The sequence below is a fragment of the Dasypus novemcinctus genome, chromosome 6 (genome assembly GCF_030445035.2).
Source record: "Dasypus novemcinctus isolate mDasNov1 chromosome 6, mDasNov1.1.hap2, whole genome shotgun sequence".
NCBI classification, from domain to species: Eukaryota; Metazoa; Chordata; class Mammalia; order Cingulata; family Dasypodidae; genus Dasypus; species Dasypus novemcinctus.
Window position 1 is genome coordinate 91,257,707 of NC_080678.1, and position 72,089 is coordinate 91,329,795.

General features: G+C 40.1%; 1 pseudogene; it reads right to left on the reverse strand.

The window, feature by feature from the left end:
• Positions 1-6,973: 6,973 nt before the first annotated feature.
• On the reverse strand, positions 6,974-53,780 carry LOC101431039 (eukaryotic translation initiation factor 2A pseudogene; annotated as a pseudogene).
• Between the last annotated feature and the right edge of the window lie 18,309 nt (positions 53,781-72,089).

The following is a 72,089-nucleotide window of genomic DNA, read 5'->3' on the forward strand; positions in this document are numbered from 1 at the left end:
TCATTGTGTTGAGTAAATTTTGGCAAATGAACAAGAAAAACCTGTTTTTGCACTATGGACTGTCCAGGTTCTTTTTGCGAAATATTGGGTGATAAAGTCATTTCTGTTGTGTGAAATTTTGATTATATTATATTTCCTTTTTGTCTTTTAAATACAGTGTTTACTCACTGTTCCTGGAGTTTGAGAAAATTTAGGCAAGATAACATCATCTCCATACTCACAGACTGAGATTTTACTTATACAGCCAATTTCATCATACAAAGATAGGGTGTTCCTTACATACCCTCTGAAAAGATGATGCAATACTCTAGATTACAAAATATGAATTCTGAAGGAGGAGACATTTCACAATTTTTTCATCCTTGTAGGCTACCTTTTTTCTATTATTTGAATCTTTTTAGTATAGTTGGGAAGAATTACTGAGTAGAGATAAAATAATTCCTAAAATCATTAAATAGAAAAATGTGTCATGGTATAGGAAAATAAGATTACTGGAGTGCCTAATGTAGATTTACAAAAGTGTCCAATGAGCCTGGATGATAATTTCAAGATAGAATGTGTTTTATTATATTGTATTAAAAATAGTGATTTTAATTTTAATTTTCTGAAAGACTTCTAAGAAAGAATAAATGTCATGAAATATCAATTCGTAAAATTAGTTAGAACTGCTTATAAAGAAACTCAGAAAATTAAAACTGTGTCCAAAGGATGCTGATGGTATACTGAGGGCTAGCATCTGTAGGATATTTCTTTCCTGATTTTAGTAGTTTGTGTTTACATTCCTTTATCTTTATCAGTTCCGATTTTATTAAACTTTGTAAAGAACCAAATTTTCACCTTACTGATTTTCTCTCTAAAGTTTCCATTTTATTTATATCTTTTCTAATTCTTACTATTTCCTTCCTTCTACTTTGGGTTTACTTTGTTCTTCTTTTTCTAGCTTCTTATGATATAATCTTAGTTTATTGACTTTAGATCTATATTTTTTCTACCATAAACTTTTGTGACTATAAATATTCTATCAATTTAGTGCACTAGTGCAGTCCACAAATTTTGATATCTTGTGGTTTAATTTTTATTTATTTCATAATTTCTTGATTTGACTTGTGATTTCTTCTTTGATGCTTGGGTTATGTGCAATTGTTATTTTCCAAAAATATTTGGATTTTCTGGATGTCATTTTGTTATTAACTTCTAAGTTATTTCTGTATTCAGAGAATACATATTTCATGATTTTATTTCTTTGAAATTTATTGACACTTGCTTTATAGGGCCATCATACGGTCTACTGTGGTATTTCATACATGCACATATGTATCTTTCTCTTATTTTGTGGAGTGTTCTGTAAGTATCAATGATCTCAAATTGGTCAACCACAGCACTTTGATTTACATAGTTACTTTTTTCTTTTATTTTCCATCTATCATTGTCTTTCTGTTTCCTGTAAATACTATATGGTTGTTTTCTTTACCCAGTCAGTCTCTGCCTTTTAATCTGCATATTGTGTTGATTTGACTTTCATATAACTATTAACCTGATTTTGTTTAAGTCAACCACATGGTATTTGTTTTCTGTTTGTCCCATCTGCTCTCATCTCTTCGTTCTTTGGTTTCTCCTTTCCTGCCTTTTTTCGGGTGAATCAAGTATTTCTTTATATAATCCAGTTGATCTCCTCTATCGATATTTTAGCTATAGCTCTATCTCTCTTTGTGTGTGGTTACTTTAAAGTTTAAAATACACATATTTACTTACCACAGTACAATATGCTACAATACTCCAGCATACATACCTTACAACATCTTAATTTCACCTACTCTGACCCTTTTACCCTTGTTATTTTATATTATACTTCTTCAAATTCCACCATACATAGTTATTACTTTTTCTTGAGTTGTAAATATGTCTTTTTCTTTTTCCTTCCTTCCTTCCTTCCTTCCTTCCTTCCTTCCTTCCTTCCTTCCTTCCTTCCTTCCTTCCTTCCTTCCTTCCTTCCTTCCTTCCTTCCTTCCTTCCTTCTTTTTTTCCTTCTTTCTTTCTAATCATCATTTATTTATCTCAAATTTATCTTGTGAGTTGCTTTGTCCACGGAATTTGGAATGGTAGTACTCATCATCAGTCAGGGTTGAGGCACATGGAGAAGAACTGAACTTCCCCAGACAAGGCTTGCCTTAGTCTGCTGACCCCTGGCCAAGTGATGGATGTGAACGTGAACACAGCTACAATGGGCAGAGCTGCCCTGTTGAGCTCAGGCTCAGTCCGCTGAATTCCAACGGTTTGCAGGAGCTAAGTGATTATACTTGTATGTCACTGATGTTTGTCGAACAGTAACAAATGATGCAATCTCTCTTCCCTATCTGAGAAGATGTCATTGAATCTACCATTGGCTAAGGCCAGAAATTGTGAGTAACCACGGCTCCTTCCATTCCTTCTCCTCTCTCCTTCATCAGTAACTCTGCAGTTCTACCTACCTTATCCATCTATAAATGCATTCACCTCCTGGCTGTGACATTTGTCCAAGCTACAATCATTTTTCCCCTGGGCTCTTGCAATAGCCATTTTACAGTGCCCCTTTACCTACTCCTACCCACTGCCATCTATTCTCCGAGAGTAACTGCGTTAATATTTATTTTACAGATAATTCACTTCCCTATAACGCATTTTAGTAGCTGTCTTAGTTTGCCAGGCTGTTATGACAAATACCACACAATGGGTTGGATTAAACAGCAGAAATTTATTGGCTCAAGGTTTGCAAAGTTAGAAGTCCAAAATCAAGGAATTGACAGGGCTGGCTTTCTCCTTGAAATTTGTAGCATTCTGGTGCTCACACACCACAATTCTTGGGGTCCCTTGGCTTGCATCTCTGCCTCCATTACAAGGAGATGCACTCACCTTTGTGACTTCTGTAACTTCTGGGTTCTCTTTAGAGGGCCTCCTGTAATCCAGATTAAGGCCTATCCTAGTTGGGTTCACACCAACACAGATGTGAATTATGATTAAGAACATGTGTTTGTTGTGGTACACAATTCAACTGACCACAGTGGCTTTCAGAATCCTCTTTCTTACCTGACTAAAAGGCCCCGAGTTTTCCAGCCGTGGCTTCCCCTCCTACTTCAGCACAGTGAAACTTTACCCAAGGTGGCCGAGCCACATGGTGTTCTTTTGGTTCCTTCAGCTTACCAAGCTCTTTCTCTAGCTCTTTTCTGCACCAGGACTTCGGTATATGGTGCTACCCTGCCTGAAATAGTCTTATTGGAAGACTGGCTCTTATTATGTCCTTTTTGTTTTCTTTTTTTTAAAATTTTTATTTTATTTTATTTTAGAAAGTACAGGGGATTGAACCAAGGACCTTGTATATGGGAAGCAGGTACTCAAACACCGAGCTACATCTCCTTCCCTTGTTTTCTTTATAGCACTTATCACCGTGTATAATCATTTTGTCATCAGAAATTCAGTGATTTTTTTCTTGTCTTTCTCCCCACTAAACTGTCAGGTCCCTTGGGGCAGGACCACAACTGTTTTGTATATCATCAGATCACACTGTCTAACATGGTGCTTGCACATGGGTTTCTCTCAGTGTTTTAGTTTGCTAAATGCTACTGGGGGAAATATACCAGAAATGGGTTGGCTTTTACAATGAGAATTTATTTGGTTAAAAGCCTACAGTTCTGAGGCAATGAAAATCTTCAAATCAAAGCATCACCAGGAGATCCTTTCTTCCCGAGCTGCAGCTATGTGTGGTTAGTCACATGGTGGCATCTGCTTGTCTCTCCCCTTTCCTCTAGGCCTTGTCTGTGACTTTTCTGTCCCCTGGGTTTGTCAATTTCTGGAGGCTTCTCTCTGTCTCTGCAGCTCTTTTTTGAGTCTGCAGCCTTTTATTCCTCCATTTATAAAGGACTCCAGTAAGAGGATTAAGACCTACCCTGGGTCATGCCCTACTGAAGTGATCTAATCAAAAGGAAGGACCTTAACTGAACCTAATCAAAACATCCCATCTACAATAGTTTTCCATGCACAGGAATTGATTAGCTTTAAGAAGAGGGTTTTCTGGGGCCTCAGTAAACCAATTTGAATGAATAAATGTGAAAGGACGTAGAACACTGTATAACAATGTAAACCAAATAAGAGATTCTTATTACAGAATAGATTCATAACAGATTCCAATGAGTCCTGTAATTCTATGAGGTCAATTCCAGGAAAGTGAGAATGACAAGTATGTTACCTAGTTCACAAAACCCCACAGAGCAGTCTTGGATTGCTGCGAGGAATCAGGCAGTTTGAATGACTATAGTGGATTGACTGGAGTGGAACATAAGCAAAGACAGAAAGATTTTTTCTGTACAAGGAGAATCCAGCTTGATTTTGAGCCTTCTAATTCTCTGCTGCATCATTTAAGCCTGATTTCAGCCCTGAGTATAAATCTCTTGGTCTCACTCTTCAATCAGGTTCTCCCAGAGAAAGGACTGGCTGCTGGATTGAGAGGAAGCAGACTTCAGATGGCCTTCCAGGAGCTGAGGGAAGTAAAGGCTTTGCCTACAGTTTCTCTGAGCCAAGGAATTAAGGAAATGCAGCAGTATAAAGAGGAATTCCAAGACTGTCTCCAGGATTAGCCTGAAGGTCTGCTTCCATTCAAACGGAAGCCACCCTTTCACTTTCTTTGTGGAGCAATGCTTGCTGTCTCATCAGAAGTGTGTTTACATTGGTTTCTGTGAAGCTGTACCAGGGGCTTTATTGGTTGGCTGGATTATTCTAAGGAAAGAGATTTGCTAGGAGGAAAATTAAACCCTTTCTATTCTTTTTCTTTGTTGCCTTCATAGCCTATATTTGATGCCCTTATTGCTTTTTATTCGAGAATGACTTTTTCCATTCATGAGCAATTCCTACCTCAGGAAGCAGCTCTCGTCCTAAGTGACCATTTAGTTCCTAAAGACCACTGGGTTGGATGGTGTCCTGTGATATCAGCACACTGATTTGCCTTATTCCTGGTTACCATCACTGTAGCATTTAGAGGCATAGAAACAGGAATATGCTCGCTGAGTCAGTCTGCCTTCCATGCTGGAAAGTCTGAGGATGAAAATTTGAGGGAAGTAGCATAGTTCTCCAGAATGAGGTAAAGCGTGGCTCATGAAAGCACCTAAAGTCAGCTTCATAAAGTGTGAAATGGAGTAAGCAACTCCACTCTGTATTCAAGATAAAAACGTGAACAAAGAAAACCTTCATTCCCCTTGTCACAAACTTTAGACATAATATGCGACAGGTGTTTGCATTACAAAAAGCACTGCTCAGGCAGGACTTGAGAGGTACACTCTCCAAAGTGGCATCAGGATCAACAGCTGATGAAAACTTCTTACTGTGGTCTCTCAAAGCCACTTCTTGGGATGTCTCTCTTTCTTTTCTTTTTATTTTAATTGTATTATGGCAACTTCTAACATAAAACTTGCTGTTTTAAACATTTTTGACTGTTGAGTTCAGTGGTATTAATTACATTCACAATGTTGTTTTACCATTGCCACCATCCATTACCAAAACTTTTTCAAAAGTCCAAATATAAACTCTATACTGATCAAGCATTAATACCCCGTTCCCCTTTTCTACAGCTCCTGCAGCCTCTAATCTACTTTCTGTCTCTTCAAATTTGCTTATTCTAGGTATTTCACAAAGTGGAATGTTTTTCCTTTTTGGTCTGGCTTTTTCACTTAACATGAGGTCTTCAAGGTTCATCCATGTTGTCACATGTAGCAGAACTTCACTCATTTTTTATGGCTAAGATTCCACTGTATGTCTATTCCACAGTTCTATTTATCCATTCATCTTTTGATGGACTCTTGGGCTGTTTACCTTTTTTGGCTATTGTGAATAATGCTGTTATGAACACTGAATACATTTCTGCTTGAGCCCCTGTTTTCAGTTCTTTTAGGTATATATCTAGGAGTAGAATTGCCAGGTTGTAGGGTAGTTCTAGGATTAATTTTTTGAGGAACTGTCAAACTGTTTCCATCGTAGCTGCACCATTCTAAATTTCCACCAGCAGTGTATGAGGGTTCTAATTTCTCTAACCTGGGTCTCTTTCTTGCCACTTAAAACTGTCTTCTTCAAAGTCTAGTACATTAATTTTCTTAATTCTTTAAAATTCAGTTATCTGCTGGAAACATCACGTATATTGTTAATTCCTCCCAGACAGAATCCATTTGGGAGTTTTCATTAGATCCTGATGATATGTAGACAAAATTTAGCTTTTAGAATACACCAAATAAATTCTCACATGCATAAATAAATGAGCATCTCAGGACACCAGAATTCTGTGGTTCAACTCTATCTGTAACCAGTTGAAACCACAAAGAGATTGCCTAAATTCCTTGTGCGAGGAGAAATAAGGACACCTCAGTACATATTCAGTCTCTCTAGGCGGTCCTCAAGTACACTCACTCACTGACTAGAGTAAGGCCTGCGTCTTTGTTAAAGACACAACAAAGAAAACTTTAAAGACTTATCTTAAGGAAGTATATTTTAAAGCAATTCTGTTTTGCATAAAATTACCTTCTTGAGATTATACTAAATTTTAGTTTGTGAGTTAACTCAAACTGAAGAAAAATAAACAAATGTTTATTCAAAAGTTACGCAAACATTTGTCCACGTTGTTTGCTTTGTACTGACTTCTTTTAAGTCAACCTGATGTGTTACCTGCCTGTTTTAAAATTTAAAATGACTTTATGCATTTATGTGATAAATACTGTCCCCTACTGAATAACAATGATGTTTGTTTTTCAATTGACCAAGCTTAGTTAAGAAATTAAGGTGTTCTTTTCTATACCATGTATTGAAAGGTAGTAAAAATTGAATGGACATAATTTTATACATATGCAAAATCTTGGATAAATAGCTGGAATGATCGATGAGCATAAAGTGTGGGTACATGATATTCAGTGTACTCCCCTGGATTTAACTCAGATGTGTGTGCATTGCTTTCTGTGAATATTTAGATACCCAATTCCAAATCTTCCAGAGAAAGGCAGTATCTTTTTAATTTTTCTCCAACTGATTGTTTTTCTAGCTGTGTTCCAGTTAATGCTCATTCTTTCAAGATTCAATTGCCTTCAGTTTCTTCCTTAGTTTTTTTTTTTTCGCCCCCCTATCTCAAGGTCTCCAGATGTTAAGAGAGAGACAGTATTTCATGATGTGCTTTGTTGGACTGGGTAGGTGCCAACTCTTGGTTCTTGTCACTTCTTGCTTCTGCTTTGCAGCTTTCTTAGCCTCATATTTCCTTTGATTTTTAAGGGCTGCTTTTGATAATGGCTTGTCATTTCCTGGTTGTTATTTCATATTCTGGGATGATTTCTCCTCATGCAGCTTGGAATTGGTGACTGGTTTATTTCTTAAAGCTGGGAATCTATAAACTGCTGCAAATTTAGGTTCCTCACTGGTACTTCATTTGGAACTGCTTGGGAAGTTATTGCTTTGGCTAGAAATATCCAGTCCTAAATTGGCTTCCAAGAAACTTGTCATAGTTTTGTATTTGATGACATATCATACATGTGTGGGAGAGAGCTGATATAATGCTAAAACATGTACCCATTACTAACATGTAACCGGGGGACACACATGACTGTTAAAATGTGCTCTGGACACCAAAAAATTATGTAGACACAGAGGCCGCCGGTTTGCAAATAAGTTTATGGTTTTTAATATCTCACACTTGCATGTGTCCTTTCAGATTTCCAAATCCAGCTCATGCTGATATATGTCCACAAGGGCAGAGTGGGCTCCAAGAGAGCACCAGTCAAGCACGGGGTTATGTGTCAAGCTGAAAACAATCACTTTGTCAGTAATGGAATTCTAAATTCCATCATAATTGGGGCTATGGTTTGGTAATTGAATGGACTGCAGCACTTTATTCCATTTGTTGCAATGTAGCAGTTTTTGCTCCCCATAGAGGGAGTTCCTGTTTTGTCAATATCTGTACTAGCTATTCCAGTCCTACAGTAGCTTTTTCATTCCCTAGTTACAGGACTCACCTGCCCTTGAGAACTAGTCTTTGACTAAAACTGCATGAAGTCCAACGAAGCTGGGGTGCCAATTTAACCTAGCAAGTAAAATATTGTGGTCCATTCACCAAACAGAACCATTCTATTCTTGGATGGGCTCATATAATGACCATGGAATCTTGGACACATCCCCACCTCTTACTCTGTATCCTATTCTGCTAGGAGTGGCAGGAATAGCCCCATCTTGCCCTGGAGAACTGTCAGTCACTTTTAGTGTCCTTTAAAATTGTAAATCATTCTACTGCTGCTGGGCCTGTTATTTGACTAACTTGGAAGAGGTCAGTACATGGGTCCTTCACTTACAACTGAAAACTAAGGGGAAATACATAATTTCTCAAGAAGTACATACTTTGCTCTTCTAAATTCTCTTTGTCCATTATAATAATCAAATGATAAGTGTCTAGATGGCAGGAGATTTTGGTGCTCCATCTGCTGTTCTCTGTTACTGCTCTGTTGATGGATGGCTGCAGAAAGTATCACCTGGTCTTTAATGAAGTCCAAATGAACCAGATGGGGGGAAGAAAATGCACTGAGCAACCCTCCCTCCAGAGCACTCACATTGCATTCCCACTAACCCATCGAGGGCATCTTTCACCTTTGGTTTACCTTTCATACCTTTAATTACCTCCAAACAGCTAGCTTCTTCAGAGAAGGGACTGCCAACTTCCTTCCCCACTGTCTTAGTTTCCTGGGACTGCCTTAACAAAGCACGACAAATACGATGACGTACAACAACAGAAATTGATTGTCTTATAGTTATGGAGACTACACATCTGCTCCCTCTGAAATCTGACACTTCTCTCTGTCGGTCTGCATTCAGTTCTCCTGTTTTTGTAAGGACACTCATCATATTGGATCATGGGCCCACTTATTCCAAAATGACTCATTTTAACTTAACTAATTCCATAAAAAATGATCCTATTTCCAAATAAGATCACATTCTGAGTACTGGGGTTAGAACTTCCACATTTTTTTGGGGGGCACACAGTTCATCTTGTAATACCCACCTTCTCACTTGATTCTTCCCCTGCTTTCATCATCTCAAGAAGTATAACCACCATCCATTATTTGCTTAATCCAAAAATCTAAGGGTCTGGCTCTAGTCCTTTCTTTCATGGCCTTACCACAAAGAATCCACCATTAGACCTAGGTATACCCCACAGTCCTCTATAGGTTTCTACTTTGACTGCCACCTGCCTCATAAAAGCACTACCTTCTGCCCCCTTCTCCTCAATGGCCTTCAAACTGCTCTCTGCTTGCAATATTCCAATCTGCTCATAATATGACAGCAGAGTGTTTAAAGTCCTAGACTTCTTCCTATCCCTCCTATAATACATGCACGTATCTGCCACCCCTTTTCTTTCTACTATCATGCTGAGCCTCTTCTCCCCTTGCTCATTTCCCTAACCAGCCTCCCTTCATTGTCTTGAACACACCACAGCCCCACTCTGTGCTTTGCACTGTTTCTCAGGCTCGAAATGTTCACCCTGGTTCTTTATGTGAGCACTTCCTTCTTGGCCTTCAGATTTTAGTGAAAACATCATCCTTTCCAATGTAGACTCTCGCAATTAACATCTACCTCATTGCCCTGTTATTTCCCCCTCAGTCATTCTCTTGCTTGGTTATGTATTAACCTGTCCATTGTCTAGCCTTCTCCAGCAGAATGTTGACTCCATGAGGGAAGGGAGTTTTCTGATCTTACTGCCACTTATCCCTGGCACAGCCCTGTCACATAGTGGGTTCTCAATATATACGTGAAATGAAATAATTGTGGTCCCTTCCCTAACTCTTTGTTCCCAATGTGCTAAGTAAATTGTTGAATGGAGAATAAGTAGATGAATGAATCAATAAGTGTAAAATCCTGTTGTTCCTAATCCTATTGCAGATGCCTTCCAAGCATGGCATAACAGCACTTAGACATAAGGACACTTAGTTTTTATCTTTCCTTCTGGTTCATGTCCATCTTGGTTCATAAGAACTGCTTTCTTATTTTATGTATCTCCTCACTCTTACGTTCCACAAACTCATTGGCTTAAACAAGAGGAATTTATTGTCTCATAGTTTCGGTGGCTAAACATCCAATATTAAGGACTTGGTGAGACTTGCTTTCCCCCAGAATCTGTAGCATTCTGGCAATCCTCTATCACATGGTGCTTTCTCTGTCCTTATTCCTACTCCTTTGGCTTCTGAGACTTATGGCTTCTTCTATTTTGTCCAATTCCCTTTGCTTATAAGGACTTCAGCCATATTGGATTAAGGCCCACCCTCGTTCAGTCTGGGCACCCCTTAACTAATACCATCTTCAAAGGTCATATTGGTAAATGGTTCACACCCACAGGAATGTGGATTAAGACTTGAAAATATCTTTTGTGGGGGACATGATTCAGTCCCCAACAATGTCTATGTGACAGTTTTGTTTATAACCTGGGTTTTCTTTGCTCTTTTTTAGAACAAGAGTGAATCTCATGTAGGCAGAAGAGAAAATAACGGTGGCATCTTGAAATATCTCCTAGTTTGACTTTTTCACTGAGAAAGAGAATTCTGTGTATGGGGGACCCTGAATGAAAAGTTTTGCTGCTGATTTTCATTTTTTATGGCTTGGGCTGAACTGAAAGTGAACCTCTGATCCTCTGGTCTCCCTCACTCTCTTATCTTCTTTACCTGCCCATTTTCTTCCCCTGGAGAAGAAAATGTATAGCTGTGTCCCTGTTACATGAGCTTGTTCTGCAGGAAAGCTTGAAGGAGGGTCTGGAAGTCAGGGTTGGGGAGCCATGGAGAGCCTGGGTGACATGGACAGGAGGTTGAGAAGGTACCGGCACATAGGAAGCACACAGCAGGCTCAGGCCAAGGTTCAGGGGTGAGAAGCAGTTTAAAACTTGTCAAATGGTCAACCAGGATGGCACAAGAAGCAATGGAAATGGTCCAAAGATGAGGCAGGGATGACCATGGATGGCCAACAGGACTTGCCTTTTGTCTTTTCTTCCAGGGAGCTGAAAGAAACTTGGCCTTCCTCAGCTTCTGGTGGAGGTCACTTCACTCAAGACTGTCTTAAGACTGACTATAAAATAGATGGGTCCCTCTGGCTCTCAATTCCCATGCCTCAGGGCTCAAGGACCAGCCTGAGTGGGAAACACAGAAGCTCCCCCAGTTTTCCAAAGTCCCCTTTTTCCACTGCTGAGCAACCAGACCCTGCACACAGAGAAGCATTTGCATAGACAAGAAGGGCCAATACAAATAATCCTGCTGTGAAGTGCTCTGTCTGATTAGTGGATCAAGGCCCCTCCGTGGGGACCTTCTTCCCTCATCTGCCTGCACTCCTTGGCACCTGGCTCTTAGGGGAATCCGCTCTCTTCCAGCTGAGATTCAGGGTCCTGGTTTGTGTTCTGAGCTATTTCACATGCTTATGGCTTAAGTTTCTTTGGTGTAACTCACTGCTGGTAAAAACTTGGCATATTCATTATCTCCATCTCAGTAACTCATTTATTTTAGATTTTTGGAGCCTTCTGAAAAATACAAGACTCAGTTAAAGTGTGTGTGTATGTGTGTGTCTGTTTGAAAGAACAGATGGGAAAATGCTTTTTGCTTGGTTATTTATAACCCTTCCCAGGGACTAAAAGCACAATTGCCATAACTCTCACCCATCTGAAAAGCACCGAGTGCAGCTCTTTCTTATTTTATGCATCTCCTCACTCTTAAGTGGCTCACTGTTTGGATTTCTGATCTGATAACTTTATTTAAAAATCAGGTTTTACTGACGTGGGGAGCTTGTCTGAATCCTTCCTTCTGGCTAAGCGCTTTATCTGTATGGCTGCTTCTCCCTCCCTGTGAAGTGGGACCAGGATGCTTGCCTGCCTCTCAGAGATGCTGCAGGTTTTGGCTCAGGTACACAGGTTATCTTGGGACCAGGGACATGTAGTCTCCAGAAGACCCCTAACACTCCAGGAAAACATCACACTGGTCCTACAGAGCCCTGCCCCTTCTGGCACCTGTCTGTCCCTCTCTCCTGGTCTCCTGCCATTCTGCAGAGTCCTGGTGCCTCATGGTACTCTAGAAATATTTATTGAATGGACATTCCCACTTACATCTTCTGCTCTTTCTGCTACCAACACCCTTAAGATTCTTCAATTGCATTATGCTGTTTCAAAGTTCTGCATCTTTGGCAAGCTCTTCTGTCTACCCATCTTGCTTTAAGAATGCCTTCAGGCTCTTAAACAGACCTTATCTTATTCCTGATCCCATGTGGTGGCATGATTCCTGATTCCTGAGGGAACTGGCTGATTCTGACTGCCCTGGTGGTTCTGGTGATCCAGCCATGCAGAGATGTGGCCCAGATTTGCCACCTCTGAAATCATGCTCCAGGCAACTTATCCCCACTCCCCTGCCAGTGCAGGTCATACTCTCTATTTACCTGTAGGCTGGTTCTATTTCTGTTTCTGCAGCAGTCTGCTTGCTTGGTAGACTGTGGTCTCCCAAAAGAAGCAACCGATTCTTTGTGGGGCATTTGCACCACATTGAACATGGTTTGAGGATACACAATTGATTGGCCCCCAATTTTTAAGCAATATATTCACTATGTCTATGAGGCCTCTTGAGGGTTTCCCACTTCTGAGGGACCTGGAGAAATATGCTGGATTTCCTCTTAAGTTAAAAGGCACCTGATTATCACCACCATGTTCCTAACATCTTTCACCCTGACCCTGGTAGCAGTGCAGGATGGTGGGAAGGCAGGTGTTCCTGCCTGGTTCTGAGCCATGGACTTGCCAGGCTCTGAGGACTCAGAGGTTTGAAGAATGCCCCTGGGGAGACTGGAACCCGGCCAGCTGTTTGTCTGCCTTGGCTGCGACCCCAGCCTGTCTTCGAGGTATTTAAAAAAGTGCAGCCTGAATGCCTTTGACACAGCCCTGCTGTGGGAAAATAAAATGCGTCATTTCTCAGGGACAAGTTCTCAGTGTAAAGCTGAGGTCCCAGCAAGAGAGTATGCTCCTGTTCTAGAGCTTTACCCTTCCCTAAATATCTGTAGGGACACCATAGTCAGCACTCCCCAGAGCCCGAGGGAAACTGAGCACCACTGTCCAGAGGCCACAGAGAACCAGAAGACAGCTCTTCTGGCTCTCTCCTCTGATAAGAAGGGAGTAATCCTCACTTGGCATTTGTGTTTTAGAGACAAATTTTCATGCAAATGTGTGAGTGTATATATGCATATACACACAAGGATATATACACATATACAGGTCTCTCTATCACATATATCCATATAGGAAAATATACATATACGTATACATGTGTGTATAAATATATATGATTTTTTATCAATGGTCACAGTGCATCTTCATAGCTGCTCTTTGAAGTGTTTTCATTCTTATGCTAATTTTAAAGAAAAGCAAATTGCAGCTAAGAGAGTCTGAGTGACTCATCAAAGGCAGCAAAATGGTTAAGTGATGGATCTGGGACTCAAAACTGAGTGTAATTATTGACATTCAACAGCTCTATAGCACCGCAGTTATCTTCTCAAGCCAGTGGTTGGCCCCTGGGGTTTGCGGGTTTCGGGCACCAAGGACAGCCTGCGAACGTGGACAGGTAGCAAAGAAAACATCCCAGGTCCCATTGTCAGCACGTTCAACTTGCCTGTGGTTGATTTGGCATGTATGTGATATCCTTTTATGATTATTTTAATCTTACCCACGGCTTTGTTTGTGTATTTTTTCCACTTTTTGTGTCTGGTTTTGGTTATTATTTTATTTTGTATTTTCCTTAGTAAGTTATCTAGGTATATATTGATTAATTCCTATTAATGTAGCTCAAGTTGTTGAGCACCTGCTTTCCATGCACAAGGTCTGGGTTCATTCCCAGTACCTCCTAAAAAATAAAAAGTAAAGAAAGACTATGCATTTATTTTGTGAATAATGGATGTATGCAGTATACATAGTGGGTTCTCAGTATGTATTTGTTAAATGAATGAGTACACCCTCATGGAAAAACTTCAAACATGACAGATTAACCAAATTCCTCCTCAACTCTTAGTCCCAATCCCAGCTTCCTCCTCAGAGATAATTGAGGTTTCTTTGTGTCCTGTTAGATCTTTCCATATATATATATATATATATATATATATATATATACACAATTTTGTGCTAGTTCAGTTGTTTTTAGCATTCCTTTTAAAACATTCAAAGTCAAACATTGTCATTGAATAAATTTTAGTTGTGGACCAAAGATTTTAAGGTGAAATGGACTCCTTTTCATTGAATGATAGGTGAATTTTTATTCTAAATGTAATTTTGTTTTTGATCCAGGGAATAGTTTAGAGACTATTTTTGAATTTTTAAGTAGGTATTTTAATCATCTTTCAGATACATTTATTTGCTTTTATTGAGTAATGATTATAGCTAGTATTTGTGCCACCCCTATTTCTGGAAATTCATTGTAATTTTCTTTGTGATCAACTGATTGCCTGGTTAGTTTTGCAAATGTTTCATTGAATAAGATAAGAAAAAAATATTTTCTAGGGCTGAAGGGGACATCTTTCTGTGTTTTAATGAAATAAAGCTCACTGATGGTGTATTAAAATCTTTTTTACCTGATCTGTTAAATTGTGACAGATGCATTACAATATTCTAATATGAATGGGATGCTTATCAAGGTTTTAAAAGTATTTTTAGGATATTTTATTTATTTTACTCTTACATTCCTTAGTGTAAACAAGTCTATGATTATTAAGGATGCTTGGTGTAAACAAGCCTATGACTATTACATATATAGTTTGTGTATATAATAAAACTACATAATCCTTTTGATGTCTAATTTATGTATAGTTGGAAAGACTATTATATATTTTTTTATGAATCATATCTTCTTTTTAGTATTATTATATTAAATGTCTCAATTTAAAAATTTTACCCTTGAATTCCATTTTTTTTCCAGTTTTAATATTGAGTGATTATGTGTTTTTTTGTGTGTTTTAATTTACTATATATTTGCCCAGAACTTCACTTTCAACTCATCTTTGGCATTTTGTTAACATTTTATTCTGAAATAATTATGAACTCACAGGAACTTGCAAAAATAGTACGGAGAGTTTTCTTGTATCCTTCACTAAGTTTTCCACAATGGTTGCATCATATGTAATTACAGTATTACACAATATCAGAGTGGGAAATTGACATTGATATGATGTATATGTCAGTGTCATTTTATCACATATGTGGTGTAGCCACCAAAGCAATGACAAAGCAGAACTAGTCCATCACCATAATGACCTTTCTCATGATACCCCTTTGAAGTCATGCTCACTCCCCTCTGTCCCACAGTATCTAACTCCTGGCAGGCACTGATCTGTCTTCCATTTCTATTATTTTGTCATTTCAAGATTGTTAAATGAATGGAGTAATGCAATGGATAACCTTTTAAGGTTGTTTTTCTTACACTCAGCACAATATGCTTGAAAGCCATCCAAGTTGTGACATGTATCAAGAGTTAAATATGTTGGATTATATGGATTGATTTTCAAACATTGAATAAAACTGGCATCCCTTCTTTTTACTTTAAACTTACCTATGTCATTGTATATAAAGTGAGTTTTATTTATATGGTATACAGTTGTGTCATGTTTTCTGTTTCATTTTTGTAATCCACAATGCCAGTATCTGTCTTTTAATTTACGTATTTAGACAATTTATATATTTTTTATTTTATTAAAATTTTTTTCTTTTTTTAATTAAAGAAGGTTTAGATACATAAATGTTACATCAAAAATATAGGGGATTCCCACATCCCCACCCCCTGCCCTATCACACTCTTCCCACTAGCAACACCTTTCATTAATGAGGTACATTTGTTCCAATTGATGAACACATTGAATCATTGCTACTAACTGTGGTTATAGTTTACATCATGATTTACACTTTGCACTGTACAATTTTATAGGTTTTGACAAAAGGTTGACCATTTACATTAATTCCATTATTAATATGTCAAGGTCTAAGCTTGACATTTTAATTTAAATTTTTAAAATTATTTTCTTTGTTATTGTTTCTATCTTTTCTTTGTCTTGCCCTCCCATGAGTTATTTAAGCATTTTTAAAAATCCCATTTGGTTGGCTGTGGTATTTTTCTTATATAAGTTTATTTAGCTTCTTCAGTAGTTCCTTAGGTCTTAAATTATATATACCTAATTTATGACAGTTGACTAATATTGACATTTTAACAGTTTGAGAAAAATGTAGATAGTTTACCTCCCTTTACTTTCTCTTATTCTTTCCCACTTTTACTATAATTTTCTTAAATATTTCCTCTACATACTTTGAGACCAGCTTTAGAAATTGCTATAACTTTTGCATTAACAATCAAGAAAATTTTGGAACACCCAAGAAGAAAAGGAAAGTCTATTATATGTACCTATGGTTTTAATCTTTCCCTTGTTATTTCTTCTTTTCTGACATTATAATATTCCTTCTTTTATAATTTCCTTTTCTGTTTTGTGAACTTCCTTTAGCCATTTTTTTTAGGGTAGGTCTGCAGATGACCAATTTTTTGGTTTCCCTTGCCTATGAATGTCTTGGTTTCTTCTTCATTCCTGAAGTATAGTATTACTGAATATAGAATTCTGGGTGGACAGCTTTACTCTTTTGGCACTTGAAATGCTGTGTCACTTCTAGCAACCATGGTTTCTAAAGAGAAATCCACTGTTACTCAATTTGCTTTCTTCTCAAAAGGTAAGTTGTTGTTTATCAAGACATTTGGTGCTTTCAAGACATTTTCATTGTCTTTATTTTTCAGAAGTTTGATACTATGTGTCTTGGCATGGATTTAGTTGTATTGTTTGAATTACTTGAATTATTCTTTGAATACTTTCAATTCTTATGCCCTTTCACCTCTCCTTCTTGGACTCCAGTAGGACTTCTAATTGAATGTTAGATCTTTTGCATGAATTTCTGTTCATACATTCAAATCTATTTTTTATTCTTTCAGACTGGGTGATTTCTATTTTTCTATCCTCAAATTTATAGATTCTTTCCTCTTCATTCTGCTGTGAACCCATATATTGTATATTTTATTTTGGTTATTGTATTTTTCAGTTCTAAAATTTCATTTGGCTTTCTTTTTATTTCTTGGCTGAGACTTCCTAATTATACATTTGATTTGAACATCTTTACAGTTGCCTATTGAAGCACTTTTAAAAAATACATATTTTTAAATTTATTTTTAAAAGATACTTAGATTACATAAAAATACCTCTTTGTCCCTCTCCCTGACTTCAGCACCTCCAGTGGTCACTGTCTCCACATCAATGATATAATTTCTGTTGAAGCACTTTTATAATGACTGCTTTAAAATCCTTGTCTGATAATTCCAACATCTGTGTCATCTTTATGTTAATATGTGTTGATTATCTTTTCTTGTTCAGTTAAAATCCCTCCTGGTCCCTGGTTTGAAAAGTGACTTTTAAAAATTGAAGTCTTAACATTTTAGGTATAATGCTGTGAGATTCTAGATCTTATTCAAATCTTCTGATTTAGCAGGTCTCTTTTGACACCATGCCAGTGAGGAGTAAGAAGGGTGCCTTGTTACCAGTGGTTAGCATGGAAGTACAGGCTCTTGAGGTTGTCTCAACTGATGTAGGAGAAGCTCATTACCTCTTGGCAAAGATATAAGTTTCAGCTCCTTTCTTGTTCTTCTCTGCCACCAACTTGGTGGAGGTGCTGAAGGAGCCTTGTTGCAGTCTGGTGAGAATGCAGGCTCTCCACTCTATCTTTGATGGCGAGTTTACAGGATTTCTGTGGTATTTGACTGGAATACAATAGTTATTGCCTAAAGTTTTTCTATCTTGCTAGGCTACCCCTTTCCTGGTCACTTGTCTAGAGAGAGAAGACTTTTCTTGTGTGTTTTTTTTTGTTTTTTGTCTTTTTTGTTTGTTTGTTTTGCCTGTACCAGTGGCATCTCCTGATTTTTGGCTACTCCAGTGCTGAATCTGGCCAAGAAAGCTTGTCTGCTTTCTTCTTACTTTTTTTTTTTGTGTGTGTCTTCTTATGCTTGTTTCATACAATACTCAGGAATTTTAGCTGTACTCAGTGGGAGGAATAGGAAAAAAGTAAATCTACTTCATCTTTCTGGAAATAGAAGTCTTTTGTCATTTAAAATTTTAAAAAATTTGTTTAATCATCTTATGGTCCAAAGCTTACATCTTTTAGCAATTGTTAACAATGTCACTATGAACATTGGTGGACAAATGTCCATTTACATCCCTGTTTTCAGTTCTTCTGAATATATTCTTAGTAGAGGGATTGCCAGATATAGGGCAGTTCTATATTTAGTTTCTGGAGGAAAGTCATTTTGTTTTTTTTAATGTGTTGCTTCTAAACAGTCTATTACTCAATTTTATTTTTGCCCTACTTGAAAGTCTACATGTTTGGATAAGGAAATTCAGCCCATTCACTTTTATTTCAAATATTGACAGAGAACAATTAATTTTTCCATTTTGTTAAATTCCATTGTATTTTTTTTTCTTTCCTTTGCTTGCTGATCTGATCATGCAAATTTTAATTTTTCTTATATATGCCCTGCTTCCTTTATCATGGATATTCTATTGTGCATCTCTATTGTACTTGGAGTGGCTTCTTATCTTAAATGGTCCCTAGTTATTAAGCCCTGTGCTCCACTGATCCTGCATTAACACTTTGAAATCCTGGGGAAGTTTTCACCTAGAACACAGAAACTATGGGTCACCTGCCTCAGTCAGTTCTTTGAAGCAGGTCTTTTGTCCACATGGTTATCCCTCTCTGAATGGACCTTAGAAAGCCAAGTTGTAGAGGGAAGCAACAGAGGAGGTCGGCTATATTGGCTTTAGGGACATCTGGATGCAGCTGCCTTCTCTGGGAGAATCTGTGTAAGTTAAGGCAGTTGCTGCATTTAAACCTTACACTATCATCATGATTCTGTTCCATATTAAATGATCCCACTGGCATAGCCCCAGTGGAGCCTGGGGAGTTCACTTTGGCTAGGGAAAATAATTTCAAAGAGGGACTTCTGGCCTCAAGCTGGTTCATTTTAAAAGGTGACAGCAGGGCGTGACCTAGAATCTCAAGTGTCTGTCTTGTGGGGACAGGCCTTCCTTATCCATCTTAATGGTTGTGTTGGATGGAGATGGAATGACTGGGCCTGGAGCCACCTGGGCTGATAGAACATTGAGTTAATCATCTCCACCTGGTCCTTGTCTGTCATTACTCTAGTTTTTTAAAGGCCCTTTATATTTTAGCCACAGTTGGTGAAGAAAAACAAAGAGTTGTGGCTTTTTATTTGGATGGGGTCCTCACTACGTACAAGGCAAAATGTTCTCTCAAATTAGGTCAGAACACAGGAGGTTGAAAATTAACCTTGTGTGTGCACCCCATCTGACTCTGAATGTCTTACTCTAACTTTGCATGCCTCAGTTTCCCCTTTCCAGATTTTGTTATTAACAACCGTAGGTTAACTAGGAAATTACATGGAAATGTATCTCAACATGTATAAGGGACCCATGAATCTGTCATGCTTATTCAATATGGTGAGGATTTTCCTGTTTTATAATACATAAGAAGTGTTACCAAAGTGTATCTTCAATGCAGGATATTTTCTTAATCTCCAAGTAGTCCACATTTCAAATAGAAATATCTCATTCATACAAATAAATTCTGTCCATGAAGATTTTTGGAATCTTAATATCTTACAGTATCTGATCTCAAAGGAGCTTGAGAAAGGCCGGTGGTCTTGTTTCACAGGTGGAAAACCTCAAGCCACACTGGGTGCGACTGGCCAGAATCACCCGGGGTAAACTTGCCTTTGGGTGCTGCCTCCTGATCCCAGTACTGTGACAGAGGATACTCATGTGGAGGGATGAAAAAGGCAATTTGACACCAAGAAAAGTCCCATTTCCTTCTACCCAATCCTCTCTGAGCTCAGTCTTGAAGTCTGCTTTTCCCCTGACCAGAACTTCTGTCCTTTAAATCATTGCATGGTTTCTCATTTAGTGAGTCAGCACATCTTCACTGGATATTTGTTCGTTTGTTCTCCTCTGTCCTTTCCTACCACAAATATTTTTTAGCCTCTTGACACTGCCAGGGACTGGAATCATAACAGTGACCAAAACAGACAAAACTCCTTTTCTCATGAAGCCTTGCATTCTCATTTCGGGAGGCATGAGATAAAGATATAAATAAGGAAAATATAATGCAGCCCTGGTGGTGGTAAGTTTTATGGAGAAAAGTAAGCCAGGGAAGAGAGAGAAGGAGAGCTAGGGAAGGTAGAAGGGAAAGTTTGTTCAGAGAAGTCCTCACTGAGAATGTGGCATTTGAGAAAAGTGCTGAAGGAGGTGAGGGAGTGAATCCAATGAACCCCTGAGCAGGAAGTGTATAACAAGTGGTTAGGTTCTGGACATATTTTGAAAACAGAGATGGGAAGCTGTACTGTTGGGTTGTATGTAGAGTATGAAATAGAGGAGTAAAAGTTGACTCGAAACATTTTTTTTTGTTGTGCAAATGGAAGCTCAGGCTGGAAACATGAAATTCAGGGTGTTATTAGTCACAGATATGTTTTCTTTTAAAAACTTGGATTAGTAGGGTTTTGGGGGAACAAACATTGACAACAATGGGGCCAAAAAGCTGTGAGAATGAACAGATTCTACTTCTTTCAGAGTGGGACATGTGTCCTCCAATTGCCACAGTCCCCACTACCCCTTATTGTTACCCCTACCTGCCTCATGCAGTATATTGCCTCCCTGGTCCCTAATATCATTTAATTGTGTAGATTTTGCATTACAGATGGTGGACTAGACACTTCCACAAGCTCTTATAAATGTACTTAATGTTAAGGACCCTGACTGTCACTTATGCTTCAAAAGCACACCAGCAGGGTTGAGAGTGAGTGATGAAAAGGGTCTGAAAACCTTATGCTCAAGGCACTTCCTCTTTCCACTCTGCAGAAGCTCCAGTCATCTCATCTTCTCCCCTGCAGTTCTGGGAGACCCTGGGTATGGCTTCTATTTTTTCTGGGCTTCTTTGTAGGGTCTGCCCTTTCCTGTCTCTCCTTAGCCCTATGCTGATGCTCTCATCCATTGCCCAAGTCTTGCCACATATGCCTGAAGAAGACTCTGAACTGGAGTCCAGAAAAGGTTGACACTACATCACAGTGCTGTGCCCCATGATGTTAAATAGCTGGAATCAATGGTGTTCAAGCCTCATGCTCCCAATGACTTGTTCCATTCACCCAGGACATGGCCTTAATGTAAGTCTTTGTCTCAGTACATAGGAGGATTCTGTGAACTGGAAGATGATCCCAGTGACATTTATCATAATGTCTTCAATGTCATTCAAGCCTGTACATCTCCACTCCCTTTTCCTCAGGACAAAGTCCATCCCAAGAGGACCCTTGGTCCTCAGGAAGGTGGTCCCCAACAGTCTTCTCAGCTAGTCCTTCAGATGTGCCAAGGCTGTCATGGGGTGAACTTGGCACAAGCTCATGGCCCTGCCGTAGGACCTTCTATGTCTGCAAAGTACCCTTGAACTTATTTTTAGGAAAACCACTCTTGAATAATGGAAAAATAAAATAAAAAAAACAACCTTGCAAAGGCCAATATATTATCATTACACATAACTTTTACAAAAATATCTCAGGAAGAGACATTTTTCCATAGTGCTCAACAGAGATCTAGCTCCATAGCATGTTTCCGTACAGTGTTATTTGGTTAATTAAGCTTGGAAAATGCCGTAGATTTCTTGGAGACCTAGGAGACTTTAGTGTTAAGAGATGGAGTAAGTCCTGTGATGAAGAAGTCTGCTTGGTCTGATTTTAATCCAGCTTGTCCCTAAAGCATGTGACTAATGCTTTTACCACTTCATACCTTCAGCACACAATTGGGAAACAGACTTTTATATCCTCAGTAATCCTGGAGGAAAAAAAGGTTCCACTAAGTGAAGTATCCTATTTCATAATTCATCATATTCATGAAAATAGGGAAAATAGCCCACATCTTCCAACCAGGCCAGTATACCATGCCATCAGTTCATTCTAATTTTTTTTTCTTCCTTCCTAATATACATATTCTAATCAGTAATAAGGGTTCACTTCAGCAGTGATTCTCAAGGGGCTTGGTGGGTACATTGAAGTAAGAATCTGAAGTAAGAATTGGCAAAAATGTGGTTGGTGGGAAGGTCAAATGGCAAACCACTGTAGAAAGTGATATGGGGGCTCCTCAAAATTCAAATATAGAATTACCTTATGGCCATATGGACTGGAAATTCTACCTCTAGGTATATACCCAAAGAGAGAGAAAACAGCATCTCAAAGAGATACCAGTGTTTAAAACAACATTATTCACAATAACCCAAAGGTAGAAATAACCCAAGTGTCTATCAACAAATGAAGGAATAAACAAAATATGGTACATACACACATAATGGAGTATTATCTGGCCATAAAAATGAATGAAGTTATGATACGTTGCTACATGGAAGAATCTTGAAAACATTATGCTTAGTGAAATAAGCAAGGAACATAAGGCCAAAAGTTGTGTATTATAACGTAGAAGAAATGACTATAAATAGAAAATTCACAGAGATAGAAGAGGGATTAGAGGTTGCTCAAGGAGAGGGGAGAATTGGTAAAAATATATTTATGATTTAGTTGCTTTGTGGCTCCCTTACTGTTATTATGTGTATATAAAAATAACTTTTGCTACTTTTTATTCTGAGAGTGTTATATCACCATTGATGAGAACTGGGAGTGGGGGTTAGAGTTGAAAAAGACTGAAGAAGAAAACAAAATTCACTTCCAACATAGTAATAATTCAGTTAACCTGCTGATGTTAAGTTAGTGTATACACACACACTGACACACATGCTTATATGTTACTGGGATAACATGCTGTCTGCATTACTTAACTTGACCTCCCTATTTTGTTTAACATCTTACATTGTGAACATTTTCCTATGTCATTAAACACCCTTTGAGAGCATAATTTTAATGGCTACATGATCCTCTCTCATTGGAATGTGCAATACTTTTACTCAACCATTTGTGGAAGAGACTGTATATGCTTTCACCATCCTGTTTCTGCTCCTGGGCACTCAGACAGTCTATGTTTCCCATACTTTCATCAGGGCCAGTGGGAGTTCTTTGTTTCCCATAGTTTGATTGGGACCAACGGGCTGAGTTTTTAACTGTGGGATCAGGCAGAAGAAGTGAATACCACTTCCATTGTGTAACAGGTCTCCAGGCTCATCTTTCCCTTCCTTAGCAACTGTGGAGGTGGGAAGCAGCTGGATCCCAGGTGACTGCTTGGGGGACAGCTGCCTGGAGAAGCCCCACCTAAGCCAGACTTTAAGTGAGAATCAAACCTTTGCTGTATTGAACCACCGATATTTGTTACTGCTGCATAGCTTAGCATATATTACAACATCACAATACTTGCTGCACTTTTGATTGTGTATTTTTTAAAATAAAGTTTCAATGAACATATAAAGGCAGGCATCTTTGTTTATATCTCTGACTTTTATTTTTGAATATATTCTGCTTTTGAAAGTGTGTACCATTGTACTCCTCCACCCTCCCTGAACAATAGTATAAGAGAGTACTCATCAGTCTTTGATCTTTTCAAAATTGCTTATTATTTAAAACAAGACTTTGCTAATTTCATAGATTGAAAAGGACCTCTCATGGTTGCTTTAATATGCATGCCTTTTATTTTGAATAAATTGGATTATATCTTTTCCAGAGGGCTCTCCTGAGAAGAGGGTGGGTGCTGTTAGATGGCCGACGGAACTGGTCATGAGGATTTTCTCATCTTCTAGCCTTCTGGGCATCTTCTATCTCCATGAGGATGGGACTTCTTGGATTGAGCCTACCCATGAAGGAAGAAGCTCTTTGGATTGATTTGGGATTGGCTTGTCATAGCCTGTATGAGTCCTGCTACTTCTGGAAAGAAACGAAGACACTGATTCTTCCCATTCGTATCTCTTTAAGAGAAAGAGCAGCCACCCTTGTTTTCCAGGGAGAAGCCCTTGGTGATTCAGGAAATCATGGTATATAGGGTGTGACAGACTGTTGCGTACATTACAACAGACTCCACTACGTACTGCCAAAGTGTGGTTGGGTGAGCACAGAGAATAAGGGGTCTCTTCTGCCTCAGGGCCTGGGACATTCAAGTTGGGTCATGAAGGTTTGAATTCAAATTGACATCTGAGCTTGATCTCTGGTCCCGGGTCCCAGGTTGGGCCTCCCCTTCCATGGATAATCCCCATGGCAGCCCTTCTAATGGAATATGCAAGCCAGGTTTGCCTGTGCTGAAAGGTGATCAAATCAGACAAATTGTAAATCTACAGCTGTTGTTTTGTCAGCATGTATATTTTTATAGAAAGGAGCAAATCTCTGCCGAGTTGGCCAGATAATCATCTCTGCTTTTCCTTACTTGTTCAGAACTGTGAAAGAACGCCTTCGGCGGGGACCTGGTTTTAATCACCTCTGATGAACACAGAAGCTTTTGAAGGCAAGGTGCTTTCTGTAAACTGTGGCAGGGTCCTGTGGCATTAACATTTCAGACCTTTTCTCAGTATGCGAAATGTCTAAAGCAGAGCCAAGATATCAAGCCCGTGGAGAGAAACTCCACTGCCCGGGGAGTTGCTTTAAAGCCTCTGCCTCATTTCTCAAAGAAGGGTTTTAGTTTATTATTATTATTTTTTCAATCTTGAAAAACTGCAGGTCATACAAAGCCAGAGCCTTCTGGTCCAGGGAATGTTCCAGCTTGCCTTTTATTTAGTACAAAAAGACAGCTTTTAAGAGTGATTTAGAGAAATGAGGGAAAGTCTTGATTAAGAGACTGGAAAAACTGAGCCTAGATGGAAAGGCAAGAGGGTTGGGGGGGGGGGTGGTAAAGTGGGGAGAGTGGGGAAACCCACTCTCTGACTTCAAGAAAACTAGGAGTTATGGAGGTTAGAACGGTATTCTCCTGCCCATTGATTTCATTTGCCCACAGAGTTTTCAGACCCCAGGAATAACTGCATGGTTTGATTGGGGAAGGAGGAAACCCAGGAGCATGCATCCTGCAGGTCTTTAAAACCAGGATGGATATCCATCCTTTGACTTGGTTTAAATATCACCCTGCCTTATAATGTGGGAGTATGGACAAAGTGTGCCAAATATATGCTATGGGCCATAGTTAGTGGTAATTGTCTGATGACATTATCTCATAATCTGTAACAAATGTTCCACCACGGTGTGGTGTGTTGATAGAAGGGTGTTGTATGGGAATTCCATACGTGTACATGATTGTTTTGTAAGTGCCCAACTTCTCTAATAAAAACATATTTTAAAAAATAATAGGGTGGTGTGATGGTTAGGCTATTGCATCAACTTGGCCAGGTAATTGTGCCTTGTTGTTTGGTCAAGTAAGCACTGGGCTAACTGTAATACGAGGGCATTTATGGACTTTAGTCACCACTGACTTTACTGCAGTGGTAAATCATAGATAGCTGGTTATAATTACATCAGTCAGGGAGAATGCCATCAGCAATGAGTGACACCTAACCCAATCAATTGAATGCCTTAAAAGGGGAAGTGTTTCCAACATTGAGAGAGAATTTCCCAGCTTGTCTTTGGACAGCCAGCATCTCCCAGAACTTGTCAAGAACATTCATTGGACTTTGATTGGAGCTCCCGGTTGCAGCCTGTCTGTGGAACCTGGACTTGTGCATCCCCACAGCTGCATGAAAGACTCTGATAAATCTCTTACTATTGACAGATATCCCTTGTTGATTCTGTTTCCCTAGAGAACCCTGACTAATACAGGTGGGTTGGGGGAAAATACACCAAAAGTAAGATATGAACTATAGTTAGTAGTAAGATTTTGATGATATTCTTTCATAATTCATAACAACTGTCTCACAATAATGGAAGGTATTGGTGGTGGGTTGATGTATGGGACCCGTGTATGATATTATGCATGTTTGCTTTGTAAGTTCACAACTTTTACTATACACTTATTATGTATGTTCATGTATAAATGATATAAAAATAATAACAGGGTGGGTTGGGGAAAAAAATACCCCAAATGTAAGATACTTTGGTTAGTAGTAATATTTTGAGGGTGCTCTTTCATCATTAGTTAAAAAGTTTTCACAACTATGCAAGGTATTGGTGGTGGGGTGAGGTATAAGAGCCTTGCATGGTGTTATGTATGTTTGTTTTGTAAGTTCACAACTATTACTGTATACATATTGCTTATGTATGTTTATGTATGAGGGGTATACTTCAATAAATTTTTTAAAAATGTCAAAAATATAAAAAACAAAGGTAGTGTGGATAAGCTGACATCTGGCTTCTGGAAATGGGGTGGTGGTAGCACAGGAGGGACTGAGAACAAAAGAGTAGATGCCTGTGATATGTTGCTCTTGGAAGCCCAGCCTGGAGTGTAACCCTCCAGATGCAAAGGAATTGGATGAGTATTGAATCCAATGGGCTCGTGGAGCCTGAATTGGCTAAGAATGTTCTGGCCATTCCTTCTCAGGGCCCCTGAGGACTGGGAGCTGGTCTCCCCTGACATGACCTTCCTACTCTGTCTTCTCTCATTTCAGAAAAGGTGCTTCCCCTTGGAAAGTGCTTTCAGTGCTAAGAGCTCATTTTTGGCCTAGACTTCCCAGATCTGCCAGACCCCAGGTTCCTGGAGAGGAATCTGCCTGCAATTTGATTTTTATCCTTTGCCACAAACAACCCACCTAGGATTTATTCAGGAAAATCAATTCACAGAAGGGAGCTTCCTACAGAGCAGAAATTACTCCTTTAAGACAAAACTTCTGAGGATTTCCTGCTGTGAGAAGGAGGAGAGGGTATTCCCAGAGGGGAGCTCATGAGCATCCCAGGACACTTTCTCATACCATGTGGTCTCAAAGGTATCCTATCAGAAAAAGCTAAGGAGAAATGGTGAGACCCTCCCTGCTCCCACCTCTCCGGGTTGGGGAGTGATAGCTGAGCTTGCACTTGCCATGAACGCCCTCTGTTCAGCCCTGCCAGAATGGACAGCAGCTGAAACAAAGGAAAATAAAGTCAGGAGAGTCACGGAGTAGTTAGAGTCTTCATGACCCACAGACCCCAGAGATGGCCACAAAGGTGGTTCTGAGTTCCCTGGTGGGATCAATCTGTTGGGATATTTACATTCATGGGTGGACTGAATTATCTAAATTCTCCATAAGCTCCACTTCCCTCGGCCCTGTTTTGAAAGAGTCTAAGTGGGTGGTGAAGTTATAATTGTGGGATTTGATAAGCCTCTGAATGCAGCAAGTCTCTTCTGTGTGTGTGGGTGAAAGCTTAAACACCCAGCAGCCTCTGGTGTGGACAGCTGTGCACCCTCTTGTCAAGGCTGAGGGCATGAGTGATGGCCCTGTTAGGAGAGAAAGGTGCCCCATCTCTGCTCAAAGGTGAATCAGGGGAGAAGGTATAGATAAGGTCAAGGTTGTCCTCAAACAAGGGGAACAGAAATGGGACAAGAGCACAGGTAGAAGGGTCAGCCAAGTCAGTGGTTTCCAAAGTGGTGCCTGGACCAGCAGCACTGATATGACTGGGAAGGAGCCAGAAAGGCCAGTTCTGAATCAGAAGCTCTGGGAAGGCAGAAGGCCAAGGGAAGATAAGGGAGATGTTTATTCAATACGTGGGAGTTTTCAACACCACCACATTCTTCTGAAGAAGATGAGGGGAGAGTTTAATAGCACAGTCATTTAGCACTCTTTAAGAGCAAGTGTTGTTTTGTGCTGTCTGTCTCCTCCAAGAAGCCTGCCCTGAACTCTGCTGAACCTCGTAACCAACCACTTTCCCCTCAGTACTCCCAGTCTGCCTTACTCTTCTAATTTTTTCATAGTCCGTTGTATCTTCTAATAAACTATTAAATTTTCTTATTTTTATTTCCTTCTCTCATCACTAAGATGTAAGTTCCATAAAGTGACAGATGCTGTTTGTTTTGTTATCAATATATCCTCAATGCCTAGAAAAGTATTTGGGTATAGTAGATGCTCAGTAAATACTATTTACTTGAATGAATGAAGAGGGCCAGAAGCCAAACCAGAGTAGGCCCAGCAGTGAATCAGAAATAAGGAGACAGAGAAATGAAGGTGGAAAGGATAGATAGTGTGCAAGAAATTTGATTGTGGAGACAGGAAAATAGGTGAAGACAGTTGGAGAGGACTTGATGGAGGACTTTTGGTCATCATTTGTTTAAGGATAGCTTTGAGAGTGCTCAAAAGTCAATGAAGGGAGCAAATCTAGTTCAAGTGGTTGAGCACCTGCTTCCCATGTATGAGGTCCCAGGTTCAATCCCCAGTACCTCCTAAAAGCAAACAAATGACAAAACCAATTCTCTTTGGGGAGTGGCTGTAGCTCAGTGGTTGAGAGCATTTTAGGAGGAAGGGTCAAGGGAGTACAGAGGCCTGGCACATATGGCTTGCACCGTCATTGAGGAGAGCAAAGCAATCTCTGGGCAGGGGGGTGGGCCCCTGGAAGCTGGACTATTTCAGGCCACATGTCCATATACACTGATGTGTCTCATCCCCTTAGATTTTGTGGAAGATGAAAAGTCAGTAGCTCTGGGCCTTTCTCTTTACATGACAAACTGTTCAAATCTCATGCTTCTACACATGATGCACGATTTTACAGTCCATGGAGATAAAGGGCCAGCATGTGGCATACTGTGATTTTGATCACCAGCCACACACCTTTTAACCGCTCAAGGCCATCTCTGGACACTTCCTTCTTCTGCTGAACTCATTGACTAGTCCACCCCTCCTCCTGTCCTTGTTCATGCCCTTGACCCTTAGAATTTCCTAAAGGCTGGCCCCAGCTGCTTTTTTTTCAAGCATGTGGAGTGTGAGGTCCTGGACCAGAGGTCAGGTGCCAGTACTACTTTTTCCTGATAGAGCAGAGAGTTGGTACAGCCCATGAAATACTGACTAGGCTATATTGAAAGCTGAGAACTATGATTAAGAGACATTTTAAAGGCATATGAAAAGGGTGGGAGTTGGAGAGGAATAGGTATCATGGATAATGTAGGTGGTGAAGTAAGGGTCAAGGAAGGTTTGAGTTTTCTGGGTGTGATGGATGGGTGAGGCTGGGGATGGCAGACTGAACTATTTATCCCAACATGGACATGTTCTTAATCTTAATCTTAATCTCCACATTCCTGTGGGTGTGACCCCATTGTAAATAGGACCTCTTGAAGATGTTATTTTTAGCTAAGATGTAGCCAAACTAAATGAGAATAAATCTTAATCCATATTACCAGAGCCTTAAAAAGAGAAGAAACTGGAAGCCAGAAGTTGGAGAAGGCCACACAGGAAGAAGCCAGAAATAAGTGGAAATCAGAAGCACCAACCAAAGGCTAGGACATTGCCATGTGACAGAAGCAGAGATATAAACCCAAGGGTTGTTGGTGGCCAGCACCAGAGCACTACAGATTTTGGGGAGAAAGCAGGCCCTTGCTGACACCTTGATTTTGGATTTCTTCTAGTCTCAAAACAATGAGGCAATAAATTCCCATCCTTTAAGCCAACCCATTGTGTTGTGTTTGTCATGGCAGCGTGGTGAACTAAGACATCTGGGGAAGTGTAACCAGGGATATTGTGCATATTGCTTAGTGACAAAAATGCAGGTCCTACCCCCTTCCCCATTTTTCAGAGGACACTTTGACATAGTTGAATCAAATTAGCAGGATTCAATATTCTGCTTTGTCTTGGCCAATATCAATATGACTCCCTTTTTCTACGACCCTAGAAATGACCCTTTCTGTATCCCTAAGAGTTAAAAGAAGCCATATTGGATTGTGGGTGGGTGTGAACCCATCGTAAATAGGAGCTTTTGAAGAATTTTTTTTTAGCTAAAGTATGGTTCACCTGAATGAGGTTGGGTCTTAATCTTATTACCAGAGTCTTTATGAAGACAAAGGCATTTGGAGGGGTAGAAGCTAGAAATCAATGGAACCCAGAAGAGAAATGGCAGGACGTTGTTGTGGGATGGGAAAGTCAAGGAACCCAAGGACTGCCAGACAGCTAGCTCATTACTTGCCTCCTCTGAAACTGTGAGTCAATAATTTCACATTGTTTAAACCAACCAGGATATGGCATTTGTCATAGCAGCTGGAAGACTAAGACAGTAGGGTTGGGAGACCCAAGCTGGTCAAGGTCCTGTAGTTTCCAGCCAAAAATAATTGTGAAAGGACTGTGAGATTCAAGCATGTGTATCCTGAGACATGAGAGAAGAAGATGGCTCTGAGGTCAAAGAGCTGGTACTTGGTTCTGTGAGACATGACTCTGGAAGGGGAGTGAATTGCAACCACTGGGGAAGCTCTGATATTATTCAAAACTACAAGGATCTGGTTTGCCAGTGGGAAACCAGAGAAGCCCCAGTTCTGACATTTAATTTGCCTTCTAGTAAGAGGAAAGTGAAGCCATGGTTGTGGATGGACACAGCATTAGCAGAGACAGTAAGCTGAGTATGTACAAAAATGTCAGGTCATGGCCTGAATAGTTTCATTTAATCCTCACCCATGCTTTGAGATTAGCAAATTGCCTTCATGTTAAATACAAATTGGACCAGAGAAATGCTTGAGGTCTCAAAGATGTTAGGCAGTGCAGGCATAATTTAAAAGCACATTTGTCTGCTTCCAAAACTTTTTGGAGGCTTTAATGAGCTAGCAGTGCTGGAGAGTGTAGGGCCCAGTCATGGCTGTTGAACCACATGGAGCACAATCTGATAGAAAGAAAACCTTGGCCAAGATTGGAGTTCTGATGCCAGGATGAAATAATCAGAGATTTCTCTGGTCACTAAACATCACTGTAAGTAGTTAGAGAAACACAAAGAAGGTAGCCAAAGGAGCCTGTTTATGTATAAGTGTGAGTTAGGGAGGGCCATGAGTGGTCCCATATAAGAGCTGATGAGGATGGGTGGTAGGGAGCAGACAGCTGGCTGAGAAGCACATTACTAGAGGAAGTGACCTGGCAACTCAAGGCCATGGGCATGGGCAGCAAAAGAGCTTCTCTGCATGGCTGGCCATGAGATGGGAAGGGACATGTAACAGGGGCTTGCCAGGATAGCATAGGCCATATTGAGCCTCTGTAATTTGCTGCTGTGACCAGCATAAGGACGCCAGAAGTCCTTTTCATTTTATTTTGACATTTGCATAAGACTTTCAAGGAAGGTAGAGCCTGTGGCTGCACGTTGTCAGGGCAAATTTGATGGATGATAGATGAGAGAACAGAACTCCTTACCTCCGGTAATGCTTCTCTTCTTTGTCAAGAGACATTAGACAGAAAAACCTGGGTAGGTATGAAACTGAAGCTCTCGATGGTGGAACTTTTACAAAAGGGCTCAGAGCTGTCCCTTGCAAATGCTCGTCTATGGCCCAGAAGGCACACTTGAATCTTCGAGGACCTGGGGAACTTGCAGTGAACACATTGAGTCATGCTCTTCGTGTGCTCTGAACATGGAGGTGGGCAGGAGAGCCGTCAAGTTGGAGGGTGTGCCCCTGTTATTTGTAATCCACACTGAAGCACCTTCATGAAGTATTGGGTAACTGGTAATTACCCCAAAACACTGGCTTTTCTCTAAACATCTCTTTCACTGTGAAAAGAACCAGGTTCCTCAGGCTATTTTTTATCCTAGACAATTAAGTTGTTCTAGAAGTCTCTTAATTTGACTTGTTTATTTTTTCTTGAGCTGTGATGAAACTGATCAGACCTACCTGTACTCTTCCATCAAACTTACAGATTCTCAACAGTTCTCTGGAGAGACTAGTTCTCCCACTGGGCTACCTAAACTTACAGTAAGTTGATTAGATGACCAATGACCTCTCAGCTTGCTGAAGTGGAAGGATTATTGCTTGCTGATTAGAATCAGTTATAACTGGAAAAAGAAATGCCATTTACTTGTAAAAAAAAATAAAAAACCTTGTAAAAGAAAATATGAAAGGGGGTCTGTGTGAGGAATAGATTACTAACGTCAGCCTTCCACTGTTTTTTGCCCAGTCCATAGCAACTCAGCAGAGAGAATGGAATTTGGCATCAGAAAAAACACATTTAAGAACTTCATAATTTTCTCAAGGTCCTAGTTCCCTTGGTGGACCTCCTCTCTGATGAATCCAAACACCAAATCAGACAGGTTTCACCAAACAGTTACAAACGTGACCCATCATGGAGAGTTAGAGGCAGTCCAGTTTAAAGATTACGATAGAATCTTTTAGATTTGGACGCCTTCCACACCTTTTAGGTAAGTTAAACATATCCTTTTGGTTCTGAGGAAAACAGCTTGTAAAATATTTGGGAGCTCTTGGGACATCAAACAGCTCTTAGAGGAGTGCAGTTTAATGGTTTACTTGCAAAAGAATCAGTAAAAGAAGCAGAAACATATGGTTTAAATTCCACTGAATAATACAAGGTATTTTTGTAGAACTCTTTTTTTTTTTTTTTCCTGAGGGTCTCAACACATCTTTGAGTGCTTATCCTAAAAATACTCAAAATAATCCTTGGTCACAGTGACACAAAATACAGGACAGTCATTCTGTACCATGGGTCTTTGTGTTGGGACTGGAGCATCAACGATGTGGGAACAAGGGAAGGGACAAGTATAGCTGAGAGATTAGGAAGGAGACGCCATCTAGTCCAGGGTTCAAAAGCTTACCAATTCCATGTAGGTAACGTTAAGGCTTGAAATGCGTCCTCAGAATTAAAAAACAGAGGGCTGGGTGGGAGAGCATTTTGAAAATTGTAGGGCTTTTCCTTGCCCAAAGACATTCAAATTCAATTTGACAAAATTGACTTGTGGGCAGTTCCTTGCCACCAGCCTCACCCTGTGCAGTCTAACTCCCTTGTCTGGATATTAGAGCACGAGAGGGAGAGTAACTTTCTAAGTGTCACATGGGCAGAAAAGAATTGGTACCTAATACATGTCCTGGGCAAACTGGATCAAGTCTGAAACATCTGCCTACAGGATGCATGACTGTAGGTGGATTACACTGGTGAACGAGGGTGAGATGTCTCTGCTCTTCAAGGGGGACGGTTATGACTACTTCACTGAATTTGAGGAGGGAATGTTAAGAGTACATTAACTGTTACAGCAACAAGCAATTTCTCCTTTCTTGGACATTAATTGAACAAATATTCATTAAGTGCCTCCTTCCTGACTTGCACTGGGGGCACAGTGATGAGTAAAGGCAGTTAGGTTTCTTCCCTCTTGCAACTCAGAGTCCAGTGGGAGGGATATCACACAAAAGGACACACAAGCCAGTGTAAAAGTGCAACTGTGACCAGGCTATAGAGAAGAGGATCAAGAGCCATCAAACCCCAAAATGGCAGAGGGTTGACCTGGTCTGGGTCAAGAGGAGCCTCCTTGAGGAAGTGACTATGTGATATTTAATCAGGAAAAGTAGGTTGGGAAAAAACATCCCACACAGAGGGAAGTGCATTAAGAATTCCTGTATCCCTCACTGCCTGCTTTTGTTTTGCCTGTCACCTGCCAAGCTTCTCATCAGAATGAGTCTTGAAGGAAGCAGAATTGTCTCAGCACCCTGTTCTTGGGGAGCTGGGAGCTGGGGCCAGATGATACACCAGCAATTCACCACTGACCCACCAGGGGGGGCTGTGCCACAGCAGACAGACAGGGGCCCTGGCCTAAGAGGAAGCATGAAGAAGGCCTCCTTGAAGAGAAACTGGGGTGGGCTCTGCCCACCAAGCTTGGGGTTGAAGCCAAGGGACCCCAGCCCCCCATACTTTCCTCCAGCCTCCGAGTTGCAGGTTCTTCATTTTCACAGGTTTGACACCCATTTGAATGTTCCAGCTCCCAACACTCAATAGCTCCTTCTTTTAACATCCCCAGTGGCACTGGAAAGACACCTCATGACCGTCAGTCCTGTGCCTAGGGGAGGTGGGGCCTGGAGACTCTGGAAGTGATAATCCAGCCGCTCTGCACCTGGACTGGGGCATGGCCCCTCTTTTGCGCTCTCCCACCGTACCAGTGGCCAGTGTTTGGCCACAGAGCTGGTGGTGGAAGACCCTGGACTGAAGGGCCATCACATGCTCTTTCAGCTTGGCCACTCTGCCCTCAGTAGGGTTCAGCCTTCATAAGAGCCACCTCCTGTTGAAGGGCATGAATATCTGATTCTTGATAAGCCGAAGGGGAGGGAATGAGTTGGATCCTTCAGCCCCTAGTGACGAGATTGAGCATGAACGCTGCCTTCAGAGTCAGGACAAGTTTCCTCAGACCTCAGGGCCAGCATTGCCTGTGTAGATTGTAATACCTGCCCCACAGGAAATGACTCTTGGGAGTCAGAAATTCTGTGGTGTCCCTCCCATGTTCCACCTTCCTTCCTTGAACAAAAATTGATGGGGTACCTGTGTGTCCAGGTTTTGGGAATGCTCAGGGGAGTGGATAATAAATGAGCAAATAAGTCAGGGAGTAATATATGATTTCAGAATAGGAGAAATTCTGTAAAATAATACAGAATAATGAGACAAGGGGTGATGGGAAAAGAGACCCAATTTAGGTAGGGCAGTCAAGAAAGCTTCTTTGGGGGGTAATGTTTTGCTGTGACTGAGTGATGAGAAGGGACTAGCCATGCACAGACCTATGGGAAAGAATTCCAGAGCCCAGGACACCACACAATGTAAAACTGGCAACACCTCCCTGCCTGTTGTATTAGGTGGACCTAAGGACTGGGTTTACCAGTCTTGGATTTTTGATGGACTATTTTGGTGTACATGTAGCAGGGTTTTCCTGCTGGAGCCAATCAGTTACATAGGGGCTTTGTATAGAGAGAAGTTGCAGCATTTCTGGAAGCAGAGGTTCTGGTGACTGAGGGTCCAGAGGAATTGAAGAAGGGTCAGTCAGCAGTGGGGCTGATGAATGTTCCACTTGTGTCATCCCAAACACGAATTTGTAGTTTGCATGAGGAATGATCAGGAAGCTGATTCTTTAAATTAAACCAAACCACCTTATATACTCCCTACATTCTTTTGCCTGTGATATAGGAGCGAGAAGGGAACTCATCAACTTACTTAGGAATAAATGATTGGAGAAAAAGGAGATGGAGGGACATGGGTGGGCAGTGAGGGGGATTGGTAGGTTGGGAGCTTGAATGTAGTTGGCTAAACTGGCCAAGGCTGGGAATGGAAGGAGGCTACAGTCAACAGGTCCAGGACAGGAAGGAAAGACATGACTATCATTAAGCAAAACAGTCTCCTGTGTCCAAGATCTAGAAGGAGGAGATGAAGCGTAGGGAGTCCTAATGACCAGGGCTACAGGAAGAATGGGGCTTTGTGTGGAAGATTCTGAGGTTCAGAGCTCATGGAGGAAGTGAGGAGGAGGCTGAGTGAATCCAGAAATGGAGGAACTCGAGACAGTCTTAGAACCAAAGGGAGGGAAAAGAGCACCGCTAGCTGAGTATAATCCAGAAACATCTGCAGGGTGCTTTGGGCGTCCCAGCTGCTGTTCTTAGCAACTTGACCTTTCACTTCTGCCCACCCACCCAATCACAGACCCCTCCTCTCTGTCTCATCTGTGAACTCTCCTCCTTGGGGAAGGATTTCACTTCTCACTTTGGCTCCACTTGCTGCTGCTCATTCCAGGCTGCTGCCTCATCTGTCCTGGTCCTCAGTGCTGCGACCATATCCCACCCATCACCCTCACTTATATCCCCTCCCTTCTCACCAGGAAATTTTACCAGGAACTTTGATGTTCTTTTGGGCAGGGTTCTTGTTTGTGTGCAACAGAAATTGATCTAGGCTGATGGTATCGAGAATTGTTGAAAGGCTCCTGGGCCATTTGGAGAATCCAGGGGAAGTCTACAGAACAGTGTGCAGACAATGGTCAGGCATCAGGGAGGCTAGGCCATGGGTGGGGTGACTTCAAGGATCACTCCTAGAGCCGGTTTGGTGCAAGCCCTGTAGCCCTGCAGACTGGCCATGCCTGCAGACACTGACCTCTACTGCGGCTACCTCAGGGAACTAGCTTTGCTGGTGCTGCACAAGTCTGGAGAAGTGGGTTTTACTTGCCAAGAGGGTTGCTCCTGGAGGCTGAGTGAGTCCACTGTCTCAGTTTCAGAACCTTTCACCCTTCACAGTGTGCCCTTAGTTATATTCCCTCATTTAGGCTCTACTGCATTATTCCTCCCATTTTCTGGAGAAGAAGGTGAGGTTTAGAGAGTGACTTTCCTTGGATCATAAGGCAGTGTCACAGCCCCAGGGCCCCCTACTTCAAGCCTTGGATTTTGTGCCATTAATGGCTATTCACAGTTGCAAGGATGAGAGACAGGTGGTTAGAAATGAGCAACCTCTTTTGGATCATAAGGTAGGAGTAAAATAGTGTTTTAAGATTTATCCTTGTGAATTAATAAGATTAAAAAAAAATAATCTCTAAGTCTTGAGGAGAAGCTTGTGGGATCCACTTAGGAGTCATGAATACTTGAAAGGGAACCAAGATTCTTAAATTGGAAGAGAATATGACCATAGTTATGTTAGTACTTGGAGGGTCTTGAGGACTCATACATAGAAACTCCAGTCTCTTTACTCCTTGTAGCACCCAGCCACCACACAAATCCCCTCCAACCCCACCCTCCAAATGTACATGGCTTACTAGAAAAATGAGCATATTTTACCATTTGAACAGTCAATAAAACTTGACCAAACTCTTACTTGGTGACAGGCCTTATGTTAATATTAGGGTTAAAAAATGATTCAGTGAATTGACTGCAATTCAGTGCTCACAAACAAAAGAAACATACTAATAGTTACCATACCTCAGGGATTGACTATAATATAGAATACATCTTAAATCACAAAAAAAGAAATATTTGAATTGGATCTGGAAGTCCTTCTAGTTGTTTGACAGGCAAAGAAGAAATGGGGAGGAGTAGGCAAGAAAGAAGGACCATATAGCAAAGGCACAGAAATACCAAATTTGGGAATTTGGACTGTGATGAACCTCAGGCACAAGATTTTTGAGGGTAGTGATTAGATTATAAAACATATGGATGGCAACTTCTGACAGGTGGTAAGTTAAATGTGTATAGTAAACCTAAGAAGTTGATACCCAATCCAGGGAAGAACTGGTGAGGAGCAGAAGTCAGGGTAGAGATAGAGGATGTAAGAAGAATTGAATGGATCTGAGAAATGTTTGTTCATTGGAATGGGGATGGAACGGGACTTAGTGATTAATTAGGTATTGAAGAGTGAGCCAGCAGGAGAAGATAATCTCTGGGTGATGAGGGTGCCACTTACTAAGATGAGGTATACAAAAGGAGGGCCACTTCTTTGGAGCTGGTGTTTCTGCATGATGGAATTGGACTCGGAGGGGATCTCTTCTCACAAGACTTGCATGCTACTTTATTGGAATTGTAGTTGGTCCTGGAGTTTAAGATATATTTAGGGGATTTGAATCTCTGGACTGATAATATGACACCCAGGCCCAGAGCCTCAACAGACTTCAGCTCCTACACTTTGATTTATTGGACTGACCCCACTCAGCTAACATGGAGTTGAAGAAGGTCAACCACCACACCATGGAGCCTAGAGTGTCTACAACTGAAAGCAGGAGGAGTGCATCCAGTATCCATGTGGAATCTAAGCCCCCACTTGACATAGATGTGCAATGGACACAACCAATCCAATGTCCACAGAGAAAATGTGGAATGGGTGTGGGAAGGGTAGCCATGGTGGCTGCTGGGTTTGGGGAATGGGAGGAAGAGATAAGATGTGGAGGCGTTTTCGGGACGTGGAGTTGTCCTGGGTGATGCTTCACGGACAATTATGGGACATTGTAGATCCCCCCAGGGCCCACTGGATGGAACGTGGGAGAGTGTGGGCTATGATGTGGACCATTGACTACGGGGTGCTGTTCAGAGATGTACTTACTGGGTGCAATGGATGTCTCACGATGATGGGAGAGAGTGTTGCTGTGGGGGGTGTGGGGGGTGGGGGCGGTGGGGTTGATTGGGACCTCCTATTTTTTTAATGTAATTTTTAAAAATAAATAATTTTAATTAAAAAAAAAAAGGAGGGCCATACTCAGGGGAATTGTGATGGGTTTGGTTATGGACAGAATGCTTGTCGAATGAATGAATGAGTTTATATGGCTATGAGTCTCCAAAAAAGAGCTGGGAGGTCATCAGAGGGGTTGCCCTTACGCACACCTCAGCCGAGTCCCAGAGACAGCTAAAGTAGATACAACCTCAGGTATTGGTTCTTCTGAGGGGTACAGAGACCCACAGGTTCTATGGTCATGGCAGATGGAGTTCAGTGCCGTGTCGGTTGGCCCTACTTTGGAGTTTGTGTTCCTGAGTGTGATGAAGTTGGACTCAGATGTGATCTTTGTTCACAAGCCTCTCCTGTCACTTTTACCAGATTTGTGGTTGGCACGGGGGTAAAGTGTATACTCAGGGGACCTGAATCTCTGGACTGTTCATGTGATAGCCAGGCCCTGAGCCTCAACAGACTTGCAACTCCTACCCTCTGGTTTATTGGACTTACCCCAGCCAGCTAACAGGGAGGTGAAGAAGGTCAACCACCACACCAGGGAGCCAAGAGTGCCTACAACTGCAAACAGGAGAATTGCATCTATCATTCAAGTGGAATCTAAGCACCCTCTCGATACAGAGGTGGAGTGGACATCACCATCCCAGGGTCCACAGAATGGAGGAATAGAGTATGGATTAGAGTGAACTTATTGATATTCTATTCTGAAACTATTGTGATTAGGAATGGAAGTAAATGTAGCATTGAGATGGAGAAAGTGGCCATGGTAGCTGCTGAGGGTGGGGAATGGGAAGAAGAGATGTGATGTGAGGGCATTTTCAGGACTTGGAGTTGTCCTGGGTGCTACTGCAGGGACAGTTACTGGACATTGTATGTCTTCCCATGGCCCACTGGGTGGACTGGGGGAGACCGTAAACTATAATGTGGATCATTAACCATGTGGTGCAGCAGTGCTCAGAAATGTATTCACCAAGTGCAATGAATGTCTCATGATGTTGGAGGAGGTTGTTGTTATGGGAGGAGTGGGGTGAGGAGGGTGGGGGGGTATATGGGGAAATTAAAAAAATAAATAAATATAATGGGAAAACAAACAAACAATAAACAACAAATGAATGAATTGAACTGAAGTTCGTTTTGCAGGTGGGGACTATAGCCATGGGTTTCATGGGGGAGAAATTTCTGCAGGAGAGACAAAAGAGATTTTTCTCCTGCCATCACCATCTACACAAACGGTGCCCTTTCAGGCAAGCAGCTCAACAGATTTCATGCTCCCATGTCCCAAAGGTCCCTTCAAGAGGTCCTTGGCTCTGTTTCAGAACTCACTGGCTTAGCTCTAAATGTTAAGTATCACTGTTCTTCCGTAGAAATTGAGACATTCATCAATTTCTCCTTCCCACTTTAACTTTTATTTGGTCTTTCCTTTTTGGTATTGCTCGTACCTGTACTTTCTAAAATTTCCATGGCATTAGACCAATAGCAAAAAAGAGAGAGCTCTTGTAGGGTTTTTAGAGCAGAGCTCATTGGGGAAAAGCACCAAATATCTTTGAATTTCACACCTTATTTTAGAAAATCATATGAATGTGTTGTATTCTATTCCATAAGATCTGTTTGTCTTGATGTAAAAGCCCAAGCTTTAAATTTTTTACTACTAAGGAAACATGTATATTTTGCAGCTTCCAACACTGCTGCAATCCAACTACCATCTTGCGAAGAGTCCTAAAGCATTTTTCCTCCAACCTGCTCCCCTCCCTTTGTGGGCCACTATTAATAATAGGGTATCACTATTTTCCTGCTCCAGGATGGTTCATGTCCATGATGACCCAGGTGGATTTACATTTTTGGGACGATGGAATTTAGTCAAGGCCATGTTTGTCTATTGAACAATGGGGCTCTACTAGGTAGCCACGAATGTAATACTTTAAAGGAATCTTAGTGGTTTCCTGATCAAGGGAATGGAAAGTGATTGCCACATTTGCTACCACTCTGGTGTTCTGTGCCAAAAACAGATGGAGTTCTGTCATTGCCATAGCCTGTGGGTCTCAGGCCCTTCTGGGGGGCTATTGTTAGGTGCAAGGAATTGGCGAGGGAAGGAAAATCCATCCGACGTCCTGTAGATGGTTGGTCAAACCCTCTCCATTTTACAGATGGGGATATTGAGGACCAGGAAGTCTGGGGTTTTCTGCAGCTTCATGGAGCATGGCCTAGTTGAATCTGGTCTCCAGATGTCTCGTTTAATTTACTCTGGGCTGCACACCACAAGGGAGGGGTCATCCCACTAAATGAAGACTGACAGGGATCAGTCATCCTTCCCTGTTGACCCACTCTTAAGTGACTTTAACTCTGTCCTTTGTTTGAAATTTAAGTTTAAGCAATTAAGATCTCCCTCTGAAGGGGAGCAGATATGGCTCAAGCAGTTGAGTACCTGCTTCCCACATGGGAGGTCCTGGGTTTGGTTCTCAGTGCCTCCTAAAAACAAAAACAAAAGCAAACAACAAGCAAACAAATGAAAAAACCAACTTAGGGTTGCCGATGTGGGTCAGTGGTTGAGCACCAGCTTCCCACATACAAGGTCAGGTCCTGGGTTCAATTCCCAGGATCTCTCTCTGAAGCTCTGAGGACATGAAACTACCATAAATTGTGGTGGCCTAATGAACAGAGAGAATAATTTTGTGCTAACTAAGAGAAGGGAGATGAGATTCCATGTCACCTTATAACAATAAATCTTGCTCATCGAGACTCTTCTCTTTTCATCATAAATAAAATTTAGAGAGTTATTCTAGGCAAGATCCAGCCAAGAGGAAATGTGAGCTAGTGAAAAGGACATCAACTTCAGAAAAAGTCACATATAGTTATGTACCCCTGCTTCACCATTTACAAGCTGGGTGACCTTGGGCAAGAGACTTAACCTCTCTGAACTCAGTTTACATCACCTGTAAAGTGGGAATATCTAACTCAGAGAAATAATATGATTATTAAATGAAATAATATTTAAAATGTGTGGCACATTGGCAGCACTTGACTAAAAAGTATTTGTGGTTTTCCCATTTCTTTTTCAAGAGAAACTGTTTTCCTAGAACATCTAGACTTGGGACTGAAACACTTATACATTCTAAATAATTTAGCAGGGTACTCCTGGGCACTCATAAACTACAATAAAGGAGTATATATATGCCAGGAATGCGGGTACATGACAAGATGAGCTGACTTTTCTGTTTTGGAAGCCAAACAGGTCAGCAAGGGGAAAATGATGTGAAACAAATGTGCAAAGAATATGGGAAACAGGGAGAAGGTCAACATGGAAATAAACGTGGAATGTAGCACCACCAAGGCAAGGCTGGGCAGTAGCAATGGGCCACCAGCTGCTGACTTTCCTCTATGGTTAGTGCCCCATAAAGCAGTTCTATGCAGAATCCAGCATCTTTCTAGGCTGTGTTGAGGTGATGAGTGGCCTTAGGGTCTTTTGAATGCCTGCAATGAGAGGACAAAGCAAGGCAGACAGGAAAGCAGCAGTGGTGAGCAGCGAGACAAGAAGCTGCTGGAAACCATGCAGCTGAAAGCCAAGCCAAGGATTGGCAGCAAATTCAGGCCTATTCCCCAGGCCAGAGGATCATCTACCAAGATGTCAGGGCTCATCAGAGAAATAAATGAGAGTCTTAGAAACAGGCATCTCTCCTGGGAAACATGCTATTTCATGCTGGGTTTTTAAGAAGTTCTCATTGAAAATGCTAGTCAAAGCTGTGGTACAAACCAAGCAAAGGGAAAGGGCTTGCTGTTAAAAAAATGACAGGGGGCTGCAGACTTGGCCCAGTGGTTAGGGCGTCTGCCTACCACATGGGAGTCCACGGTTCAAATCCCAGGCCTCCTTGACCCGTGTGCAGCTGGCCCATGCGCAGGGCTGATGCGTGCAAGGAGTGCCCTGCTACGCAGGGGTGTTCCCCGCATAGGGGAGCCCACATGCAAGGAGTGCGCTCCGTAAGGAGAGCCGCCCAGTGCGAAGGAAAATGCAGCCTGCCCAGGAATGGCGCCACACACATGGAGAGCTGACACAACAAGATGACGCAACAAAAAGAAACACAGATTCCCATGCCGCTGACAACAACAGAAGCGGACAAAGAAGACGCAGCAAACCAGACACAGAGAACAGACAACTGGGGAGGGGGTGGTAGGGGAGATAAATAAATAAATAAATAAATAAATCTTTTTAAAAAAGTGACAGGGGTGTCCCAGTGCAGTGGAGATCAGCAATCAGGGATTGTGCTGCGAGTCAGAAGCACAGGAAAAAAGAAACATTCGAGGAGCAGAGGCTGATGCCTCTTGAGCGTCTCCAGCAAGACTCCCTGTCAGAGCACATCTCCCTGGAACTGTTGGCATTGGCAGTTTGGGTCTTTCCCCCAAGAAGAAACAGTCTCTTTATAATTTCTTTACCCTCTTTTGCTTCTTGTGTCCCCCTGGCTGTGGGTTTTCATTCACTTTACAAGAAAATATATTTCTGCTATTTATAAAATGATGGTCATGATTACTAGTTGGCCATTTGGGGGAAAAGTAGGATTCTTACCTCCCACTTTATACTTAAATATATTCCAGGTGGATTAGAATAACTGTTGTTAAAAGCTTATATGGATTAGAATAAAAAATATATAGAACAGAATATAGGCTATCATCTGAAGAGAAACCATTAATGAGAAGGCTGGGCAAATGTAAAATTTCTGTAGAGTCAGACAAATTGTTCACAAAGGTTAGGGACAAAGAACAAACCAAGAGGGGAAAAATGCAACATACAAGAAATGTTGAGTGCTTTTACCACGATCTACAGAGAAGGAGAATTTGTTTTATCTGAATAGAAAAACTCATGAGCAGAGGACATGTTAAAGTAGCCAACGGAGACTTAACCTCATTTATAGTAACATGAAAATAGTGAATGGTTGTGTCCAGGTGAGTAAAGATGTTGAAGGTTGTCAGTCCCAATGAGGGCAGCCCCAAATCATGAGTGGCGTCCGAGCTGAGGGGTTCATGTACCCGTTCATGCCCATCCTGCTGGGTGGGAAGCCCAGCCCTGCCAGTTGCTAGCTATCACTTACCTTCTTGCCTCAGTTCATCATTTTTCTAACAAGGTTATACATTCCTCGGACTGTTGGTTAAGTTCCTGGCATGTAGCGAATATGCCATAAGCCTTAACCGATATTATAATTATTATTGTTGTTGCTTTTATCACTGCATTACTGATGGGATCATACATTTATATTAACTTCCTAAAGAAAAATGTGACTAGGTGTATAAGAGTTAAAATGTGCATGCACATCAACTCTTCAATTTTATTTTTATTTTATCCAAAATTATTAACTAGAGAGTGTGTAAAGACGTTCCTCACTGCATTCTCATAGTTGTAAAACAAAGTAAATATTCATCATTAAGAGAATCTGTGCCTGAATTAAGACAGGGTCACATTAGTTTTATGAACTATTATGTATCAGTTAAAATAAAAGAATCCAATTATTATATATACCCATATGTGCATGTATATCTCTATCTAGATGTACATTTACATGTATTTCTAATCCATCTAAAACTGGAATGAACACCGAAAATACACATAGATCTTAATCTCTAATTTGTGCCATGATGGTGATTTTTATTTTTGTATTTCTCGTTTATTATCGGAATTTTCAACAATGAATGCATTCAAAATAAAAAGAGCTTTAGTTTTTCTAATTATAAGTGTAACAAATACCGAGGAATTTCAACCAATTCAAACACTCAGAATAAGTGGCTATCACCTGCAATCTCAGTACGCATGTTAGTGGGGTTTGTTTATATTTCCATTTTGCTTTCACTGCACATGTTAAGGAGATGTACTTATAAACCCATGCATACATCCACAGAATAAAGAAAAGGTGCAGGATTTTCAGCTTTTAAAAAATTGTTTCTAATTTATCAAAATATCATGAATATCATTCTCTTCTAATAAATGTAGATCTAATTCATTATTTTAATGAGCTGATCAGTACTGATCATATAGAGCTATAATGTAGTATTCATATGTATTTAAGATTTTAGGTACCTAGAAGTGGAATTAATGTGTAAAAAGAAAGAAACACCTTTTGGCTGTTGTGGAAAATAATGCTGCTATGAACACTGGTGTACACAAAACTGCTCAAGGCCTCTCTGTTGAGTAAGTAAAGATCCTAAAAATCATGGGTTGAGACTGTATGAGAAAGAGATTTTATGGGTGTCATCCAGCTCTAGTGGAGAGTAATGCTTTATCTCTAATCTCTTTAATTGTGGCATCTTTTGCCAGATGGAAAGGAGCTACAAGATAATAAATTGGAATCATTTTTTGGCACAATTTTTTTGGTATGCATGCTAGAATGCACACTCTGGGTATTTGTTTCTGACTGCATTCTTGCTTTGTAAAATATCTCTTTTATCTTTCTATGGACACTCACATGCACTGATTTTGCAATCCCAAGGATACATAACGTTTGTGTTTTCCACTTATACAAAAAAAATGTGTTGAGAGAGTCAAAATTAGTGCCTGCTAAAGGGATATTCAGGTAAATTGTACATGTAAATGTGTGCGTGTGTGGGTATGTTTATATGTACTCAGGGTGAAGGGATAGGGAAGGGAAAGGCCAAGAAAGAAGTTTGGGATGTTTACCCAGTCACTCTGGAGCTGCATCCCAGAGTGAGACCTTAGATGGCATGGTGGCCATCAAAGTTCCCTGCTTCCTCTGACTGATGCTTTGCAGCATCCCTGGGGGAAAGGCAGATGAGAGGTGCTCTTGCAAATTTAGAGATCGGGAGAGTGGAGGCCTGTACACAGGCTCTTAGCTGGAGGAGTGAAGGACCTCGATGGCCCCATCTCCTCATTTCCAACCCATGTTCTTTCCCTTCCAAAGTGCCGTCTCACACTCTAGCAGGTCCAATCCCATTTTCTCCAGTGCCCCCATGCTCCTGAGGCACTAATTAGTGATCTAGGAAAGGCAGTTCTGACCCCATCCTCCCCAGGCATGTGCTTCCTTCTGGCATACTCACTGCATCCTGTGCTGGTGCTTTCCTTTGATTTGTGCCCCTGGGTTCTTGCTGCATCACATGTGACACTGTTGAAACAAGACCCTTCTCATCACAATTCCTCTCACATCTTTCACCTATGGGGAGCCCAAAGCTCAAAGACACTCTTTCCAGAGGCGTTCTGGGCAGAAAGAGCTCTGTACCCCAGGGCTGAACTCCCAGGATCTGGTTTTCTTTGTCTCCCTGTGGCTAGTCTTCAACCATGCTTGGGTCTGGGTCTGGATCTGGAAGGGATTACCCCAAAGCCCAGAACTGCACAGAAATCACAGAGACACTCTGGACATAAATGACTCCATGGAGACAGTTTGAGTGGATATTGTCAACCAAAGTATGGTCCCATGGTCAAGCTCAGTTGATTACTATCTGCTTGGGTTCCTTCCAGACTTCCCTATGGACCAAAGGGTTTCTGGCTTTCATCTCCTCAGCTAACTGGGTAACATAAATAAGAAACCACTCTCGCCAACCCACAAGGGTTCCCATGTTCTTAATGGGTCCTGAAATTCCACTGGAAACTTACCACTAACAAAATGAAAACGTAGCCCAGAATTCTTTGGTTTGGGAAATAATATTGTATTAAAGAATTTAATGGAAGACAAGTAGGCATACTTAATTGCAATGGTCACATCAATTTATCTCTCAGGATCTTTCCGAGGATGTGGTCACTTCAGGTCATTTTGAGTCCCTCAATCCAGAATGAACACTTCCTGTACTGATGTCCACCAGCCTCTGGCCCCATCCCCTGTGTGTTCCTATTCTTCTCTTCCCATGCTTCTTCTCTGCTGCCTCAGTCTGACCCCTGCTTTCTATTGTTTTGGTTGCAAAGGTAGTTGCCAGTATAAATGTTTCTCCTTGGAGGATGCACTTTTCTCTTTCCTTGGGTTTTTCATCAATTTTACTATTTTCCATCAGTTTTACTATTATGGGCACAGATGTTTTATTTCTTCTTCTACCTTGTGCTTGAGGTGTGTAGGACTTCCTCAGTCTGTGGCAGCACGTTCCTTCTAAAGCACTGATGGTACCTGAGGTTTTCCTTAGAACCAAATGGACGGAGCAATGGATGTTCTCTTCCCTCACCAGCATAGGCACCTTTAGAATTTTTAAAATAAGGTGTAAAAAAAGGACTCCAGACAGAACATTTTCTGTTCCAAGATTGGGGTGACTGTTAAGGAATGTAGAATTGCTGCAGGGAGATTTGAAGAGGATTTAAACTAAAAATGGGGAGGTGATTTTCCATCAATTATCAACCCACCAGCACCACATCACTGTTTTACTGGTTTTTGAAAAAGACTCTTGGAACAACTCAGTTCCAAAATATAAGCCCCACATTGTGGTGACAGATTAAAGCACAGTGCCCGAGACATTCCAAAGAGTATCTCCATAAACCATCCTCCTTCTTTACTTTCTTGCTGAAGGCGAGCACTGTGTAAATTAAGCTTACAAATATTACGCTTATACAGGGGTCTTGTATTTATGGTGCATCAAGACACACACAATGGAATTGATTTTCAGCCAAATGAGTGGAGGAAAACATTTCAGGAAATAGAATAGATATTAGGCACTTTTTTGTTGTCTCTTGCACTTGTTTATCATTTCGTTGTCAATCCTTTGGGAATCTCATCTATTCCTATGGTTTAACTGACATACACATATGCATGAATCACAAATATATATCTTGAGCTCAGATACTTTGCCTAAGCTCCAAACTAACTTCCTCTTAAACATGTCTGCCTGGAGTACCTTGTAGGTATTTCTGAGTTAACATAAACCTGAGCAAAAACTTCCACATCTTATAGGTAATTTCAACAAGTTTTCACAATGAGGACAATGAGAAAATTTGGACACAAAACATAAAATATTGGACTCACTGCAGAGTTAAGAAGATAGTGAAGATTAACCAGAAAGGATCTGTATGAGGGTGGAGGTCTTTTTAGTTTGTCTCAGTGATTAGAATGATTTTACCATAGGAGGATTTGCCTCTTTCAAAAGGGGTGTCTGAGAGGCTAAGAAGTCTCTGAAGGAGAGAGTGATAAAGTTGGAGACTGAGGCCCAGCCAATTTGATTGAGACTCTGAAGAGATGTACCAGAAAAGAAAGATAATTTGAAAGTAGACAGACTCTCATAGGCACTGAAACCCAGATCCTAATTGTCTCAGAACCTGAAACTTGATTTTGAAGTATTGGATTGATAGTGCCCCCCAGGTGTCTGGAAGAAGAAATTAATATCCTCTCTGTAAGAAGGTTAACATTTTTAGACCTCTCCAAGCAAATTTGTAATACAATATCTTGCCAAGAATAAAAATTAAGGAGGCATTTGGAAACAAGACAAATGAATAAAAATGAACAGTAAATGGCCACCCTCTAAGCCAAACTCAGCAGTACAAGCATTACCTTCCCCCCAGCATGGGACATGTTCCAAGGGATAAGCCTCCCTGGCACCAAGGGATTACTACCATCACCAGCTGGTGATGCAACTAGAAAAAGACCTTAAATAAAAGGGGGAAATGGTAAAGACAGATGAGTTTATGTGGCTAAGAGACTTCAAAATGAGTCAGGAGGTCATTAGAGGGGTCGTGTTTATGCATGTCTCAGCAGGATCCCAGAGACAATCAAGGTGGATACAATCCCAGGTAGTGGTGTTCCTGAAGGCTATGGAGCCACACAGGTTCTACAGTCATGACAGATGGCTCTGGAGTTTGGTGCCTTGCTGGTGGGCCCTACTTTGGAATTTCTGCTCCTGAATGTGATGGAGTTGAGCTCAGATGTGACCTCTCTACACATGCCTCTTCTGTCACTTTTACTGACCCAGTGGTTGGTGCTGAGTTTTGTGTATGCTCAGAAGACTTGAATCTCTGGACTGTCCATGTGCCAGCTGGGCCCTGAGTTTCAGCATTGTTGGAACACCTACTCTCCAGTTCATTGGGCTTACCCAGGTCAGCTGATGGAGAGGTGAGAATGGTCAGTCACCACACCAGGGAACCAAAAGTGTCTATAACTGGAAGCAGGAGAATCACATCCATCAATCATGTGGGACCTAAGGTCCCTCTCAATGTAGAGGTGGAGTGGACATCACCATCCCAGGGTCCACAGGATAGAGGAATAAAATATGGATTGTAGGGGACTTGTTGGTGTTCTACTATAGAGCTGTTGTGACTCTAAGAAGTGATTGTACCATTGATGTGAAGATGGTGGCCATGGGAATTGCTGAGGGCAGGAAGAGGGAGGAAGAGGTGTGATATGGGGCATTTTCAGAACTTGGAGTTGTCCTGAATGATATTGCAGGGACAGATGCAAAACATTTTTTAGCCTTCCATAACCCACTGGATGAACTGGGGAGAAGTGTGAATTACAATGCAAACTATGGTCCATGCAGTATGGCAGTGCTCCAGGGTGTGTTCACCAAATGCAATGAATGCAATGATTGTACCTTACTGAGGAAAGGGGATGTTGATGTGGGAAGAGCAGGGGATGGTAGGTGGGGTGGGGTAGGGAGTGGGGTATATGGGAACCTCTTATGTTTTTAATGTAACATTTTGTGTGATCTATTTCTCTTTAAAAAATACAATATTAAAATAAATAAATAAATAAAATGAACAGTAAAAATAGATAATAGAAACCAACCCACAGAACTCAGATATTGAACTTATTAGGTACCAATTCTCAAAGAGTTATGTTTAGGTGATAAGGAAAATATTGAGAATTAGGAAGAAACTAGAAACTACAAAAAGGAACCAAATAGAAATTTCAGAACTGAAATAATAACTGAATTTAAGAATTCAATGAATGAACTTAACAGAACAGAAACAGCTGGAGTAAATTGGAAGATAGGTTAAAAGAACATATCTGGAATGAAACTGAGATAGAATAAAATATTGTCAGTCCAGAAAAGAAAAGAATATGTGAGATATGGAAGATACAGTGAGAATGTATAGCATAAGTGTAATTAAAATCCAGGAGTGGAGAAAAGAGAGACTGTTGCTAGAGTAATATTTGAAGGGATAATGACTCAGAAGTTTCAAAAATTGATGAATGATATGAAGCCACAGATTGAGGAAGTCTTACATACCTCAAGCAGAAAACAGAAGAAGAAATAAAACATCTATGCCCATAATAGTAAAACTGATGGAAAATAATAAAATCGATGAAAAACCCAAGGAAAGAGAAAAGTGTATCTCTAAAGAAGAAACATTTATACTGGCAACTAACTTTGCAACGAAAACAATAGAAAATGGAAGAAAATGAATTGGTTCCTTTAAAATGCTGAAAGAAAATTAACTCCTTATTTCAAATTTCATTCCTAGAGAAAATATGCCTCATGAATTGAAGGTAAAATAAGACATGAACAAACTGAGCCAATCTGTAATACTCACAAAAAGGGATGTATTAAAAGATGATTTTACAAATAAAAGGAAAGTCATCCCAACTGGAAGGATAGAGAATAAAGAATAAAGAAAATAAAACTGACAAATCTTTATTATATAAATTAACTTTTAAAAATTAATTTATTGAAGTATATCACTCATACATAAAGACACATAAACAATAAGTGTGTAGTAATAGCTGTGAATTTACAAAACAAAGATATATAACATCACACAGGACTCTCATAACTCACCCTACAACCAATATCCTGCATTTTTTTAATCCTGCATTTTTATTAAAACTTTTTAACTGATTAAAGAGCATTGTCAAAATCTTACTACTAAGCAAAGTATTTTCCCCCAACCCACCCTATTATTAATCTTTTAAAAATGTTTATTTTATTTATTCCTCTCTCCTTCCCCTCATTGTCTGCTCCCTGTGTCCATTCACTGTGTGTTCTTCTATATCCACTTGCATTATCCTGTGGCACTGGAAAATTGCATCTCTTTTTTGGTTGTGTCATCTTGCTGCATGAGCTCTCCATGTGTGCAGTATCACTCCTGGGCAGGCTGCTCTTTTTTCACGTGGAGCGGCTCTCCTGTGGCACACTCCTTGCACATGGGGGACCCCTACGCAGAAACACCCCTGCATGGCATGGCACTCCTTCTGCACGGCAGCAGCATTGTGCATGGTCCAACTTACCATGGGTCAGGAGACCCTGATGATTGAACCCTGGGCCCTCCATATGGTTGACAGATGCTCTATCAGTAGAGCCATATCAGCTTCCCTATTATTATCTTTTAATCATTTATATATGAACATACATAAACAATTAAGTGCAGAGTAAAAGTTGTGAACTTACAAAGCAAACGTACACAACATCATACAGGGGTCTTGTACATCAACCCTCCACCAACACCTTGCATTGTCATGAGGCATTTGTTACAAATTATGTAAGAATATTGTCAAAATCTTACTACTAATCATAGTCCTTATCTTATATTTGGTGTGTTTTTCCCCCAACCCATCCTATTATTTTTAAAATATATTTTTATGACAGAGTTCTAAATTTATAAAACAATCATACACATGTGAAGAATTCCCAAACAGTACCCCTCTATCCACACAACACACTGTGGCAAAACATTTGTTACAGATAAGATAATATCATCTGATTATTACCACATCCATAGTATACATTTGGCTCACACTTTCCATACTGCCTCATTATCAACACAGTACATCTTTGGCATAGATTCAAGAATATTATATTATTACTGCTAACCACAGTCCATAGGCCACTCCAGTTGTATTTTTCCCATGCTTCTCCACATTCTCAACACCCTGCAGTAGTGATGTACATTTGCTCTAGCTCACAAAGGACACTCTTGCATCTCTACCATCAACCACAATTGTCATCCACCCCTTGGTTTACTGCTATTCAGTTCCTAGATTATTCTTTAGCATTTTGTCAATTGGCTTTTACATACCTAGACTACCATTTTCAGCCATGTCCCCATTTTTAAATTAATTGTTACTCACTATTTGTTACCATCCACTCTATACATTTCCATGCTTTTACAGTAAAGCTAATTACAACTTCTACACACATTAAACATCAGTAGTCTATCTCAGTCCTCCTCTTATCTCCTTTAAGAATCCACCATCTACCACCAGGTCTTGAAGATATTTTCCTACAATTTCTTCTAGAAGCTTTATGGTTCTTGCTTTTATTTTTAGGTTTTTGATCCATTTTGAGTTAACTTTTGGATAAGGTGTGAGATAGGGGTCCACTTTCCTTCTTTCAGCTATGGATATCCAGTTCTTTCAACACCATCTGTTGAATGGACTGTTCTGCCTGAGCTGTGTGGGTTTGACAGGCTACTCAAAAATCACTTCACCATACTTGTGAGGGTCCATTTCTGAACCATCCATTTAGTTCCATTGTTCTATTGTCTGTCTTTATGCCAGTACTGTGCTGTTTTTACCACTATAGCTAGGTAATATGATTTAAAGTCTGGAGATGAGGATTCACCTTTTCTTTTTTTGACGTTTTTGGCTATTCAGGACCCCTTATCCTTCCAAATAAATTTGATAATCGTGTTTTCAATTTTTAAAAAATGCTGGTGGAAATTTTATTGGGATTGTATTGAATCTGTACATCAATTTGAGTAGAATTTATATCCTAATGATATTCAGTCTTCCAATCCATGAGGATGGAATGTTTTTCCAGTTATTTGGGCCTTTTTTTGATTTCTTTTAACATTGAGTTGCAGTTTTCTGAATACAAGTGCTTTACATTGTTGATTGACTTTATTCCTGACTATTTGCATTTTATCTGTCATATTTTATTTTCACTCCTCTTTTGACCAATATCACTTGCCAGGGGAAATGCAAAAGATTAAGGACTTTAATTTATTAATGGTTTAAAGGACACAAAGCCAATATTCCCTACCATATCTCCATTTATTTATTTACTTACTTACTTAAATTTTATTTTTTAATTATCTTTTTAAAAAAACTAATAGATCACACAAAATGTTACATTAAAAAATATGAGGTTCCCATATATCCCACTTCCCACCCTCACCCCATCATTTTTTAATTGTATTTTTTTGAAGATACATAGATCACAAAAAATGTTACATTGACCATGAGGTGCAGTGATGCCCAGAGATGTACTTACCAAATGCAATGGATGTGTCATGATGATGGGAGAGAGTGTTGCTGTGGAGGGAGTGGTGGGGTGGGGGCGGTGGGGTTGAATGGGACCTCATATTTTTTGAATGTAATATTTTAAAAAAATGAATAAAAAAATTAAAAAAAAAAAAGAGATTACCATATACCCTCCACCCCACTCCTCCCACATCAACAACTTCTTTCATCATTGTGGCACTTTCATTGCATTTGGTGAATACATTTTGGAGCCGCTGGACATTATATATCTTGCCATATCTCCATTTAAATGAGCTAATCTTGATCCTACATAAATCTCATAAATCATGGGGATGACAGTAAACTTAATTAAATAGTTGCCTACAATTAAATAGTTGCATCAATTGCAGAAGCTGTCCCAGGTGTAGCGTCTATGATAGAGAAGATCAACATATCCTCTAACAAGTTTATGTGTCCACTTCTGTGGAGAATGTTTTCTTCGTTATCCCCATGAGAAAGGAGGATGAGAAGTGGTTTATATACATATGGGTTAGATAGCAGTACACACTTATGGTCTTACATTCCCATCCTCTGTGATAGTATATTCCAAAGGAATTTGGTCAGTCTGAATAGGAACATCACATTTATTTATCAATTATATCATATTAATGAGATTGATAACCAAGAAGAGGCAATGCATTGCAGGCCTTAGTAAGACATAAAGACTCCAGAAAATGAGAGAGATTTTTGAAGATTCAGGTGCCCACAACATCATTGAAGTTTTCAAAGGTGCATGGTCCAGAGGCATGCCATGATATCTTCTCCAAAGTAAAAGACAACTTAGTACACCTTGTACCACCCACAGCTAAGAAAGAAGCACAATTATACCTCTTTGGGTTCTTTATCGTATTCCACTCTTGAAATACTGTTAAAAGCACTTACTTGGTGTGAACTTTAAGGGACCCAGAGCAAAGGAAAGGCTCTGCTGCAAGTCCAGACTGTGGTGTCAGCTGCTTGGGCCATACAACTCAGTAGACTCTATGGTACTAGAAGTATCTTTTGTAGGAAAAGATGCTAAATGAAATTTATGGGAAGCCCCAATTGGAGATCAAAATGTAGAGCAAAGCTAAGCCATGTTCAGCAAATAAATGAATACCACACATAAAACAGCTACTGGCTTGCAACTGGGCCCTGGTAGAAGAGAGTATCTGGCCAAGGAAAATTGAGTTGCCCCATGATAGAGCTTCCCATTATGTGTCAGGGTTTGTCAGCTCCACTGAACCATAAGATTGGGTGAGTCAAGTGGCAATCCACTATCAGACAAAGTGGAACATCTGACATGTGCACTGTTTGAGAGAGCCCAAGAAAGTAGCATGAACAGGGACCCAGACCTCCACGTCACTTACCACAGTGGCACTGATGTTTGTCCCTCAGTTAACACCCATGATTGCTTGAAGGGAGGAGTCACTTATGGCCAGCAAAGGAGTGGAAAAGCACAGACAGGCAGCTCTATATTTTGGTTAAAGCCAAAAATGAACTGCTACTGCTTTACTGACCTTCACATAGCCAGGAAAGGCCATGATGAGGGGCAATCCTCCCGATGGGCAGAGCTTTGGACTGTGCACCTTATCAGCCATTATCGATAGAAAGAACAATAAATTGAGGTAAGGATATCCATAAACTCAAAGGCAGTGACAGATTACTCAGCTTGTTGGTCAAGGGCATAGAAGGAGAAAGGATGGCAAATTGGAAATGATGAGGTCTGGTGAATAAACATGTGGATGGAATTATGGAAGAGGAAAGGAAAATGGGAGGGCTTTTGTATCACATGTCAGTGTCCACTAGAGAGTACTCACGATATAAAAGACACTAAACAAGAAAGGAGTCAACATGACTCAACCAGTTAATGTTAGACAGCTTATCATTGATCTCCCTATTGTTGGCACAATGGGCTCATGAACAGAACAGCCATGGCAGCCAGGATGGAGGTTATGGAGGAATGGGTCTAATAACATGGGATCCTCTCACAAAAGCTGATCTAGCTAATGCCAAGCTACCAGCAACAGAGAACAATAGTGAACTACTGTATGGCACCAGCACCATCTGCTCAGGAGAGCCTCCAGCCACGTGGTGGCTAGTGGACAGCCTCAGTCCCCTTCTACCAGTATTCTTGTATCAGATGCCTTGTCTGCTGCAAGGTCTTGGTCATCATCACTGTCTGAGGGCTTGCTCAGTGTTTTGTTCACTAACTTGGTATCTCATATAGCATCACCTCAGACAAGCATGGATCCTTTCAAACCCCACACCTCTCAGAGGTCAGTGACCTGTCAAGGAGTGGAATAACATCTTGAAAGCATGGTTGAGGCATTGTCTTAGACATGATGCACTATAAGAATGGGCACCTTTCTCCAGGATGCAATATCTAACATAAATTCCATGTCCCCCAAAAGTAGAATACAACACTTTAGAACCAGGTGCTTGGGAAATTTGGGCATCCTGTTCTTCTAACTTAAGGTTCTGTGAGTCTAGATGTTTGTTTCCCATAGGGGTAATGGCAAAACTGATACTTCTTTCAGATGATTGTCTACCTAGGAAACCCAAGAGAATCAAAAGACAAATAATTAGAACAAGAGTTCATCAATATTGCCAGATAATACATTAGTGACTTTTCATTACAACTTCAGTAATCAATTAGAAAATATAACATATAAATATAATTAATTCTCAATAGCAATGAACTCTGTACAATATCTAGGAATATATCTAGGAATATCTAGCAGGAAGTTCCTTATTTTTATGAATAAACATTTTATAAATAAAAACTGCATTGCATTTAGGATATCATAAAACCTAAATAAATGAAGACATAAACAGTTTTCATAGATGGGAAAACCCAATACTGTAGATATAGCAATACATACTTAGTGAATCTATAATATCAATTCAGTACTCAACAGAATATTACAATGATTTATATGGAATGTGAAATTCCAATTCTGAAATTAATATGTTCAAGACAATTTGATAAAGGAAACTAAGTAACTGTTTTTCTTATTGCCTAACACCATTTATTATAAGGTAAGGAAATTAAAACAATGTGCAAGAACACGCAAATGTATCAAATAATAGAAAGTACAGATTTTTTCATATATATGGGTAATTAGTATACGATAACAGTAGTATTTCAAGTCAGTTGGGAAAAATAGACTATCCAATAAACATAGGAACTTGTAGCTATGCACTTGGAAAAAAATAAAAGTTAGATGTCTTACCTCACATACCATTCATAAAAATTAATTCCAGATGGGTTATAGAGTTAAACAGCAACAATAAAAAAAACTTAAAAAAATAGAAGGGAGAATGTTTTTGACTTGGGGGTAGGAAAGGACTAAAATAATAAATTCTAAAACCCATAAAGTAGAACTTAACAAATATGTTAGCATAAAAATAAAAATCTCTGTAAGATCAAAAACATTTTTGAAAAGGTTAAAAATAAGTAATAGAGAATATTTACAACATATGTAATATATAACAGACCAACATCCAAAATACATAAAGATCTCCTTTATTCAATAAATGAGAAATAGTAAATAGAAAAACGGACAAAATATTTGAAGAGACCATTCACAGTAACGGAAATACAAATTGCCAGTAAACATCAGAATGGGAGTCAATTTCCCCAATAATCAGGATAAGTTCATTTAAAACATCAATAAGACAATTTTAAAGAATAAGAATGGAAATATTTTCAAAGTTTGATAAGATTTGTGGCACCAGCAAGAAAGTCTTAGCTGGAATACATATTGATATAGCTTCTTTAACATGCAACTTTGCAGTAACTGTAGTAACTAAAAAGGGGCAGGCAGTTTGACTTAAAAATTCTATTTTGTGATAACTTTCCTAGAAAAATTATGGTGCAGGTTGATGAAGGGGAGGTATAGGGATGAACAAGGATGTTAATTATAACATTATTTGTAAAAATAAAAATAAAAGTAAAAATGGAAACAATGGAAATTCTATCAATGTAGAAATGGCTGATGCTCTAAGGATATGAATTATATACATGCAGTGGCATTAGAACTATAAGACATGCTATTCAATGATTCAAAGATTACAATATACTATGGGCAGTAGGATAAATTTATTTGAAACAGAAGCATGCATACACATCACAAGCACAAAGTCATAAATTTCTGTAGATCAGTGCTGTACTTCCTGCAATGATGAAAATGTTCTATAATCTATGTGACTTTCAACACTCGAAATATTACCAGTGTGACTAAAGAACTGAAGTTTACATTGTATTTAATTTTAAATAATTTAAATTTAAATAGCTGCATGTGACTATTGGCTTCCATATGAAAGATTTCATCTTAAATCATAGATAAAGGTGTTGAAATATATTACATGAATGTGTTCCTATATTACTTGTTTAATTGGAAAAGTAATATTTAAAAGGAAAAATATGAGAAATAGCTTCTCAAAAGATATACAAAACTTAGCCAAAACTAGTAAACGTCTTCACTCAGATGGTTTTTGAAGCTTGTGCATTTAATGTTGTTTGGTGCTTAGGCTTTTACGTTTCTTAGCATGGAGGAAGAAGAAAGGCTGTAAATTGTTGCTTGAGAGTCTGCATATTTTGACAAAATTTGTATTTGCAATGTTAATATGGAAAATGCGTGGAAAAATGTTAATTACACTATTGGATTCTTTATTTCTTTTTTTGACTCAGCTCACACCAGAGCTGTAAAACCTCAATTTGTGTTCATGACAGTGTTTTTGGTTGTTGTTTTTTTTTTTTTTAATGTCTACATTCTTTCTAATAAATTATTGGAAGACTTAAAATAAAAAGATATACAAAACCTATTGCAAAAAAGGTACTTACTAGTCCAATTCCATTTCCTTAGTAATGGGATGTCCCTGGAAATGTGGGTTAGTGGCACATTGGCCAACCCCTACCTAGAGAAAGGCATGGGCAAAGAGGGCTGGTGCTGCCATTAGCTGCAGTGCCATTCCCTATTCCAGGTGAATTGAAGAGAAAGGGCCAGAGGGGCTAAAAACAAAGACCTTTGGGAGTTCTGTGGACTAACCCAGGAAGACCTATGTCAGTAGACAAAGAGTAGGATGAGCTGAGAACAGGAGAGTGAGCGGTTAGACAGGGTTGAGGATCAGAAATAACTGGGCCAGCATTAGTGAGTCGGGGTGGGGGCTGGGGAGAGTAAATGCACGTGGGCTGTAAATGGTGGCTGTGAATGTTCATGGGCATCTTAGATTGAGGATAGGTTGTGCTGGCTGAAAACCCACACTGCCACAGTGGACCTTTCCATTAATGCGTTTATTTTAACAAGCAACTTCCATTCAGCCCGTCCTTTTCATCCAGAGACCACGACCCTGCTAATGGGCTCCTGATGCTGTGCAAACAGTGGAGATGGGTCAAGCATGGCGTCAGGGCAGAAAGGAGTGGTTCCAGTTAGAGCCCCTATTGTTGTACCCTGCAGAACCAGTGGGAGGAAGCAGCCAGTTTGATTTAATGATCGAGAAATGCCTCAATGCTTATAAATATGACATAGTAAAAGAGGGATTGTTAATGGGCTCTTTTACAGAGAGATCAGCCATCCAGCTCTAAGTAGCAATAGGCATGTGCTTATTTATTATTTCCAGCTTCCTATAGACAATAAAAGAAAAAAAATCAATTAGTGGGCCAAAACCCATGGATAACGTCCTGAATTTATAACCTTTCTCAAGAAAAAGATCCAGTCTCAGGAAATAAACTTAAGAACTGAATACTCGTCACAGGATATTTTGATAAAAGCGGTAAGTGCCTCACACTATACTGCTCCTGTACACAGGAGGAGTAGAACAGAGCAGTGCTGAAGACAGAGCTCTGATTCGGAATAGTTAAATGCTGCATGTGGTGAATGAAAGCATCCCACCAAAGGCCCAGCCCGCATGACTCCATGCACTGACTTTTGGGCCACTGGAAGGACAGATCAGCTCTTCAGAAAGTGGCAAAGCCTTCGATGGACAGAAACCTGAGGCAAAGAACAGGAGCAACCAGGGAGAGGCCTGAGCCCAAACAGGTCCAAATGGGGATATGACCAGGTCAAGTCAGGCAGTCAAAGTCCAGCCTGAGGAGCAGGATGGGGGCACAGCTTCAGGAGGACTGAGAAGTGAGGAAGAAACTCAGACAAATCAAGGTGAGCAGCTGAGCCTTGTCTTGGGGGCAGGCTGACAGGCATGAAATGGGCAGAGGACCTAGCCAACCTGGTGAAATCTAGGCATGGTTGTCTAACTTTCCATAGATACCCCAAATTGCTCATCTAGGAACCCTTTCTCAGAGTGCCTTCCCACTTTTTCTTCTCTGTTTAACTATTAGTATCCTAGAAAATCTCATCTAAGATGCTATTTCTTCAGGAAAGCATTCATCAAACTTCCAGTTTGGCTTAAATATGCTTTCTCTCTCTGGTCTGCCCACACCCCTAGTTTCCTGTATTTTTCACATATTGTATCATGGTGAGAGATATTTATTTATTCTACACTTGGCTATTATATCATTTATGATACATTTCAGTATTCCTAGGACCCAACAAGACATAGAATGCAGAGTAGGTCTGTGCTAAACATTTGCTGAACTCAACCATCCAAGACACTCTGACCACATGGCTGGATGGGGAGTCTGGCCTCCCATGTGATTTTCCAGGAAGTAATTGACACCCCAAAGGAGTATCTAAGGGCCTGGAGGTCATGAAATTCCCAAAGCACCTCTGCTTATTAGGGTGAGGACTTTTCTTTATCAACCCAGTATCCTCTGATTGCTTCTATTGGAAAATGAGGCAGCCTAAAGTTATCAAAATATTTATTAGGAATAGCAGATGTGAGACAAGCATGGGACATCATTGGATAAATAAGTCTTTATTCTCAAATAAGATGGTCAATTGAGGTGTATGGAAAAGCAACTGCAATATAAGGAGGTCTAAGATACAACTTAAAGCCCAGGAAGTTGCAGAACAGTCAAAGGATCTAGCAGCAGCAGCAGCGGCTTCATGGGAGAGAAGGTAGAGGCATGGGGTTTATAGGATAGACAGGATTTGCCAAGGCAGCAAAGGAATGGGAAAAAAAATCAGTTGTTAGGACAGATATAGCTTCATCTATGAGGCATAATGGGCAAAAGGAGGAAGCTGGAGTATATAGCTCTCGAGTTAAGAGGATATTTTTTGCTGTGGGTCCACCTCCTTCTCATGAGAGAAATATCCAATAGTTCATACCACAATTGTGAAGAGAGCAGGACAAATTCTTGTTTGGTCCAGACTGGTGTTGGTATCCAAGGAGCTCCAAATAATGGTTGTGAAGGCTACAGCAAAGTTATGATTCCATTGGCTGACCTATGATGGTTGTTACAGGGTTCTTAAGACATGGGGAAGACATTGGAATGCATATTGAGTCTAAGTCAAATAACCATCAAAGTCAAGAGAGAGTCCTAATGGCAGTTGGGGAATTGGACTCTACTCTGAAATCTGAAGTACAGCCCAGCCATAAGAGCCAGGCAAACATGGCTTAGGTGAAGTCAACACATCATGATAACAGAGGCTCCTGAAGAGTTCAGGCCTTGCAAGACTATTTTCATCACCTTTGCTTTCTGGCTAGTCTCAGAGGGGTCCCAACACACTGGGATTTTCATCATCTCCTATATTAATGAACCTAAAGATGACCTGCAGATCTTACTTACCCAGAGCTGAGCAGACCTGGGGTGGTTAAGGAACAACACAGGACACAGTATGAATTAAATCTTGGAGGCAGAAATTGATGGACCCCTTTGTAGCAGGAATAGCTAGTTTGTTTGCACAACTAGAAGAATTAATATTCAACAAGAAAAAAGAATTGACCTTAATAAAATGTTGGAAGAGTCTCTCTAGATACAGTCAAGGAGCCTAGATGTGCATTATCAAATTAAACACTCTGCAAATTCATGGCACCTAATGAAACTTTAGGCATTATGGGAAACTTCTGCTACTCTTCTAGTTGTTAGCTACACTGCTATTTGGCAGAGTCATGAAAATAAATGGTGTCCAGTTATTCTTAATAACATTAAGGTTAGAGTCTAATTGAAAGGTGAGATTTCTCTGTCTCAACTTTTCATCCCTGTTTTTATATCATTTTAAGATGATCCAGGCTCATGGGGACTAGGAACCGCTGAAATATAGAGAAGCTGTCTTAGAACCAGATTATGATGGGGAAGGAAAGAAGGTGTAAGAAAAAGGAAAACATGCAAAATATTAAGGATTTTATTGCTATCTTAAAGTGAAAAGACTTTGGGTCCAACCGTGGCATTTACTAGCATAAATGATCTCAATAGGTGATTACTAAAACAGTGCATCTGGTCACACAGAGCAACTGTCCTAACAGGGATGTCACCAGCAACCCCACTTGTGACCTTCAGCTTCCACAGCCACAGATGAGGATGCTTATCAAGCCTGCCCTATCCAACTCAAAGGGTCGTGGTCAAGGTCGAACGGGATAGTCTGCTCGAGCCATTCTCATTAACTAGAAACCTTATTAGAAGAATTATCAACATCTCCCCTAACTAGGACAGACCAGTTGTGCTTTGACAGCTGCAGCAAGCATCTCAGAATGCTGCCTTCAAGCTGCTGTAATTCAATAGGAAAGTAAGGAAATCACATGTGAACCAAACACTCTGGGAATTTGTACATCTTGACTACCCACAAGCCCATGAGAATGCTTCACAACATTTTATACCAATTCCCTGTACTAAAGATGTCCATATGGACTCAAATTATCTTGACCTCTGTTCTTCTACTATTTCTCAAGTGGAGTTCTTGAAAAGTATGGAGCTGACCCTTGGCATGAAATGTGGCCAGCAGCTCAGATTGCTCAACAAAAATACAAAGGCACTTACAACCCGACCATTCTCCAAACAACCACTTTCCTAACTTTAGTGTGTGCAGTTGCTGAGGCTGTTTCCAATTATCCTGGGAAGCTGCGGCTAAGTCCTCATCCTTTGCTGGGCTGTGATGGAGAGAGAGAGAGAGGTCACCAAAAAAGGGCATTTCCTTTACGATGCCATTGGCACCTTCGTAAGTGTGGCCTGTGAATAATGGACCACATTGCATGAGAAATGGGGACCAAGGGGAATAGTTATTCTTTTGAAATATATTTATTGAGTACTTTGATGTTTTGGGAAACTATTCAAGGCATTAGGGAAAGGAAAATGGAGCAATATAAAGTGCCTGTCTCTGTGAACCTAAAATTCTAGCGAGGCAAAACATCTATGTCTATATCCATATCCATATCCATATCCATATCCATATCCATATCCATATCCATATCCATATCCATATATATCTGATCCAATATACATGTGTGTATGTGTGTGTATTTGTATGTGATTGTGATGAGTGTGAGTTTTTTTAGAAGTTATTATTTTTAAGTATGGTGGCCAATGAATTGCCCTTTAGAGAATAATACTTGAAAAAAGATCTGAATAGAATGAACCATGTGTAGATTTGGGAAAACAAGTTTTCCAGTTAATGAGAATGACAAAGACAAGAGCACAGGGTGATAAGTGTTGTTGGCATGGCTAGAATAGCGTTGCCAAGACTTTTATCCAAATTGGAGAATAAGTTAAATGGGCCTTCCCCATGACTCATCACAGGATGGTGGCTGGTCCACTTCTTCTTTTGCACTGCCTCACTTGCAAAAGTCTTGACTCATCCTTATTCCATTCCTCTTCCTCCCTTTTTCCCTACCTCTTCCATCATATTAAGTGAATATCTTAAAATTTATTTTTAAAACAGCATAGAATTTTCATGGACTCAACATACCCAGGTCAAGACTCTGAACATGATATATTTTTAAATGTAGCATTTTTTGTGATCTATGTATCTTTTTAAAAAAGGCAATTAAATTTAAAAAATAAAAAAAAAGAAACCCACAAATGGAAATTCCAACAATGAAAAAAAAATGTTCTCCCTCAAAAAAAAAAAAAGACTCTGATCATGAGAGCCATTACACCTCCCTTGAATAACCATAATCATCTGTAATTATCCAATAATTTGTATTAATTTGGCCAGTTTTTGTGCCTTATATAAATGGAATCATAAAGCATGTGCTCTTTTCTTTCTTGTTTCTTCTGTTTAGTTTAACATGATACCTGTGAAATCCCTCTGTGTTGTTGCATGTAATTCCACATCTTCCATTCTCATTGCTGTATGGTATTCTGTTGCAGGAATATGCCACAATTTATTTATTCGTTCTACTGCTGATGGGAATTTTGATAGTTTTCAGCTTATAAGTAATGCTGCTATGAATGTTTTAGAACAGAAAATTTGGTGAACATATGTATGCTTTTTTTGCATATATGCCTAGGAGTGGAATTGCTCAAGAGTACATGTATGTTAAGACATTAGATGCAGCTGAAGAATTTCCCAATGTCAATTCATTTGAAAATAATACTTATTATTATTATTTTTAAAGATTTATTTTATTTATTTATTTACCCCCCTCGTTTTTTGCATCTCTGTCTGCTCTCTGTGTCCATTTGTTGTGCGCTCTCTGTCTGTTCATTTTCTCTTAAGGAGGCAATGGGAACCAAACCATGTGGGAGAGAGGCACTCAATCGCTTGAGCCACCTCAGCTCCTTGGTTTATTGTGTCTCTTGTTGTCGTTCTTCTTTGTGTCTCTTTGTTGCATTGTTTTGTTGTGTCAGCTCACCATGCCAGCCCATTGCACCAGCTCACTGTCTTACTGGTCTTCTTTAGGAGGCACTGGAAGCAGAACCTGGGACCTCCCATGTGGTAGGCGGGAGCTCAATTGCTTGAGCCATATCCACTTCCCTTATTGTAATAAAAGTAATATGCAGTCATTGTTGGGAATTTGGAAAACAGGGAAAAGTTAAACAAAATAAAAGTACATACTAATCTTTATTTTCATAATTGCAGAACTGGTGTCATGCTATATATATCCTACTGTTTTCACTTTCCATTGTAGCATCTCCAATATTATTAAATACTCTTTGAAAACAAAAGTTTCAATGACAGAAATAGGGTGTGTCAAAATTAATTTAAATTGTTTTTATTCATTATTATTATGAACATTGTTTCAATGACCATTACTACACAAATTTTATGCATGCTTCTGATTATTTCCTCAGAATAAATTTTGAGAAACAGAATTAAATGTTGAAGCTCTTGCTTTATATTGCCTAATTTCCTTTAAAAAATTGAAAACTGAACTAATTTACATTTTCCCCAGTATTTGGCTGACTCATTTCACTAATAATATAAAGACATCATATTCTATTAATTAGCATTTACATGATAGCTATTAAATTTAAATATTTATGCATTCATTGGCTAATTGTATTTTTGGTAACTTCCCTGTCATATCTTTTGCTCATTTTCTGGAATATTCATCATTTCCCTACTGATTTTTAGTAACTTTGTATTTTCAAATCATGAACTCCATATTTATCATGTCCTCATCTTCTACCTTAAGTTCTGCAATTGCTAAATGCTGTGAAGAAAGCATGTGCAACATGACAGAAAAGGTTTGAGAGTCACATTTTACCTTTCTTGAAAGGAAAGTGGTATGTTTTGGACACACACCTGTACCACTTGCATCATCTCTAATTCTGGCCATCTATTAATTGGCTCTCCCAATGTTCATAAGCCATGGAAATGAAAGAGGCAGGCGTGAACCAAGGGACATCCTTACCTGTGGTCTCCTCATTGCACAGATGGGGAAAACGGGGTGCAGAGGGTAAAAGAGAACTGCCAAGGGTTGAATACCATAAATGAGTGCTAGGGAATGAGAACTCAGGGTTCCTTGTACCCATCACCTGACCGGCAGTCCAGGGATCACCACCCACTCTTTCTATGGTATTTCTGATAGGTTGAGAGCACATGGGTGGACACACATTGTGTTTTTCACTTTCTCAGTCCATCAAGTTCAGTTTATGGAGCACTGTGACAGCCAGAGCCCCTGAACTCCGGGACCTGGGTTCCTGTTGAACATCTGGCTCTTGGTGTGACTTCCCTATCTTGGTGTGACTTCCCATTGCCAAGGAACGCACCAAGACAAACACCCATGTTCCTGTCCCATCCCTTCTCCTTAGGACTCTGGTGCCTGAAGCCTGTCTCCTCCATCAGGCCTCTCAGCTCTCAGACCCGTGTCCAGAGGTAAAGCCTAAATGAGCTCCTGGAGCCCTTCCAGCCCCTTGTGGGAACGCTGGAGTATGAACGGTGCCAAACAGGCCTGTGTGCAGCTTGGACAGGATCCAGAGATCTAAAGATGTCTGAATTTCTCTAAGCGCATCCTACAGTGGACTTTTCCCAAACAAGACTGGCCCCAGAGGATGACATTTCATTAGAGTTCAGTTTCTTGGCAACGTCTTTGTAAATCTATAAGGAAGTTTACTTCAGAAACTAAAATCTGGAATACCTCTCTCATCATAAAATAAGACTTGCAGACAATTTCAAAGTGGCATGAGAAATCAGGGTCTAGGGTTTATTAATCTTATTAAGCCACACTTTATAGTTTGCTGTTTATTACAGTCGAATGAATTCACCACCCTACCTAACTTCACATCATCTGGCCTCAGGGTAAGAGGTAAAGGCTGTCAGGTAATCCAAGAAGAAGTCTTCCAGGAATTTCTGAGTTGTCATATTTAGATAATTTCTAACCAAACTAATATTAAATAATTCCTATATTAATAATTTTCATGTCGTGTAAAGTTACAAAGATTCCAAGATTAGAATGCATAAGATACGACTAGAATTTATTTTATGTTCTGCTTCAAGAAAGTTAAGGTAAAGACCAAGCCAGGGAATACTGATTAACGTCTAGATTAAGCAATCTATAAATCATTAATGGTTTTCCCATTTATAATTCAGATAAACCAAAGGAGTTTTCCCTTTAATAATACATTCTGTAGTTTTAGAACCTGCATCGATTAATAAAATAACTTCAAAGCTATTTCCAAAATTGTTTACATTTCCTATCTTCTACATCACCAAGAGAGCCAAGTTTAGCAAATGAAAACTAACATTAATCAAAGGAAAAGTATGAATTGCACCAACTGCCCCTGGAATTGAGGAATGTGAAAGGAAATGCTCTCATGTGCTCACTATTCTTCCCAAAGGTAAAAACAGTCCACAATTTGTTTTTAGGCTTTACCCAGAGAGCTGCAGCAGAAAATAAATCACGGCAAGAGGGTCCCTTGGTTCCAGCTGGCTGCAGCCTCAGCGTTGATCACCACTGAACAAAGCTGAGGCTCAGCCTGACTCATCTCCACACAGCACGCCCTGAGCTCCCTGGAACAGTCCCTGCCTTCCCAGATCTCCTCGACAGGCACTTGGGAAGGACCTTGACCTGAACACTACTAGTGCCTCGCCCCCTCCGTTGCACTTACCAACAGCTGCCTCTTACAGCCTCAGCGTCCTGGACGCCAGGCTCCTGAGCTGGTGCTGCCGAGGTCCCTGGCACCCTCTGCCCAGACACCTGACCCTGTTGGGAATCAGTGGGCACCCAGCCACCAGACCGGCAACTGGGCGGCTGTTGCCGTCCAGCCTCTCTGCGGCCAACACCGCACGCAGCCGCGCGTCCTGTAGTGTTGAGTCGACTCAGTGATCTGCCTCGCCTGTGGGAGGTCATCCCGTGCCATTGTTTGTGCCCCAAGTTCTCGTCTTTGATGGGTGAGTGCATTACTAAGGGGAGTAGTTAGGCAAATACCAGAGGAAAGAAGGTATTTGTATGCTGCAGAGTGAGCATGGGGTGAGTGTAAGGCTGAGGAGCAGAAAACCTCTTCTGTTCCGTCCCTGTGGCCCTGTGCCAGTCCCTGAGACTGACTGGCCTGGCTGTTCAGTCGGTGACACTGGAGCCATGACACCCTCCTCACTTCGACATGAGGAGCGAGGGGCCCGTGAGTGAGGACACGCTCTGTGAAAGAGCAAACGCGGAACACATTATTATTCGTAGGACCAAATGATTTGCCCAGTTGAGCTCATGGTGATTCCACATACCAGTTACCACCTTTTTGGAGTGATAGTCGTTCTCATAGCTTCATTTGTGGCCTGCCAAGTCGTAAGTGTCATGCTGACATTTAAAGGCATTGGCTTATTTAATCCTCACAACCCATAAAAGAGTGTATCACCAGCCACATTTTACCTTGAAGGACATTAAGATTGAAGGAGGCTAAACACCTTGTCAGGTCCAGTGAACTAAGGGCAGCTTTTTAATTGTAACACAAGTCTTTATGAAGTCAGTGAAGCTGATCCTAATCTCTGAATAAGAAAAGCTTCTGCACTTACGGAGTAGGAGTAGGAGTCCTTTGATAGGTTTCAATATGATTTTTTTTTATTTGAGAAGTTGTGAGTTTTCAAAATAATCAGGCATTCCATATGGGATTCTCATACATCACCCACTACCAATCCTGTACATTGTTGTGACATATTTGTTAAAAATGATGAAAGAACATTGTCAAAATATTAGTGCTATTTACAGCGCATTGCTTATATTTGTTGTGTTTTCTCCACCATTTTCCATATGATTGTAATAGCTCATCACATGTCCTCAGTACTTTATAGTTGGTCAAATGTCCATCCAATGCTGTGGACTTCTCAGCCCCTCTTCCACTCAGACCCCTCTAGGGTGTGATGTACCTGGGATGGGGACAAATGGTGCAGGGCAGTGTAGCATTTCATTGTTTTACTCTTTTATTTGCTCCCCACAATAACCCTGTGACATAAACAAGGTAAGAGTTTTAATCCTAGTTTGGAAAAATTAGGGCTTAGGGAATTTTCTTTTGATATCTCAGTATTTCTTACTTCCTGAAAGAAGTCAACCCTTGCCAAGTTTTGTTCTATAGGACATCGTTTTATCTTGAGAGTTTGGAATAATATTAAGCCATTTGAAGGCCCCCTGCTGACTGTTTCCCCCTGCCCCTACTCTCACTGTTATTGTTTCCAATGACCCTTTAGAAGGAAAAAGTACATATTTGAAATGAACCAGATTAGTTTAGTGAGTTCCATTATTCATTTTTAAACAATCCTACAGTTCTGTACTTTTTCTGAACTTTAGTTTTAAATTTCTGCTCTGTGAACAGCATTCTTGTTGGTCAAGATATGAGGACCAAAAAAAAAAAAAAAGATGTGAGGCCATAACTTCTTCTCTTTCTCAAACACTGGGCATCCCTAGTCCTTCTCCTGCTTGCTGAAGACCATCTGGCACTGGCTACTCAGCCCAGATATGAGCACCTGCCCTCGATAGACTCTTCATCCCCCACATCTCTAACTCTACCTCTTTCCCAATCTCTATAATCTATTATGTATGTATGTGTGTATGTATGTGTGTATGTATGTGTGTATGTATGTATGTATGTATGTATCTATCTATCTATCCATCTATCTATCTCTGTACCTATATCAATGCCCCTCTCTCTACCCTCATCTCCATGACTTGGTCTCTGTCTATATCTAATTTGATATCTCTTATCTCTATCTATCTACCTATATCTATAGCTATAGCTATAACTATACCATCTATACCTCTCTATGACTATGTCTATATCTATGTCTATGCCTACATTTATGTCTATAAGTATATTCATATATATGTCTAATCTAAATCTGTTCTCTAGATCTATTTCTATCATCTGTCTTTTTATCATCTATCTAATCTATCTCTATATCTATCAAAATCATTACCATCATCATCTATCATCTATCTATGGATATGCGTGTGTATCATCCATATCCACATATCACAAGTAGGGTTCGAACCACTCATATGAGTCTGGGCAAAACACCTTGTGCTTCTTCCAGAAGACAACACCATGGAGGCCTTTGAGGAGCTGCTCCAGGGCCATGTTCCTCTCACCTCTCTGGTCTCCCCCAGGAGGCTGTCAAGAGACTCCCTTCTCTTGCTCATCCTCTCCTGGGTGCAGCTGCAGAATAAATCTCTTAGCAGCAGCCTAGAATTGGCTCCTCAGAAAAGGATGCCCATCAGGTGTGCAGCAATCCCCTGCCCCCCTTTGTTTCCATGCCGCCCTGTGAAAGTGCCACAGGTTGCTGGCTTCTTTAGCTACTTTTCCTTTTGTTTTTGATGTAAGTGATAAACTGCCTTTTTCTAAAAAGTGCTCATTGTTCCTTGACTGTTTAACCTGTCAAGAACTTGGCCTTGTTCTTGACAATGTGGGTATCTGTGTATTTTAACAAAAAAAAGAGCCAGCCTTACTCTTTCCTCACCACACTCAGGGCCTGTTCCCAAAGGTGCCTTCTTCAAACTTTTCTTTTTTTAGTACCTCTCTTCATAAATGTACAAAACATGAAAATATTCCCATTCCTTACTTTTCACCATTAAGCTAGTGCTTACCATAAACTGTGATGATCAGTTCCTTTAATACAGCACTTTTAACATGTCCCATGAGTCTTTCCCAAAATTCATTAGCCCATTTAACAAACACTGATGTAGGACATGCTACTGCCAGGTGCTATTCTAAGTACTTTACAAATATTTACTAATTTAGTCTTCATAACGACCTTGATGTAAATACTATTGCTAAGCATATTTTATAGAGGAGGAAAAAGGTACAAAAAGATTAATTTGCCCGAGGTAATGAAACCTTGGGATTTGAACCCAAGCAGGCTGACAGCAAAGTCTGTGCTGGAAACCACTCATCTATACTGCTTTTCTTGGTTTGTCTATGGTTTTACTTGCTTTAATTTAAATGTTGTAGCTCTATATTTCTTTTTTTTTTTTTTGCTACTGGAGGCTGGGGATTGAACCCAGGGCCTCATATGTGGGAAGGTGGTGCTCAACCACTGAGCCACATCAGCTTCCTTGACTTTTTGTTTTCTTTCATTTGTTGTGCTTGTTGCTTATTTCTGTTTTTTCAGGAAGCACCAGGAACCAAACCCAGGACGGGCACTCAACTGCTTGAGCCACATTTGCTCCATACTTCTATTGCTTGTCCCAACTTTTCCTAATAAAAGATAAAAATAACTTTTTTATCTCTCTCTCTCTCTCTTCACTTAATTCCTCCTTCTAATCTTTATCAATTTTATTTTATTTTTCATTGTGGTAACATGCAACAGGAAATTCCCCATTTTAACCATTTTGAAGTACACAATTCAGTAGTATTACACTCACAATATTGTGTTATCATCACCACTATTCAGTAACAAAACTTTTTATCACCTCAAACAGAAACTCTGTACACATTAATCAGTAATTTCACAATCTACTCTCAGTTCCTGGCAAGTGTAATCTATTTTCTGACCCTAGGAATTGGTGTATTCTAGGTATTTCATGCAATGTTAGTCCTTTTGGGTCTGCTTATTTACTTGACATTAAGTCTTCAAGGATCATCCATGTTGCAGCAGGCATGAGAATGACATTCATTTTTATGGCTATCAGGTTTATTTTTACATTGTCAAGATTTTAACACTCAATATTTTAAAAAATTATAATTATGTTTTCCATATCTATGGGAACCATATCCATGGTTGATGACTAGATTCAAGTGTTTAAAAGTTAAGCAATAGTATCAACATTGCTATGACTAGAAATATTGTTCAATTCAAGGTAAAGTTATCTTCTGGAATTATATCTCTGTACAGGTCTATGATATAATTCCTGGATAGAAAATTTTCATAGCATTGAGATAAATATATATTTGGTTTTCTTATTCTCTGTCAATTGCTTAAAGCATGACATGTTTGGCTTGACTTCATATTTAGAACAATATTCATAGTTTTCTATTTCTCTTGGAGTTTCTGCCTTTCTTGTTTCTCTAGTCAAAGGAATAAGTGACTTCAACATATCTTCAAGCTCATCCAAGTTCTCGATTATAATAAGTATGGCATGAAATACTCTTTCCTCCCCCTCCCCAATGCCATCCATTTTGTAGTTTCCTCATTTGCTGCCACCATCTTTATGGCTGTTCTCTTGGCGAGCTACGGAGCTGTCATCCTAAGACTTTTACTTACTGCTTTCAGGGTTGGAGCCACTGTTTTCAGGACCCCTTTTTTTGTTTGTTTTTGGTTATTTATTTTGCTTAGGTTTGTTTTCAAGCAGGCTTAGCTGCCAAGTGTTTCCTTGTTATCCTGTGTATGAGAATATTGTTCAGATGTTCCCTCTGTCTCTTACATTTTATTTCAAGTCATCTGTCTTTTTGCAATTTTGGTCTACATCTTGAAGTTTCATTTACTTTATCTTCTATCATTTTCCTTTGAATTTTAAATACTTTTTATTTGGAGGAATTGTAGATTCATACACAATTGTAAGAAATAATACAGAGAGGTCCCGTGAATCCTTTACTTTACCCAGTTTACTCCAATGGTAGCATCTTTATATAATTATAGTACAATATCAGAATCAGGATGTTGGCAGGACTGTAACTGATCAGCCTTATTCAGGTTTCATCAGTTTGATAGGTACTTGTGTGTGTGTAGTTCTGTGCAGTTTTATCACATGGGTAGATTTATGTGGTCATTATTGCAGTGAAGATACAGAACAATGATCCCTCATAGTGCCCTGTTAAAGTCATACTCACCTCTCTTGCTCCCACTTTCCATCACTTACAACCACTACACTGTTCTCCATCACTATAATTCCATCATTTCAAGACTGCTATATAAATGGAATTGCCTTTTGGAATTTTTCACTAGTGTAATTCTTTGGAGATCCACCCAAGTTGTTGTGCGTATATATTTTTATATATATGGTTCATTCCTCTTTATTGTTGAAGTACATTTGGATCTTTTCCAGTTTAGGCTATCACAAATAAAACTTCTAGGAATATTCCTAGAAAGGTTTTACCATGAGCATAAGTTTTCATTTCTTTGGCATAAATGCATAAAAGGGAATAGCTGGTTCATAAGGTAAGTGAACGCTTAGTTTTGTAAGAAACTTATGTACTCTTCCAGTCTAACTATATCATTTTACCTTCTCATCAGCAAAGTGTGAATCAGCCTGTTTCTTTACATCCTTTCCAGTATTGGGTGCTATCACTATTTTTTTTTCTTCAATTTTAGCCATTCTGATAGGTGTGTAGTGGTTTTAATATATATTTTCCTAATGCATAATAGACTAATGATAAACATATTTTCACATGTTTACTTGCAATCTGCTTATCCCTTTCAGTGAAATGTCTTTTGCCCATTTTCTAATTGGATAATTTGTTTTTTTTTTTAACTGGTTTGTTTGAAATTTCTTTGTGCATTCTAGATGTTAAGTCCTTTTTTAAGATATGTAGTTTGCAAATATTGCCTCCCAGTCTGTAGCTTATCTTTACATTCTCTTCACAGGGTCTTTCACAGAGCAAAAGATATTAGTCTTGATGAGATCCAGTTTATCAATTTTTCCTTTTATGGATCATGCTTTTGTTGTCAACTCTAAGAATTCTTCACCTAGTCGTGTGGGCATTTAGCTAATGAAAGAAATTTGGGTGGTTTCTAATAAGGCTTTATTAAGGCATTTTACATTTATATCTGTGATCCTTTTTGAGTTAACTTTTGAATAAGGTGAAAGGTTTAAGTCAAGGTTAATTATTTTGCCTACAGATGCCCAGTTGGCCCTGCACCATTTGTTGAAAAGGCTCTCCTTCCTCTATTGAACTGCTTCTCCATCTGTATAAAAACCATCAGCTGTGCATATTTGTGTGGGTCTATTTCTGGGACCTTTGCTCTTTTCCATAGATCTGTTTCACAGAGCGTGTCCTCACTCACGGCCCCCTCGCTCCTCATGTCGAGGTGAGGAGGGTGTCATGGCTCCAGTGTCACTGACTGAACAGCCAGGCCGGTCAGTCTCAGGGACTGGCCCAGGGCCACAGGGACGGAACAGAAGGGGTTTTCTGCTCCTCAGCCTCACATCACCCCATGCTCACTCTGCAGCACACAAATACCTTCTTTCCTCTGGTATTTGCCTAACTC